The sequence below is a fragment of the Malania oleifera genome, chromosome 6 (genome assembly GCF_029873635.1).
Source record: "Malania oleifera isolate guangnan ecotype guangnan chromosome 6, ASM2987363v1, whole genome shotgun sequence".
Taxonomy (NCBI): domain Eukaryota; kingdom Viridiplantae; phylum Streptophyta; class Magnoliopsida; order Santalales; family Ximeniaceae; genus Malania; species Malania oleifera.
In genome coordinates this window covers 73,432,071-73,504,159 of record NC_080422.1, presented here as the reverse complement: position 1 = coordinate 73,504,159, position 72,089 = coordinate 73,432,071, and the positions used below count along the sequence as shown (strand labels likewise).

The following is a 72,089-nucleotide window of genomic DNA, read 5'->3' as shown; positions in this document are numbered from 1 at the left end:
TAATAATATCATCGATAATAAAAATACTAAAAATAATAATCTCTCTTTCTATATTGTTAATCACTCTTTTTATAGTCCATCTTGTCTTCAGCACAGCATTTCATTGGCTACATATTTAATACATGATTGACTACCTTAATTCTCACTCAAAGGAGTACATGTTTGGGTTTTAATCCTTTTGGAATAGAGCATAAGAACATGATTTGGATTTGATTTCTTCTTGTTTTCAATTTTGTTTGATTACTCTATTTGCACGATTAGTTATGTTTTCTTTTGCTATTGTGTATATATTGGTCTAAAGTTTCTAGTCCTCCTTTTTATATAAAAACTTTTGAAATGGGAATTTTCTATTAAAAAGAGAGAATAAGTAGACGACTTTAGGGTTTCTTCCCAAGTGCTAACTCAAATCATATTAAAGTAAAAAAATATATAAATCATTATCATATTTTATAATAATAAAATCTAATAATGCTACAGTATAGAAAAAATTTTAACATTATTATATAAAAATAATATATATATATATATAAAATAAAATATATACTACATAAATCTAAGAAATAATGTTAATATAATGACAACATTAAATATAAGTATATAATGATATTTTTAATATGAAATATTTTAATCATTATTATAAAAATTTATTTTATATATATTAAAATAAAATATTTTGAATAGTATTCGATTGTAGAATGCTATGATTTAAATGATAAGAACCTATACACAATAATGTGCATTTTGATATTACCAAAAATAGTCGAAATATCTATTCTGATATCTGCAACATTGTGCCCATGTACTTTTAGTACCCTCCACATTACAGTATATAAAGGAACCCAAAGAACCTAAACAAACACACATCTTGGCTAATTAGACAACAAGTTATCTAACTTAGCTATAGAAAAAACATGAAGTTAGCCCTAGTCTCAACTCACTCTTCCTCTTTGTGCTCTTTAGTATTCTTGAGCAACGTAAGCCCACCGCTCATCCTACCGTTGATGGTCTCGTAGATAACGTCGTCATCGACAAGGTGTGTGATGTTTTTGGGGGTGATAAAAAATTATGTCATGATATTCTCAGTTCAATCAAAAAGGCTAATCTTATTGAAGCTATTGTTACTTTACTAGGTCGTGCAAAAAAAATCGTCCAGAATATAAAAAGAGTGATTAACAATATAGAAAGAGAGATTATTATTTTTAGTATTTTTATTATTATTATTATTATTATTATTATTATTATTGTTATTATTGTTACTTTACTATTATTATTTTTATCATTCTTATTATTTTATTTTATTATTACTTTACTATAATTATTTTTATTATTTCTATTATTATTATTATTATTATTATTATTATTATTATTATTATTATTATTATAAAAGTATTAAAAAAAGAGAGAAAAAAAGAAAAAAGAAAAGAATGGCAAAGCGGCACATGCTTTTTAGTCTAGGGTTTTGAAATATTATATGGCCAACCAACCAACGCCCTAAACAAACTACACATAAATATAGGCATGAAACTGTTACAATGTGCCAACAATGAGGTGCAAACAACGACTTAAACAATATCCCAAAACTGTTGAACACAATAAAATACAATAACCGGAATTTGAACAAACAAACATTAAAAATCCTACTACAATAGTTTAAATATGCATAATAGACACAACAAGAATTCAAGCTTTCAATATTAAAGCAAACTCCAAAAAAAATCCACAATAATAATAATAATACTTTAATAAATACAAACCAAAAAAATACAAAGGTGAACATCCCAGCACAAATATTATAACATTAAACATCCTGAAAAAATATTATTAATTGTAACAAATATGATAAAAAATTAAACTTTAAATACTAAAACAAATACTTACAATAAAAATTTTGCAATAATAACACAAAAAAACTTGCTACAATAATAATAATAAATAAATAATTGCGCGTGTGCTGGGCATGTGTGTGAATAGAGGGTGTTAAAACATATGCATGAGGTGTGTGCTTCGCTGTGTGTGCAGGTATGTGTGAGTGTGTGTCTTAGTTGTGTGCAAGGTGTGTGTTAACAGAGAAGGGGAGAACTCACCAGGTGGCTATGGCTGTGGGAGGAAGCAGGTGGCCGGAGTTGATGGGCGACGAACCGGCGATGGCGACGGAAACGGCGAGTGGTGGGGGCGACGGCATCGGCGCTGGTTGCTGGGCAGAGAACGGAGACGCATCAAGGCTGCTCCTGGGGTTGCCGAAACTGGGTTAAGACGGAGCAGGGAGGCAGCTACTGCTGTCGGAGAAGGGGTGAATTCCGGAGGATTCGGAGGAGGATGGCCGGAGAGTGCTACCGCAGCTGCCCGTCTGTGTGTGTAGCTGTCGTAGCTACTTGGCTTGAACTGCTGCCTGCTGTGTTTTGTGTTTACTGCAGGAGTTCTGGCTGTGGCTGGGATTAATGTGGCTCCTGTGGACTATGTATTGTTGCGGCGGGATAAGAGGTGGCCGGAGAAGCAGGAGAGATGACCAGAGAAAGGAGAAACGCAAGAGCTCCGTGCGTCGGCTCGATCGTGAAGATGCTCGAAGGAAGGCATGGAACCGAGAAGGAAGATGGAAGAAGAGGAGGGCATGAGGCTTCGTGTTGCAGCTCACGAAGGGGTGTCGCCGTTGACAAGGAGAGACGGCCAGAGAAAAAGAGAAAAACAAGAAAGGTAAGAAAGATTAGAAAGAGAAGGAAAGAAGGAAAAAGAAAACAAAAATTCCTTTTTTAAGTTACTTGCACCCAAAAAGAGCGACACGTGGCGCTCCTCGTTTCCACGCACTCAAAAGGCCGTGTGGCCCTCCCCTCGCCCGTCAGATCTTGGTCTCCAAAGAACGGCCAAGATCAATTTTTCCCATAATTCTCACCCAGGCGCCCCATCCACTCTCAACGTGCCACAGGGCGTTTTGGTCTTGACCAAGACCTTAAAACGGTTGACCCACATTGGCCCGGTTCTCCTCTGAACCGGTTCGGGTCCACTTGAACCTATACTGAACCGGTTTAGTATTTATCCTTTATATATATATATATATATATATATATATATATATATATATATATACATATTTGAATAAACCTCCAAAAACCCATAAAAATCATAACAATTCATAAAAGATCCATAAAAATTATTAGAAAAATTCAAAAAATCTTAAATTTGTTTACACTTGAAAACTTTTTGAGGAAAATATAATAAAGTCCAAGAATCTCCAAAGTGTTTTATTCCCACAATCAAAAATTTCACAAAAAATACATTTTAAATTTCAAGCAATATTTTCAAATTCCGATTTTCATGATTTTGCCTCAAATTTTGTTTGTACTGTTTTTCGAAAAAATATTGAAAATCATATGGTTTCGACCAAGACCTTAAACTGGTTTTTTCCCCCCGAGACCAGTCAATGCTCAACCGGCTCCTCCCCCGAATTGGTTCACGTCAGTTTTCTCCATTTCGTTTGATTATTATTTAGATATTCATAAAATTCACAAAAATCACAAAATTCTCAGAAAATCCCGAAAATGTTTTTATGCTTTGATTTTCATGGTCTTTATTTGTTCTATTTTAAAGTTTGGGAAAAATATTAAAAAATCACAAAAAATCAAAAAAAATGTTTTCACACTTAGAAAAATCACAAAAAATATTTTTAAGCTTTTATGGTAAAACTTCCCATAAGGTATTGCGGACATCCTTTTTTCCTCAATCAAGTTCAACTGATCATACCGAGATTGTATCCATTTTGCTTCGGTCAACTTTGCTTCCTTCAGGGCCCGTAGGGACGGGATTTCAACCACTGTCGGGACCACAGCCTCTGTCCCGTACACTAGTGAGAAAGGGGTGGCACCTGTGGAAGTTCAAACTGTGGTTTTGTATGCCATTAGGGCAAAAGGGAGCTTGTCATGCCAATCTTTGTAGGTTTCCGTCATCTTTTCCAAGATACTCTTGATGTTCTTGTTGGTTGCTTCCACTGCCCCATTCATCTGTGGTTTGTAAGGAACCGAATTATGGTGCCTAACCTTGAACTGATTACACAACTTTGTCATCACTTTGTTATTCAGGTTCTTGGCATTATCCGAGATTATCCTTTCAGGAACTCCATACCGGAAAATTAACACCCTCTTTATGAAGCGACTGACCACGTTTTGTGTGACACTAGAGTATGAGGCTGCCTCTACCCATTTTGTGAAATAATCAATTGCCAAAAAGATGAAACGGTGCCCATTGCTGGCTTTCGGACTAATCGGCCCAATCACATCCATGCCCCAGGCTGAGAAGGGCCAAGGTGCGGATATGGCGTGGAGCGAGGCTGGTGGAAGTTGAATAAGGTCTTCGTAAATTTGGCATTTATGGCACTTCCGCGCATATTCAATGCAATCCTTTTCCATAGTCATCCGGTAATATCCACTCCTGAGGATTTTCCACGCCAATGAGTGCCCCCTAGCATGAGTACCACAGACTCCCTCGTGGACCTCATGCATGATATGTCATGCTTCTCGCGCTTCTACACAACGTAGAACGGTCATATCGTGGTTCCTTTTGTAGAATACCTCACCATCCAAGAAGAATCCCATAGCCAACCTCCTGATCATATTTCGATCATTGCTGGTTGCTCCTTCAGGGTACTCATTTTGCTAGATGTATGTCCGAATGTCATGGAACCAAGGTTGTCCGTCAACTTCTTCTACCACTAGACAGTGAGCGGGCTCCGACTGTATTTTGATTTGAATTGGATCAATCTCCAATCGAGGTTCTACTTTGATTAAGGCCGCTAGGGTTGCCAGGGCGTCAGGAATTAAATTGTTTTCCCTTGGTAGGTGTGAGAAACTGATGCTATCGAATCCTTTGATCATCTCTTGAATGTACTCTTGATATGGCATTAATTTAGAATCCCAAGGTTTCCCATTCTCCTATCACTTAATGAACAACCAAGACTGAGTCTCCCTTCACGACTAAATCTTTGATATCTCGATCCATGGCGGACTGTAAACCCAATATACACGCTTTATATTCTGCTATGTTATTGGTGCATGGAAAAGTCAGCTTGGCTACGACTGGATAATGCCTCCTCTCTGGTGATATGAGTACGACTCCTATTCCATGTCCCCACACATTGACCGCCCCATCAAATAACATCATCCATCCTTCAGAATCTTCTTCTTCTTGGCTTATCGAATCGATATCCTTATTTGGGAAGTCAAACTCCATAGGCTGGTAATCTTCCACGGCTCTATCTGCCAGATACTCTGCAATGACGCTTCCTTTAATAGCGTTCTGGGTCACATAGGTGATATCATATTCAGTCAACAGCATCTGCCACCGTGCAACCCGTCCTGTTACCACGGGCTTTTCGAATACAAACTTGATCAGGTCCATTTTGGAAATTAACCAGGTTGTGTAATACAATGTGTATTGTCTCAGCCTACTGACTACCCAAACCAGAGCACAACATGTTTTTTCCAAGTCTAAGCACTTAAATTCATATTCTGTGAACTTTTTGCTAAGGTATTAAATGGCCCTTTCTTCTCTTCCTGACTCATCGTGCTGGCCCAATACACAACCCATGGAATTTTTCGATACTTCCAAGTACAAAATCAGCGGCCTTCTCGGCACCGGGGGTACTAGCACCGGGGGGTTCAGGAGGTATTCCTTTATCTTATCAAAAGCTTCTTGGCATTCCTCATTCCACCTCTCCAGGTTATTTTTCCATAACAACTTAAAGATGGGTTCACATTTAGCAGTTAGTTGGGATATGAATCGAGCTATATAATTGAGTCTACCCAAGAAACTCCGCACCTCCTTTTCAGTCTTGGGACTAGGCATTTCCTGAATGGCTCTAATTTTATCAAGGTCGACTTCAATTCCTTTCTCGCTAACAATAAACCCTAACAATTTTCTAGAAATAGCGCCAAAGGTGCACTTTTTCGGGTTCAGTTTTAATTGGCATTTCCGGAGCCTTTTGAATAACCTCTCCAAGTTCATCACGTGGTCACCGTCATTCAGTGACTTGACGATCATATCATCCACATACACCTCAATTTCTTTGTGCATTAAGTCATGGAATAGAGTCACCATATCTCTTTGGTAGGTAGCCCCATTCTTTAGACCAAATGGCATGACCTTATAACAAAAAGTCCCCCATAATGTGATAAAAGTGGTTTTTTCCTTATCCTCTGGGGCCATCTTGATTTGATTATACCCTAAAAAACCATCCATGAATGAAAATAAAGCATGCCCCGCGGTGTTGTCTACCAACACATCAATTTGCGGGAGCGGGAAATTGTCTTTGGGGCTAGCTTTATTTAGGTCCCGGTAGTCCACGCAAACTCATACTTTGCCATTCTTTTTCATTATTAGAACGATGTTGGCCATCCATTCAGGATATTGGGCTACCTCTAGAAACCCAGCCTCAAATTGTTTTTGCACCTCTGCTTTTATCTTAAGCAACATCTCCGGCTGCATTCTCCTTATTCTTTTCTTGACCGGCTTCAAACTTGGGTAGAGGGGAATCTTGTGGGTTACCAAATCCGTGTCTAGACGGGGCATGTCCTGATATAACCATGCGAACACATCCTGATAATCTTTTAAAAGTTTAGTTATTTTGCTCATTTCCTCACCCCTCAGTAGTGCTCCAATCTTTACTTGTTTAGGCTCCTCCTTAGTTCCCAGGTTAATTATAGTGGGGGGGTCGCTATTGGTCAGTGTTAAATTTTCATCTGACTTCAACATTCTTTCCATTTTAGGGGATAATTTCACCTGCCCTTCTTCAATTTCGGTTTCATGAATTATATTTTCAAAATTAATGTCAATTTCTTTATCAAGGGTACTGGTGTCATTATCCCTCCTATTCCTACATGAAGTCATAGCAAACAAATTTTGACAGCTGAAGCAAGGATGCAAACAAATGTCAAGAAGTGCATAATTTTTTATTAACTGAGAAGAAACTTCCCATGACTATAATTTAAAATGAAAAATCAGAAATAAAAGAAATCATTACATGAAGAAAATGGGACAATCAAAAGAACTCCAATTGTGTAGTTCCTCTTCTAGTTGAAGATGGTAGACCCATTTGTCCGAGGTGGCTGATGAAACCTCTGAATCTAGAAAAAATATGCTTGGATGTCTCATTTCATACTCAAGATCATCCTAACTACTTTTTATGAATGCCTGATTGATATAAGGGATGCCTGATCTCCACCGAACGTTGGTCGCACCAGTAAGTCTTTCTCTTCTCCGAGCTTCTTTTTCCGCTTTCTTCTTTTTCATGTCTGCAAACGTAGGCCTATATCCCAGAACGTATCTATCTCTCATTTTTGGAATCACCGGTGGCTTCGAAATCCCCTATAAACATCCTCCCAGCCCTTGACCCGGATGATGCCCGTGTCTGATCAGTTCTGTTGCAATCATGCAAGCCGTTAAGGAAACTCGTGGTTGTGGGATTGGGAACCCTTCGACCATAGTTGCTACATTGATTATTTCAAAGGCTCGAAATGAATCCTCTAGGGCTTCTTCAGCGGCTTCCACATAAGGGGTGGAAATAGGTTTGGTTACCATCAAGTCTATTTCTCCGTATACGCAAACCAATTTCCTATCCACTACAAATTTGACCTGTTGGTACAAAGAAGATGGAACTGCCCCGGTGTTATGTTTCCATGGCCTCCCCAATAAGCAGCTATTAAATGGGGTTATGGCCATGACTTGGAATGTAATTTCGAAGGTGACCGGTCCAATTTGCAAAGGAATTTCAATAGATCCCACCAATTCCTTGCGGGTGCCGTCGAAAGCCCGCACAGTTAGATTGTTTTGCCTTATATAGGATGGGTCAACAGGCAGTTTTTGTAGGGTCATCATAGGCACGACATTCAAAGATGACCCATTATCAATTAACACTCGTGCAATCATGTGATCTCGGCATTTAGCAGAAACGTGCAACGCCTGATTATGCCCCTGTCCTTCCACGGGGATCTCCTCATCAGCGAATGTAATGTGATTGGTAGTCATAAGACCACCAATCACATGGTTAAAATTATCGATGCTGATGTCTTGGGGAATATAGGCCTAATTAAGGGCCTTTAATAGAGCTTCCCGATGGGCTTCCGAGCTCAACAACAACGACAAAGATAGAGATATAGGCTGGCATCTTCTTCAGTTGGTCAATGATGTTGTATTCACTATGTTTAATTATTTTTAAGAATTCCTCGGCTTCCTGGGATTGAACTAGCTTCTTCAGGTTCCTGTTCTATTCTTGGCTAGGCTGCACTTTCTCCAAAATTCGCAGTATATAAACCCTTCCACTTCTGGTTATCCCTCTTACTTCAGCAACATTGCTAGTTTCTCCTTCGATGCTTACTTCACAATTGTACCTCCATCGTACTGCCCGGTCACTGTGGTATGCGAAAGGGCCAGGAGCCACGATCACTACCCAAACTGGGGCCTCTGGGACTTCTAGGGTTTTTCCCATGATGGGAATAAATGGTTTGTTGGTGAATTGGGGATGGTCAAATTCCCCTATAACTGAAACTTCATTTGTTTTCTGAATGCGACTAACTTCCACTCGTTTGTTGTCGATCAAGTTACTTAGAAAAATTTGGAAAGTCCCACATTGTTGTACTGATCCTTTGATAGTATTTTGGCATGCGCATGGGGCGCCTTCAGGGCAAATAGCCTTTAGTCCTGCAGGTCCTGCCAATGTCAGTTCATCATACACCCAATTTAGCGTCATTTGTTCCCATCTTCTTTCTGATTTTTTTTTTTTGGCTTCTTCTTCAATCATTCCAACATTGTCCCTTCCATGGTCAGGCAAGGGATTTTCTTGAATACCAACTAGTTTCCCATTGAATAACAACCAACTAGCATCCCTCAGATCTTGCACCTTATGTTTGAAGGCCCAGCACTGGTCAATAAGGTGCCCTGAAGAATTGGCATGGTACGCGCATCGGACCTCAGGATTATACCAATGCGGGGGAGGATTGTTGAGAGGAATCCCGGGGATGGTAGATATCATCCTTTGTTCTAGAAGCGGAGGGAACAATTTTGCGTACGGAATAGGAATCGGATCCACTCTCTAAAAACCGTTGGGTGTATTTCCCATGTGTGTTTGTTGGCTCGGGCGGGCTGGTATGTTTGGCTGGGGTGGCACAAGCGTGGGGGCCACAAACTGGGGCCTGGTGCTTACATATACTGGTTGACTCACTGCAGGTTCAACTGCAGAGTTTTGATTGGACCATGGGCTACGACCTTTTGTATTTCTTCTGTTAGATGGTCCCTGAACCATCTGAGTCTCTTCATCTTTCTTTTTTCCGATCCACTTTCTACTTGGACCACTTTCCATGCTACTTTCTTTGACACGGTCTGCTTTAATGTCAGCCTCGATCCTCCCCCATGCAATTACTATGTCCATAAAGTCGTGGGGAGTTGCCCCCTTCAAATGCCCTCGTTAGGGTTCTTTCAAAGTGTTAACAAAAAGGGAAATTGCTTCTTGGTCACCCACCGGGGGGTCGACTTGGACTTCTAGGTCTCGCCATCTATAGGCGTATCCTCGGAATGTCTCAACATGCTTCTTCTCCATTTCAAGAATGGCCATCTGGTTTGGGGTCATTTCCATCACATGCCGATACTGAACTACAAAGGCAATAGCTAGGTCTCCCCACGTACTGACCTGTGCTTTGTCTTGGTGGATATACCACCTGGCTACTGTCCCCGTCAAACTACTCTAGAAACAGTGTATCATCAACTTTTCATCATTGGAGAATGACGCCATCGCTTGGCAGTACAACCGTAGGTGGGTTTAAGGGCATTGAGTTTCATCGAACTTCTCGAATTCAGGCACCTTAAACTTTGGTGGGAGCACCATCTTGGACACTAAGCATAGATCCGCAGGGTTGAGAGAATTTGACGTGCGGGTCCTTTCGATGGCTTTCAATCACTCTTCAAGCTTGTCACAATGCTATTCAATTGTGGTCTTTTCTGTTCCTATAACTGCCGTCATTGTCAGGGGCATCCCATTTCCCGAAATGGGTGCTGCCGGGATGAAGGTGGTTGCACTCGGAGGTGGTCTCTCTAAAATAATCGATGGCAGTCCAGATGACTGCCCATGGATTGGTGTGAAACCTGGAGGGTTGATAGGATCCGTATCTACTTCATGGTCCTACTCTTGAACTGCCCTTCCCTTGCTCAGTAGCAAGTCCAGTATTCTTTTCATTTGGTTGCTCAGTTCCTCCTATCCCTGCTCGATGCCCAGGACGCGGCTTTCCAACTATTCTACCATAGCTTTTGCTTTTTTGCAAGTGTTGTAAGGGTGTGTAGGTGCCTCAATTTTTCCAATTCTCAATCACGCCTCTTTTCCCTCTAAACATGAAACTCACGTCTTTTAGTACAAATGTATGATATGTCGTGAATGTTTATGCATATATGTACTTAGTGCATGAATGCGCAAATACAATTATGCAGCCTATGTGCTACGACCAAGGTTCTGAAAAAAATCATCATCATTTCATTACAACTTTTCATGAAATACATGGATCTTTTGAATGTACTACAAAGACGGAGGATTCTGATTGTTCCGTTTGCTCTTGTTGATGCAGTGCGATCCTTCTTGGGCTAGCTCTGACCCTCTGGGTGCCGATCTATCCACTCTTTGCTTTAGCGCTCGGTATTTGTCTTCCCAGTACCTGGCCTGTTCTATGAATGGTTCGGCCTTGTTGAGTGCCTAGCTAAAGATCCTTCTTTGCTTATCCCATTGGTCGTCTAATTCTTGAATGCGGAGGGTTCTCTTTTCAATTTCAGCCTTTGTGCCTTTCAACGTCTTGGATTTTTTATCGAGTGTAGCTCGAAGCATCCGTCTCTCTTTTCTTAACGCCACTACTTCTTTTTCTGACAACACGAGCTGAGTTTTCTGCCGTTTGACTTTCTTACGGTAAAAGGCCACCAACTCTTCCTTCCCTCACTCCGTCCATTGACTTTCTGATACCGTTTCCTTCTTCGAGTGTGGCTCCATTTGTAACTGTGGATCCTTTGATGACTGGCCATGAGTAACAAGGGCTCCAAAAGTTCCTTCGAATTGGGGGTTCACCCGGTTGACCTGCCATATCTCGTGGCTCTCCTGAATTGTAATTGCTTCCTCACCTGGGTTTACCAAGTGCACGTGTTTCCAAGCCACTATGAACTTTGTGATCTGATTCTGGACGTCCGTTGCTGTATAAGAGAAGTCTGATTTTTCCAACCCATGGGTTGCTGGCACAAATTGAGATTCCCCCATTTGCCTCCTAGCCATTAGAGGAGCATATGCGACTCATCCCCATGGACCTAGTAATGGGACCCATGGGAGGTTTCCACACTGGTATATCATGTTGGAATGCTTCATCCATAGCACTTGCCAGGTTAGTTCTGAATCTCCCAATTTGTGTAATTTTTCATTCCATACGGCCTTGCTCCATTGGACGATCTGTTGAGCCCTTTTAAACTCTGTTAAGGGAATTCTGAGAGCTAAAAAGGTGTCACGGTACCCCCTTGGTTACTTGGCAAGTGACTGGCAAACCAAACATAAAGTAAAGGAACACAACACTTCAATCGTTCTTGACCCTTACCCATGCATTTGTTGAGGGATCAGAAAGTTTCCGCCAAAATTCCTGGGACTGGATTGACTCCATTCTTTACTTGTGCCACAAAAGAAGTGGTGGTTCGGTTGATGGTCCCTACTTCTTTAGGGAAAATAACCAGACCATATATGGCCAGGGCTAGCAGATGCATTTGAGCCTCCTTACCTTCTTCTTCTTTCAACAATGCCTTCGGGTACTTCCAAGTAATTTTCTCTTCTTCCCCTGCTACTCACTGGATTTTGATTCCAGCAACATTATACAATTCTCTTGCCAGAGAAGCTCGAGAATTAGGCATATAAATGTGATAAGGTGACCGCTGTTTCATCAAGTGTAGGAGTGACGTGTACTCTTCAATTGTAGGAACCATGTCTATCTCATTGACTGTGAAACATGTGTACGGGGGATTCCAGAAGTCAACTAATGCCTTCACCATCTGAAAATTCACCAATATATGCAACAGAAAATCGATGTGGCCGTATAACTGTGAGAACTCCAAACGGCACTGCGGTGTCCACCCTTTCCAAATAGTCTTTAGTTCCTCCAGTGGGTTTGATCGGGTATATATGCAGACTTTGGCTGGTAACTTCACCACTGACTCTTTGTTGAGGCCATCTCCCCATTGTCTCTATTTATCTTCAGAAAATAACCATACCATAGACTCGGTTTCCTGGTAAATTATTGCATCCTCCATGGACGGCCCTGATTTTTCTCGGAACCTTGGTAAAGCAGGTAGGATGCCTATATGTATGCAATATGTTAGTGATACTACCATGCAATATGTATAGCCATAAGATCTCTTGGATAAGGATGTGGTTCCTATCCCAAACCCGAGGTGGATATATACAAGGTTCTTCGAGACTTTGTCCTAGGTGGGGGATTTTGGATAAGCACGTGTGGTTAAGCTCTATCCTTATAGACAAAAGGTTCCCAGATTGAAATTCCATCCTCCCTCATAGAGGTCCGGACAAAGCTCGCATTGAGCGGAGTGGTTCGCGGGTCCCATCAAGCTTAAGCTACGAAGGGACAAATGCTATTACACCCCTATCTAATCCTAAAAGGGAAAGCCCGGGTACAGAGCTATGAAGGTGAGTGAGTTCATCCATTTTATCCTACACCCTCTACCCCACATTCATCCATTCGTTATTCATAATTGAATACATGTAACACATCACATGTTAGAAATATGTACAACTGATCACATGTTTACCAACCAACCATATGCTTAACATGGAAAATATTTACAAGTATCAATTACCTCTTATTTGAACATAAAAGGTAGGTCAAAAACTTATGGTTATTAATATGCACAATTACTCACCTATGCACCATTAGTTTTATCAATTTGCATAAAAAAAGGGGGGGGGGGTATTCAAAAGGTTCATTATATTTGAAATTGGGATAATCGACGATTAATTACTAGCTCGACTCTCAATGATCTCCAGTGGAGTCGCCAAGCTGTCGCAACGTTCCCATGCGAAATAAAGCGAAATGAAAACTGAATTTTAAATTTTCATGAAAAATTGTGTAATGGAGTCGCCACTAACCTTTTAGTGTGGTTAGAACACTTGATTACTACCTAATTACGGGTAGAATCGGTCAACATTATCAGAGACGAGCTCGGGAGTATGGTTACGCAAGGGGAAGGTCTTCGCACCCCCTACACGCCCAATCTTATGAATGGTACCAGATTAATTGAAATTATCCCAAAAATTAATTTAAAATTACTCCCTTTTTTAAAATAATAAAACAAATACCAAAAAATAAATAAATAACAAATAGGTATTCCCTTAGAACCGGGGCATATCATGCTTCGAAAAACCCAACGCCCTTCCTTGCAATCATTGGGATCAGAAAATTGGTTTTTTACAAAAAATAACTCCCAGGTCTTTCGAAATTTATAGGATTTTTTTTTAAGTAAAGAAAATTGACATTTTTGAAACCTTGGGAGGTTTTGGGCTCATTCGGAGTGAAAATGATTTCTTGGACCTTGAAAATGTTTGGTGATTTTTTCCAAGTGTGAAAACATTTTTGTGACTTTTATAATTTTTCAATATTTTTCCCGAACTTCAAAATAACACAAATAAAATTAAAACAAAACTCATAGAAGTCAAAGTTTGAAAATATTTTTGGAATTTTTCCTAAAAAAAACTTTTGTGATTTTTTTGGCATTTTATGATTTTTATCGGTTTTTTGAATCATTAGTCATTCAAAGAAAAGAAAAAAAAAAACATACTAAATAAAATAATAAATTGGCTCCATACCGATTCAAGGGTTCAAACAATTCGTAGAGAGATAAACGGGGTTTAGGTTCGAGATTGAACCTAACTTTGGGTTTGAGTCTTTGATTCACAACTTCATACCCCGTTTATTATACTTTACACTTTAACTCAGGAAGGGAAAATCCATTAGTTTTACCTTTTGTTTTCCTGTCCTTCGGTCTTCTTTTCCTGTCGGTGAGTCTACTGGGGCTAGTCTACAGCATCTTCTCGAGAGTTGTTCTTTAGCTCCGACTCGAGGCACTATAGAGTGCCTTCTTCAGATGGGGTGACTCGGCACCGGTAGGAAACGGGATGAGTCGACTGCTTGATCTTCTAAGAGAATGATACGTAACATTAATCAGTGGAAGACTTCGATATTCAAAACCTTCTCCTTACCACTCATAAAAACTAGCTTCACAAACTTATAATAGAAGACTTCAATATTCAAAATCTTTTCCTTACCACCACCAAGAACTCCTTCCTTTTTTTTTTTGTTTGGAATGAGAAGGTTGTTTATAGACTTAACTTGCGGCAAGCATGGGAAAGAAGACATAGGGGAGTAATTATGGGGGGAACAAAGCATGGGATGAAGAATGATGAGGGAAATATAGCATGGGATGAATGATAAAGAAAGGAACAAAGCATGTGGTGAGTGATGATGGGGGGAACAAAGTATGGGGTGAAGAATAATGAAGGGAATATAACATGGGAAGAATAATAAAAGGAGGAAACATGACATGTGGTGAGTGATGATGGGGGAACAAAGTATGAGGTGAAGAATGATGAAAGGAATATAGCATGAGAAGAATGATAAAGGAAGGAAACGTGACATGTGGTGAGTGATGATAGGGGCACAAAATATGGGGTGAAAAATGATGAAGGGAATATAGTATGGGAAGAATGATAAAGGGAGGAAACATGACATGTGGTGAGTGATGATGGGGGAACAAAATATGGGATAAAAATGATGAAGTAAATATAGCATGGGAAGAATGATAAATGGTGGAAACATGACATGTGGTGAGTGATGATGGGGGCACAAAGTATGGAGTGAAGAATGATGAAGGGAATATAGTATAGGAAGAATGATAAAGGGAGGAAACATGACATGTGGTGAGTGATGATAGGGGAACAAAATATGGGATAAAGAATGATGAAGGGAATATAGTATGGGAAGAATGATAAAGGGTAGAAACATGACATGTGGTGAGTGATGATAGGGGAACAAAGCATGTTTGCATTTGACAAATTAGATAATAATAATAATAATAATAATAATAATAATAATAATAATAATAATAATAATTAGATAAATATTAATAATAATAAAAATAATAATAATAATAATAATAATAATAATAATAATAATAATAATAATAATAATAATAATAAAAGGGTCCTAGAAGATGTGCGGAGCCCAACGGGGATGTGTGGGGTCCACAAATAGTGTAGGAAGGTTTGCCATTGGGTCTCCTCGGAAAGGCTTGGTTAAAATTGGGGTGTATAAACACTATATTGACTCTAGAGTTGTGAAATATTGCTGTTGGTTAATTGACCTAGGTGAGAAATTTTAAAATACCAATTCACCCCCCTTTTGGGATTATAGTAAAATTAACATTTATGTAAATGATATTATTTACTAAACTGATTATATTATGAAGAAAATGTATATTTGCAACTATATAGGTGTGAGTTATAGTTTGCATGTGAAAGTTATTTAAAGTAAAGTATTAAATGTATTTTATACTGTGCCATTACGTGTGATTGGGACGAAATAAACTCTACGCCCAAACACTTGCTGAGTAAGGCGAGTGCCTTAATAGGTATCAATTGTAGTCATGCCCAAGTTAAATGGGCAAGGTTATATAAGGTATCAGAGTAAAGGGGCATCACATGTTATGTGCTTGTAATCTCCCTAATCCTCGAGAACTCTCGCTTATAAATAATGTTGTATGTGTGAGTATAGTCTATAAATGTATTAATAGTTGTTGTTATTGATTAACAAATGGTTAAATTTTGTATACACTAAACTCATGGTAGTCACACACTGATAATAATTTATTCCACCTTTACTAAAAAGTGTCACACCCCATCATTATCAAATATTTTTCAAATGTCATGTGGTTTATGATAGGAATCAGAGTAGCGCAGTGGAAGCATGGGTGGGACTAGATAGAAAGGTTTAGATTAATTGTTAATTTTGTTATTCTACTTTATCTTGAAATTCCTAAGGATGTATTAAATTGATATTAAAGATATTATTGATATTTTAATTATGTTTTGATGAGTTGGGAACTTCTTTGAGATATTGGGATGGATTTATTATTATATTGGGATATTTTAGTTACTCTAGTAATTGTTGTGGAGATTATCTTCTGCTGTGTATGTTGACCCTATGGGTCATATTCTGGTTTTGATAATGATAAATACTCAGGTATGTGATGGCTTTCAAGTGTATGTGTAGGTTTATATTAGCATATACATTAATGGCACATGAAGTAAAGCTTAAAGACCTTAAAGATCATTTTTATTGTATTTCATTGTTATTTAATTCGGGTCTGTAATAGTAAATAGGAAAAAGGTTTGTGATATTTAATGCATATCATGCATATAGGAACTACAAGGTCAAAGACCTTAGAACGATTCTAGGTCCCTACACAAAATTATGACCTTAGGAAGACCTTAGGGATCACCCTTCGATTGACCGACGCCAAATTTTTTCAGTGTCCTAAAGACGACCTAGACTGACCTTAAGACTCCCTATAATTTATAAAAATATGTCCTATAGTCTTAAACATTAATCATTTTATGAATAGGGTTAATATACATAGGGAATAGGATTGAAATGCATTAAAAATGCATGTTCGGTTGACCTAACTTTCATAGTGTAAATCATTTGGTCGACTGAACTCCCACCTATTCAACCTTTGACTCTTCGGTCGACTGACCAAATTTAAATGGATAACACCTTGGCCGACCAAACCCCCACGTAGGAGAATCCAATGCCCCGGTCAACTCAACTACCTAGTTCAAAATCACCTGGTCGACCGAACAGCGCAGAAATATAAAATTGCCTTTGGGAGCCCTAGTCTAGTCAACCAAACATGCAATTCAAATTTTACCCGGTCAACCGAACCTTGCGTCCGGTCGACCGGTGCTCTCAGGTTGCCATATTATTTTTACCACAGTTAAAATATTTAAACAGGGTTAATATTGTTAAAATGGTTTAAAACAATCCTAATAATACCCTATATGCCCCCAACGACTATAACTCTTCCCACTTCTATATATAACCTTTCATTTACAAAATTAAGGAGTGATTAGGGTTTTAGATTAGCAAAAAATTATGTGAAAATTTTATTGGCCAAAATCTTCCCTACTTCCATATTCTTCACACTCAAAGCCATATACTCTTCCATTGATCATTCTATTGCAAAACCCTTTTGAGAGAGAGTATTTTGAGTTGTCTCATATAGTTCCTACGTGCTTATACTCTCATATATGTGCATTGATTTTTGATATTAATGAGAGTAAGCATAGAGGTGATCCCAGTGATTTAATTCATAACTTCATTTGTGGGAAACCTTCTTAAACTTGTGACTTTGCATTCTCATTACAAGACTCAAAAGCTTGTCTTGTGTTGTGAAGAAAAATATTTTTGACAAAACTTATTTTTCAAAAATATCTCTTGTGCTTGAGCTTTTGAAAATCTTGTTTAAGATATTTGATTTTCATATTGAAGGTTAAGTAAGGATTTTTCCAACGATTTAATTTGATAAATCTTGTGTGGGAAAAATCTTATAGCTAAGTGGGTCTTTGCATTGTTATTGCAAGACTCATTTGGGCTTGTATTTTGTGTGTGTAAAAATATTTTACTAAATTATTTTTGAATATCTCGTTGTGCTTGAATATTTAGAAAGTATTGTTTAAAGATATTTAGAATACCTTTGGTAGCAATCTTTGAAACCCTAAGCTTGTGATTGAGATATAGCGATACATAGTTTCAAAGATAGTTCTAGAATACATTCTTGTACTTGATTAGATAAAGTCATTTTGTTGAGTGTTGATTGCACACATAGAGCACCGAACTTATAGTTCATACATCATTGAGGTGCATTGATTAAATTGAGCTTATTGGTACATATTAGCTTAGTGTAAGAAGCATTTCCTTGTACGCAAAATTTTATATACGTTTGTTGTATTCTAGGCATGGGTCTGAAGAGGGAGACTAGCCCTATTGAATAGTCTCGTACTGGCTTAGACCCGGTTAGGAAAGCTAGGTGTGCCATCTTAGTAAGACGTGTTGGTTGAGGTCAGCCCCTTGAATCGACCTAATTATAACCGGTGCCGCTCTACCCATTAAGTGAGCCGTAGTGGAATCCTTGTGCTGGTATAGCCAAGGTAGGGACGTAGGCACAGTTTTCCAAACCCCGATAACATTTCTTGTGCATGCTTTTAATTTTCGCATTTTAAATTCCAGCACACGAATGTTTATATTTTACTATTGTGAATGATTGGGTTTATAATACTGCTAATCTGGTTTAACCTAGGAGGAATAAATTTTAAATTCCCAATTCACCCCCCTCTTGGGAATACACCAAATCTAGCAATGTATTTATGTGGTATGAGAGATTTATTTTTAAATAACACTCCGTGTCGCAACGTTCCCAAGCAGAACAAAGCGAATGAAAAGTGAATTTTAAATTTTCGTGAAAAATAGTGTAATGGAATCGCCACTAACCTTTTAGTGTGGTTAGAACACTTGATTACTACCCAATTAAGGGTAAAATCGATCTGCATTACTAGAGACAGGCTCGGGAGTACGATTATGCAAGGGGAAGGTTTTCGCACCCCCTACACGCCCATTCTTATGAATGGTACTAGTTTAATTGAAAATTATCCCAAAAATTAATTTATTTAGCCTTTAAAATTACTCCCCTTTTTAAAATTTTAAAACAAATACCAAAAAATAAATAAATAACATATAGGTATTCCCTCAGAACCGGGGCATATCATGCTTCGAAAAACTCAACGCCCTTCCTTGCAATCATTGGGATCGAAAAATAGAGAAAATAGGTTTTTTACAAAAAATAACTCCTAGGTATTTTGAAATTTATACGATTTTTTTTAAGGAAAATTGACATTTTTGAAACCTTGGGAGGTTTTGGCACATTCAGGGTGAAAATGATTTCTTGGACCTTGAAAATGTTTTTGTGATTTTTTCCAAGCGTGAACATTTTTGTGACTTTTATGATTTTTCAATATTTTTCCCAAACTTCAAAATAGCACAAATAAAATTAAAACAAAACTCATAGAAGTCAAAGTTTGAAAATATTTTTGGAATTTTTCCTAAAAAAACTTTTTTTGATTTTTTTGGAATTTTATGATTTTTATGGGTTTTTTAAATCATTAGTCATTCAAAGAAAAAAAAAACATACTAAATAAAACAATAAATCGGCTCCATACCGAGTCAAGGGTTCAAACAATTCGTAGAGAGATAAACAGGGTTTCGGTTCGAGATTGAACCTAACTTTGGGTTTGAGACTTTGAGTCTTTGATTCACAACTTCATACCCCGTTTATTATACTTTAGACTGTAACTCAGGAAGGAAAAATCCATTAGTTTTACCTTTCATTTTCCTCTCCTCTGGTTTTCTTTTCCTATCGGTGAGTCTACTGGGGCCAGTCTACAACGTCTTCCCGAGAGTTGTTCTTGAGCTCCGACTTGAGGCACTACGGAGGGCCTTCTTCAGATAGGGTGACTCGGCATCAGTAGGAAATGGGATCAGTCGACTGCTTGATATTCTAAGAGAATGAAACATAACCTCAATCAGTAGAAGACTTCAATATTCAAAATCTTCTCCTTACCACTTAGAAAAACTAGTTTCACAAACTTATAATAGAAGACTTCAATATTTGAAATCTTCTACTTACCACCACCAAGAACTTTTTTTTTTTTTTTTTGGAATGAGAAGGCTATTTATAGACTTAGCTTGGAGCAAGCATGGGAAAGAAGACACAGGGGACTAATTATGGGGGGGGACAAAGCATGGGGTGAAGAATGATGAGAGGAATATAGCATGGGATGAATGATAAAGAGAGGAGATATGACATGTGGTGAGTGATGATGGGGGGAATAAAGTATGGGGTGAAGAATAATGAAGGGAATATAGCATGGGAAGAATAATAAAGGGAGGAAACATGACATGTTATGAGTGATGATGGGGGAACAAAGTATGAGGTGAAGAATGATGAAGGGAATATAGCATGGGAAGAATGATAAAGGGAGGAAACATGACATGTGGTGAGTGATGATGGGGGAATAAAATACGAGGTAAAGAATGATGAAGGGAATATAGCATGAGAAGAATGATAAAGGGAGGAAACATGACATGTGGTGAGTGATAATGGGGGAACAAAATATAGGGTAAAGAATGATGAAGGGAATATAGCATGGGAAGAATGATAAAGGGAGGAAACATGACATATGGTGAGTGATGATGGAGGAACAAAGCATGCTTGTATTTGACAAATTAGATAAATAATAATAATAATAATAATAATAATAATAATAATAATAATAATAATAATAATAATAATAATAATAATAATAATAATAAGAGGGTTCTAGAAGATGTGCGGAGCCCAACGAGGATGTGTGGGGCCCACGCGCCATGTGGGGTCCATGTGCTGTTTGAGGGTTATAAGAACCTGAGCTAGCATTCACCGGATATAAGGATCCGAGCTAGCATACCAAAGGGGGTAACATGCACCGGATGTAGGAATCTGAATTAGCATACTAGGAGATGTGGGGCCCACAAACCGAGTGGGGCCCAATGGAGATATGTGGGGCCCATAAGCAATGTGGGGTCCACGAGCCATTTAAGAGTAGGAACCCGAGCTAGAAGGCATAAGCATGCCAAAGGAGGTAACGTGCACCGGATGTAGGAATCCAAGCTAGCATACCAAGAGGGGTAACATGCACCGGATATAGGAATCCGAACTAGCGTACCAGCATATGTGAGGCCCACAAATCATATGGGGCCTAATGGAGATATGTGGAGCCTACAAGCAATGTGGGACCTACAAAGATGTGTGGGCTCCACAAGCAGCATAGGACCTACAAGGATGTGTGAGGTCCACGAGCAACGTGGGACCTACAAGGATGTGTGGGGTCCATAAGCCATTTAAGGGTTATAGGAACTCGAGCTAGAAGGCACAAGCATGCCAAAGGAGGTAACGTGCACCGGATGTAGGAATTTGAGCTAGCGTACCAGAGTTATAACATGCACCGGATGTAGGAATCCGAGCTAGTGTACCAGGAGATATGGGGCCCACAAATCATGTGGGGCCCAATGGAGATATGTGGAGCCCACAAGCAATGTAGGACCTACAAAGATGTGTGGGGTCCACAAGCAGCGTGGGACCTACAAGGAAGTGTGGGGTCCACAAACAGTGTGGGACCTACAAGGATATGTGGGGTCCACAAACAGTATGGGACCTACAAGGATGTGTGGGGTCCACAAACAGTGTGGGAAGGTTTTCCATGAGGTCTCCTCGGAAAGGCCTGATTAAAATTGGGGTGTCTACAGCTGCCCCTCTTTATAGGTCTTGTTGCTTTGGGGTAACAGTAGAAACTCTCCTATGTTATCTATAGCAATAGGCCTGTAAAGATAAAAGATACATATTATAGCCAGGCCATACAACTAACCACGTGTCGTCTTTTGGGTAAGGTTATGTGCCGACCAGAAAAAGGGAAGATGGAGGGTGACTCGGATCGAAGACGTGGCATGATGTGGTCTGTCTTGGGAAAACCTAGATCGAATGGCTTATAAGAGGCTACGTAGCATATGACCATGTATAGGAGGGCGTGCCATGTGTCAGTGGCCAAGTGGCTGATCAAATGTGACCTGGATCTAGGCGTGGCACAATCCGGACCATCCTCGGAGAACACAAACCAACAATGATCAAGGTGGCCACACAGAACTTTTCGTGTGTTAGGGAAAATGAGCCACGTGTCAGTGTCCAATTGGTGGGTGTATGTGGGTGTGGATTGATGACGTGGCTCAATCCAAGCCATCCTTGAAAAGTACGGATCGTGCGGTTGAGGAGGGGGTGCCATGTGTCAGTGACTGAGTGGCTGGTGAAATGTGATCTGGATCTAGGTGTGGCACAATCCTGACCGTCCTCGGAGAATACAAAACCGACGATGATTAGGGTGGCCACACAGACTTTTTGTGTGTTAGGGAAAATGAGCCATGTGTCGGTGTCTGATTGGTGGGTGTGTGCAGATGTTGATTGATGACGTGGCTCGATCCAAGCCATTCTTGGAAAAGTGGGACTCAACGGTGGAGGTGAGGCACACTCAGATCGCTAACGTGGAGAGATCCTCACCATGTCTAGAAAACACACATCGGACGGTTGAGGAAGGAGCGTAGACTCCTAATGCTAACGTGCCGGTACGGAGTGATATAGACCGTTGGTGCGCTGTAGAGATCGGACGAAAGGGACTTGACCCATGTAGATCTCTTGTCATGGCATGATCTGATCCGTCCAATGGAGGGGCAATCCGACGACATGTGGAGAGGGCTCGCGAGCTTCTATGCGCATTAATGATGCGAGCCATGCACTTGCCACGTGTCACCTGGCCAGTGGAGAAACGTGCAGACACTCATGATGGCCTTTTAAACGGGGTGATCTTGACTGTTGCTGATTCGCGAGGATCGGACAGCTATCCAGAGTACTAACACGGTGAGATCTAGGCTGTTGATGGGGAATAGAAATGGACGGATGCAAGGGAGCCACGTGGTTTCTTCGATTGAATGGATGATGGAATGCCACAAGGTTGAATCTTGTGGCTCTGGGGCTTTAGATACTTAAACCTAATTTTTTCTCTCTGTTCATTTCTCCGTGTCCCATTCTCTCGAACGCGCTCTCCCTCTCACTTCTCTCCTCTCTTATCCTCTCTGTTCTTCTCTTTCAGTCCCTCTTGTCTCACCCTCTCTGTACTTCTTATTTCTCCTTCCTTGCTCTTATTTGCTGCGAACTTGAAACCCTAGCCCCTCTATAATTCCTTTCCCACTCTTTCCTACCTCCAAAATCTCTCTCTCTCTCTCTACCTTTCTTTAGAAACCTTAGATCCTTGCAAACCTAAAATCCTAAACATCACACAATTCTTTAGAGGTGACTCAGCTCCGACCGACCTTTTGTTCTGCCTTCGTGGCCAGATCTGGAGAGATCTGGCGAAGCCCAAACGAACAATGATCACTGGGAGTGCCTCGGTAGGGAAGATCAGCATAGATGCACGAGGAGTTCTTTCACACTTCCAAAGAAGATAAGTTTTTTTTTTTTTTATTATTTATATATATATATATATATTTTCAATTTTGTGTATGCTTGATTGTTGGTTGTTAATTGCGTGGGTATTTAGGGCTTGAGATATTAAGGTTTCTGGTTTAGAAGTTAGGGTTTCAGGTTGGTTGGCGAGGTCATGGGTGACTCAACTCGTCTTCGACTCGAGTGAGTTGAGTGAATTCAGGGGATTACGAGTGAGCCACATGGACTCTATCATATGTCTAAGTCACATGCGGGCTTTGGGACTTATGAGAACGGGCTTGAATGAATTGGGTCTGAGTAGGCTTTGATTGAGTTTTAAAATGGGTCGGCCCAATTTAGAAAAAATAAGGCCCATGCCATTTTTAAAACGGGCCGGCTCACTTTCCTTCTTTTTTTTTAAAAAAAAAATAAAGCTCAGGTTTATTTAAATGGTTGGGGTTTGATTGAGTTTTAAAACGGGCCGGCCCAATTCAGAAAAAATAGGGTCCAGGTCATTTTTAAAACAAGCCGGCCCACTTTCCCTTTTTTTAAAAAATAAGGCCCGAGTTTATTTAAATGGTTGGGTTTGGATTGAGTTTTAAAACGGGCCGGCCCAATTCAGAAAAAATAGGGCCCACGTCATTTTTAAAACAGGCCGGCCCACTTTCCCTCTTTTAAAAAAATAAGGCCCGAGTTTATTTAAATGGTTGGGCTTGGATTGAGTTTTAAAACGGACCGGCCCAATTTAGAAAAAAATAGGGCCCAGGTCATTTTTAAAACAGGCCGGCCCACTTTCCCTCTTTTAAAAAAAAAAGGCCCGAGTTTATTTAAAATATTGGGCTTTGTGAAAAACAATTGGCTTCGGACTCTTTTTAAAACGGGTCCTGGGAATGAATGCCCCCCTCTTTTTCTTTTTTTTTTCTTTTTCTTTTTCTTTTTCCTCAGGTTTAGATATTATGACTGCTCCATGTCTCTCAAAATCTGTCTCGGGATTTCTTTCGCCGCTTGTGAACATAATTATCCACTGACAGCTGGGGGACTTCTCGATGCACATCAACCCTCTCTTCCTCCTACCATTCACACACTTTAAAGCATACACAACTGGGCAGTCTCAATATTGTTCTATTTAACCCACTTCCTCTCACACCTAAACACTACAAGCGAACTCCCCGTGTAACTGCAACCCATCTTTGGCCACTCTCTGTTACGGCAACCGCACCTTAACCATTTAAAAAAAAAACTCTCCATCATTTCTCATGGCAGGGGCTTCATCTTCCAAACAGGTTCCTGATTTGAATGTGGCACCGAAGGTGCCAACTCGTCCTAGTGTCCTTGGCTCCATCCAGCTCCCTCCTCACTTTCAAAATGAAATGTTGAGGAGTGAGACAGTACTGGCTACGATGTATAATGCCAGTGTAGCTACCCAGGCACTATATCATAGTGCCCAAGCAATAACCTCGACATCCCACTTAGCTCGTCACTTGCAGAAACAGAACGAAACCACAACCCTCCTCGAAAATGAGTCTACCTCTTACGGAAGAAATACCAAAAGGAACAACAGAAGATGAGGGACTTAAGGTAAGAAAATAAGATACTGAAACGGGAGGTCGAAGATTTGAGAAGAATGGTGGCCATTTACTCCAACGACCTTGGGTCTAAAATAGATGAGTTGGAGAAAAGTCGGGAGGACATCCAGTGGGAGCATAAACAGCTCAAAACCATAGTGCATAAAAAAGGCCAAACTTCTCATTCCTCGACCTGAAAAGGGAAGTAGAGAGGCATGAAAAGCCATGATGTTATGTGTTTATGTTGCCATACGTGGCCTATAAATGTACACCTTTTTTTTTTAATTTGGTTTTGGGAGAGTTTTGTTTGTAATCTCCCAGAACTGTAACTGTAACCACGGTATTCCTCCGCCATAAGTGAGGGTAATTAATAAAATTTAGGTAATTTCTCTTTTTTTTTTTTTTTTTACCGAGGACAAAAGTATTGCTGGTACACCAAATCGGGTTATAATATCCTCCGAATGGCTTGCTATGGATGTAAAAATTTGGGCCATGGGGGTACAATGACTCAAACCTCTGTGATGGTTGACTCTCCATGTAGGAATCCGAGCCACACGGGTACGATGACCCAATCCTCGGTGTCAGTTTGCTGCAGATGTTGGAATCCGAGCCACATGGGTACAATGACCCACACCTTTGTGTCAGTTTGCTGTGGATGTAGGAATCCGAGCCACATGGGTACGATGACCCACACCATTGTGTCGGTTTGCTGCGGACGTAAGAGTCTGAGTCGTGGGGGTACAATGACCCAAACCTTTGTGTCGGTTTGCTGCAACTGTAGGATTCCTAGCCGTAGGGGTACGATGGCCTAAACCTTTGTGTCGGTTTGCTACGAACGTGGGATTCCGAGCCGTGGGGGTACGATGACCCAAACCTTTGTGTTGGTTTGCTGCAGACGTAGGAATCGGTGCCGTGGGGGTACGATGACCCAAACCTTTGTGTTGGTTTGCTTTGGATGTAGGAATCCGAGTCGTAGGGGTACGATGACCCAAACCTTTGTGCCGGTTTGCTGTAGATGTAGGAATCCGAGCCGTGGGAGTACAATGACCCAAACCTTTGTGTCGATTTGCTGTAGATGTAGAAATTTGAGCTATGGGGGTACGATGACCCAAACCTCTGTGTCGATTTGCTGCGAATGTAAGAATTCAAGTCGTAGGGGTACGATGACCCAAACCTCTGTGTTGGTTTTCTTTGGATGTAGGAATCCGAGTTGTAGGAGTACGATGACCCAAACCTTTGTGTCGGTTTGCTGCAGATGTGGGAGTCCGAGTCGTGGTAGTACGATGACCCAAACCTTTGTGTTGGTTTGCTGCAGATGTAGGAATCCGAGCCGTAGGGGTACGATGACCCAAACCTTTGTGTCAGTTTGCTGCAAATGTAGGAATTTGAGCCGTGGGGGTACGATGACTCAAACCTCTGTGTCAGTTTGCTTCGGATGTAAGAATCCGAGCCGTGGGGATACGATGACCCAAACCTCTTTGTCGGTTCGCTTTGGATGTAGGAATCCAAGCTGTTGGGGTACGATGACCCAAACCTTGGTTTTTTCTTGAATGGCTTGCTACGTATTTGATAATCCGGGCCAAGGTGGATTCAATGATCAGAGCCAAAAATTTTAGGTAGGAAATCTCGTGTTGGAAAAATCACTTCTTTGAGATTCCTTTTTTTTTTTTTTTTTTTTTCCGTTGTCTTTAGATTACCTGCTTTGAGACTCAACAACCAATGCCTCAATTGATTCTTGGAGCCAACTGCCATGATTTCAAATATGTCAAGACAAGAATGACTCAATCTAGGATGCAAAAAGATTATTCAAAGGTTTATTTAATCAGACAAGTATAAATGAATGGTATTCCATTGCTATATGTATGCGCGTTGCTACCTGAGATGCCAGAATGCAGTGATATGTTACCATGTGTACGTGTGCATAATAATCCATAAGTGCAAAGATGTATGCACATTGTATGAGATGTCCTTTGTATTTTCTTTCTTATGCAATGCAAGGAATGCATGCTAATGCATGAACTTTCCTTCCTCCAACGTGCCTGTAATAGACAACCCTATCTTTATCCTTGGCCATTTTCAAATTCCAATCCAATATGAGGGTTTCTGAATTGATTCATTACAAGTTCATCTCGTCATTTTCCCAAATTACATTGGTTTGCGCCTGCTCTCGGCCATGTTTTCAAATCCCAAGTAGCCGAGGATTTTAGGTGTAGACACCCCATTTTTACCCAGACCCAATATAATTATTATCATTATTATTATTATTATTATTATTAGTATTATTATTATTTTATTTTTTATTATTATTATTCTTATTATTATTATTAATTTTCATTAGTCTTATTATTATTATTATTATTATTATTATTATTTTCACTATTATTATCATTATTAATTATTGATATAACTAATTTATTATTATTACTATAATTTTTATTTTTATTGTTATCATTATTATTTTTAGGATTTTTTTTATTATTATTACTATTATTATTTATATTATTATTTTTATTATGATCATTATCATTATTTTAAATATCATTTTATTGTTATGGTATTATTTTTACTTTACTATTATTTTTCTTATTTTTATTTTTCCTTATTATTATTATTATTATTATTATCATTATTATTATTACTATTTTTATTATTATTATTATTCGTATTTTTATCTTTATTATTATTTATTTTTGTTATTATTAGTATTATTATTATTTGGTTATCATTATTATTATTATTATTAGTATTATTATTATTATTATGATTATTATTATTTTGCTTACTATTATTATTATTATTATTATTATTATTATTATTATTATTATTATTATTTAGGGTTTCGGATTAAAGCCTATAAAAGGCTAGCAAACGCACCAGGGAAGGGGGGGCGCTGCGCACAGAAGCAGCAGCGGAGAAACACTTAAAAAAAAAAACTGTTTCTTTGCTCATCATCCGCAAGCCCAGACCCGAGGAGCCCCCTCTCATTCTTTCCCTCTGCTCTGCTGCCGACCACACTTTTCTGCCACAACACCATCTTCTCCGGCCACCGCTGCAACTCCGGCTTTTATCACCATAGCCGCATCCTTCCTGCTCTGCTACCCGGCCAGCCCCCTGCAACCGCACATACTCTGCTGCACAGAGCACCACGACCAGCCCTCCCAACGGCCACTCCATCACAGTTTTTCCAGACCAGCAGACCCCCAGCAGCAACTCGAGCGCACAGCAGCATGCAGAACCTCACGGCCATCCAACCTCCCTCTCTCAAAATCTCCGGCAGCCTCCAGTTCAGACCCGAGCACCATACCACGGGCCTGAGCAACCTGGAACCTCCAACTTTGCAGTCCACCATTGCTCCGGCGACCACTCGCCCTCCCAGCCACCAAGCGCCACAGCAGCTGCAGCAGTAACTCCGACAAACACCTACCTGCATCCTGCACACACACACACACTCACATACATAGAACACACACAACACTACCCAAAGGTGAGTTTTTGTTTTGGTATTCATTTATTCATTTTTTTATTATTATTATTTTTTATATTTTATTAATATGGTTATATTTGTATCTGTTTTGTTAGTATGTATATATATGTTTATCATGGGTTATTGTTTTATATGGTTACTGCATATACATGTATATGGTTATGGTTTATTATATATGTAATATGGTGATTTATCATTGTTTATTCTTTTAAATGTTATATGCATATCTATATTTTATCATGGTTTATTGTTTCATATTGTTATCATATATTATTGTATATTATTTGTAACTATAATATTATTGTTTATTATTTATAAAAAGTGTTGCTCTTATATTCATGTGATGTTCATATTTGTCAGAGGATTTCATGCTAATCTTGTTTAGGCAATTTCCTAATTTTAGGATGTTGATTACTTTAGGTTTAAGTTCGTTTAGGGTATTAATTATTTTTACATTTTTTAAATGTGTTGATTATTTTGCGTTTAGAGTTTTTGTCATAATTAATGTTCATATGTGGGGTTATTATTATTGTTCATATTTAGTGTTTATTTCATATGTAGCATATTAATTTTTAGAGTTGTACATCAATTTTTGATTTGATTTATTTCCATAATTTTCCATTCAGTGGTCATATTGAATATTTATATATTAGTATTAGCTTTAAACTATTTCCATGATTTCTCTGTTTGCTTATTCTTGTATAATTACTCACTAAATTTAGAGGTAATTGGTTTCCATGTTTTGATCATAAGTTTGAATTGTTTCCTTACTCTTGGTAGTTGCTTCCATATTTGTATCATGTATTAGTATTAAGGTAATTATTATGTTATGCATCATTCTTATTGTCATTATCATTAGAAGTAAGTTATTATTATCATTATTGTATATATTTATATATATTGTTATATTGTTATATTATTGTCGTATTGTTATATTGTTATTGTTGTAGCGAATATTCCTATAGTGTATATTGTTATATTGTTATATGGTGTATATGAGTATAATGTTATATTAAGTATGTTGTTATATTTAGTATTCTTAGATTACACGTTCATATTAAGAATATTGGCATATTTTAGTATTATGTTAAGTTTAGTATTTTATTCTATATTATTATTATTATTATATTTTGTATTATTTATTAGTGTATTTTTTTTTTTAGTATTCTAATATATATGGTATTATTTGTTTTAGTATCTTTAGTATCTTCATATATATAGTATATAGTATTTTATTGCTTATTATATGTATTGTGGTAGTTTAATATCTTAGTTTATTATCCTATTATCATGTATTGAAACCTCCCAAAGAATTTTGTAAATATTTTAAAAATTCTCTAAATTTTGAAAATAAATCTGGGAGCTATTTTTGTAAAGTATTTTCTTGATTTTCATCCCTATAATTTTATTGCGGGAGTATGAGCCTTTGGGCATCACGTACCCTAAGCTCTGAGGGAATATATATATATATATGTATATATTATATTTATTATATTTATTTATTTATTTTTCATGCGTATTTATAAATTCATAAAATGAGTAATTTAAAGATTTTTTTAAAATTAACTTAGGGATAATTATAAATTAATTAGGTACCGTTCGTAAGAACGGGCGCGTAGGGGGTGCTCGTACCTTCCCCTCGCGTAACCGAACTCCCGAGCCTAACTCTAGTAACATAGACCGATACTACCCCTAACGGGATAGTAATCATGTGTTTCAACCACACTAAAAGGTTAGTGGCGACTCCAACCTTCCATATTTTTTCTTGAAAATTAAAATTGATTTTGATTTCGCCGCCCGGGGCACACGCGCTCTTGGGGCGTCGTGACACTAGGCATGTTTCAAATTCCAAAAGTGCTTAAAATCTACCCCAATGTTTACCTGCCATTGATCTTGGCTATATCTTCATCTTGTGTTTTGATATGAAGGCATCTGAATCAGTTTAGACAAAATTCAACCCAAAATCTACCCCAGTTACCATCATCGCTAGCCCTGTCCCCCTTTCAAATTTGACAGATGTCCAAAATCTGCCCCAGTATCGAGAACTCTTTAGGTTTTTTTTTTTTTTTTTTTTTGACTGTCCATTTTTTAGGGATTTGAAAAACAAAAGGATTTTTGATTATGCATTTATGACATTAATTTGCTGACTTAGTGTATCAGACTATGCAAAATAATTGTTTTTCTATGTTCAGAAATTATTTTGGGAAGAGGGTAAACTCGACACCAGTGCCCCTTTTCCAGGTGATGACGTCAATTTATAAAGCCGAAACAACTCTTCCCTTTTCAAGAATTGCCCTTTTTCATCGAAAAGAACTCACTCCTCCTTTTGATACTGTAAGACTGAATGATATTCTTCATTCATTTGTTTGTCCATGGCTCGATTGGGCATTGTTCATGTTTCAATCTCTAGATGGTCTTTAAGACTTGGGACCAAACAATTGCTTTAAGGATGAGGGCTTTCAGAAGAATGGGAAAACCAAAGCTCAAAGTCCCACCCCCAAATGAATGTGTTTTCCCCCAGTCTGGGGTTTTTGTTAAGCAATGACCGAGCTTGTTAATTTGAACAAGCTGCCTACGTACCTTTACATGATTAGGTCATTACGTAGTTCAAACTTAATGTTGAGTCTGACAAATCATTCGAAGCAACAACATATGCCAATCTGGTCAGGTCTTTTCATTTGGGTTGTAATGTAGGCAATGGGTATTGGTTAAAGAAGAAAGGGTGCATGAGGCTCAAACTTATGAATTTTACCAAAGGCTGAATCTGCCAAAGATCACAAACGATGCATATCTCCTGCCTCTCATTTGCTTTGATTTTCCCCTTTTATCATTTTCCTCTTTTTTTTTTTTTTAAAACGGGGAATCGTGCCTCCATTTATTCATTTAGGCTTCGTTCGGGATCGGTCTTTCCAAAACTGCCCCAGTGTGGGGTGTGATCCCTTAGCGGAATTAAATGAAAGATTAAACATCTTTAGGCACAATAGGGGGTATCAAGGGGTCTTTTCTTTTTCTAACTTTTGGGTAGCAGAAAAATGGTCTGTTGTGATTTTGGCACTGCGTTATTGCCTCGCATGATTTGCCTAACCTTTGAAAACCTAACCCTGTTTAAATTTGGGAAATGAATTTTGAAGAAAATGGCTTGACTTTTAAGTTCAAAAGGGTTTTCCAAGTGATAGACGAATTTTAGGTTTTTTAAGGGGTAGCTGGTTGGCCAAAAAAAGGCCATCTATCATCTAATCAAAACATGAACAAATAGAGGGAGCATGGAATAACAACATGATCAACTTATTGCTTTCTTTAGAGAGTGTACAAGGCCTTTAAGCATAATATTTCTTTACAGCATCAAAATTAACAGGGTGTACAAGCTCGACTCCATCCATGTTTGCTAGCAACAAGGCGCCTCCTGAGAATGCCCTTTTTACCACGTAAGGCCCTTCGTAGTTAGGCATCCATTTACCGAGGGGATCCATATGGATTGGCAAAATATTTCTCAATACTAAATCCCCTTCCTGGAATTGCCGAGGTCACATCTTCTTGTTGAACGCCCTCATCATCCTTTTCTGGTACAACTGCCCTTGAGCTATTGCCGACATCCTTTTTTCCTCAATCAAGTTCGACTGATCATACCGAGATTGTATCCATTCTGCTTCGGTCAACTTTGCTTCCTTCAGAACCCGTAGGAACGGGATTTCAACCTCTATCGAGACCACGGCCTTCGTCCCTTACACTAGTGAGAAAGGAGTGGCACCTATGGAGGTTCGAACTATGGTTTTGTATGCCATTAGGGCAAAAGGGAGCTTGTCATGCCAATCTTTGTAGGTTTTCGTCATCTTTTCCAAGATACTCTTGATGTTCTTGTTGGCTGCTTCCACTGCCCCATTCATCTGTGCTCTGTAAGGAGCTGAATTATGGTGCCTAACCTTGAACTGATTAAACAACTTTGTTATTACTTTGTTATTCAGGTTCTTGGCATTATCTAAGATTATCCTTTCGGGAACTCCATACCAAAAAATTAACTCCCTCTTTATGAAGCGACTGACCACGTTCTTTATGACACTAGAGTATGACGCCGGCTCTACCCATTTTGTGAAATAATCAATTGCCACAAAGATGAAACGGTGCCCATTGTTGGCTTCCGGAGTAATCGGCCCAATCACGTCCATGCCCCAAGCTGAGAAGGGCCAAGGTGCAAATAGGGCGTGGAGCGAGGTTGGTGGAACTTGAATCCGATCTCTGTAAATTTGGCATTTATGGCACTTTCGGGCATATTCAATGCAATCCCTTTCCATTGTCATCCAGTAATATCCACTCTTGAGGATTTTCTGCGCCAATGAGTGCCCCCCGGCATGAGTACCACAAACTCCCTCGTGGACCTCATGCATGATATGTCGTGCTTCTCGCGCTTCTACACAACGAAGAAGGGTCATATCATGGTTACTTTTGTACAACACCTCACCGTCCAAAAAAAAATCCCATGGCCAACCTCCTGATCGTCTTTCGGTCATTGCTAGTTGCTCCTTCAGGGTACTCATTTTGCTGGATGTATTTTCGAATGTCATGGTACTAGGGCTATCCGTCAGCTTCTTCTACCACTAGACAGTGAGCAGGCTCTGACTGTATTCTGATTTGAATCGGATCAATCTCCAGTCGAGGTTCTACTTTGATAAAAGCCGCTAGGGTTTCCAGGGCATCAAGAATTAAATTGTTTTCCCTTGGTAGGTGTGAGAAACTGATGCTATCAAATCCTTTGATCATCTCTTGAATGTACTCTTGATATGGCACCAATTTGGAATTTCGGGTTTCCCATTCTCCTGTCACTTAATGAACGACCAAGGCTGAGTCTCCCTTCACGACTAAATCTTTGATATCTCGATCCATGGCGGAATATGAACCCAATATACATGCTTCATATTCTGCTATGTATTGGTGCACGGAAAAGTCAGCTTGGTTACAACCGGATAATGCCTCCTCTCTGGTGATATGAGTACGGCTCCTATTCTATGTCCCCACACATTGACCGCCCCATCAAATAACTTCATCCATCCTTCATAATCTTCTTCTTCTTGGCTTATTGAATCAATATCCTTATTTGGGAAGTCAAACTCCATAGGCTGGTAATCTTCCACAGCTCGATCTACCAGATACTCCGCAATGATGCTTCCTTTAATAGCTTTCCGAGTCACATAGGTGATATCATATTCAGTCAACAACATCTGCCACTGTGCAGCCCGTCTTGTTATTGCGGGCTTTTCGAAGAAGAACTTGATCAGGTCCATTTTGGAAATCAGCCAGGCTGAGTAATACAATGTGTATTGTCTCAGCCTACTGACTACCCAAACCAGAGCACAACCTGTTTTCTCCAAGTCCGAGTACTTAAATTCATATTCTGTGAACTTTTTGCTAAGGTAATAAATGGCCCTTTCTTTTCTTCCTGACTCATTGTGTTGGCCCAATACACAACCCATGGAATTTTTCGATATTAATCAGTGGCCTTCTCGGCACCGGGGGTACTAGCACCGAGGGGTTCAGGAGGTATTCCTTTATTTTCTCAAAAGCTTCTTGGCATTCCTCATTCCACCTCTCCGGGTTATTTTCCCTTAACAACTTAAAGATGGGTTCACAGGTAACAGTTAGTTGGGATATGAATCGAGCTATATAATTGAGTCTACCCAAGAAACTCCGCACCTCCTTTTCAGTCTTGGGACTAGGCATTTCCTGAATGGCTCTGATTTTATCAAGGTCGACTTCAATTCCTTTCTCGCTTACAATAAACCCTAACAATTTTCCAAAAGTAGCGCCAAAGGTGCACTTTTCCGGGTTCAGTTTTAATAGGCATTTTTGGAGCCTTTTGAATAACCTCTCCATGTTCATCACATGGTTACCATCATTCTGTGACTTGAAGATCATATCATCCACATACACCTCAATTTCTTTATGCATTAAGTCATGGAATAGAGTCACCATATCTCTTTGGTAGGTAGCCCCAGCATTCTTTAGACCAAATGGCATGACCTTATAACAAAAAGTCCCCCACAATGTGATAAAAGTGGTTTTTTCCTTATCCACGGGGGCCATCTTGATTTGATTATACCCTGAAAAACCATCCATGAATGAAAATAAAGCATGCCCCGCAGTGTTGTCCACCAACACATCAATGTGCGGAAGCAGGAAATTGTCTTTGGGGCTAGCTTTATTTAGGTCCCAGTAGTCAACGCAAACTCGTACCTTGCCATTCTTTTTCATTATTGGAACGACATTTGCCATCCATTCAGGATATTGGGCTACCTCTAGAAACCCAGCCTCAAATTGTTTTTGCACCTCTTCTTTTATTTTAAGCAACATCTCCGGCCGCATTCTCCTCAACTTTTGCTTGATTGGCTTTAAACTTGGGTAGAGGGGAATCTTGTGGGTTACCAAATCTGTGTCTAGACCGGGCATGTCCTAATATGACCAAGCGAACACATCCTGGTATTCTTTTAACAGTTTAGTTATTTTGCTCCTTTTCTCATCCCTCAGTAGTGCTCCAATCTTTACTTGTTTAGGGTCCTCTTTAGTTCCCAGGTTGATTATAGTGGTGGGGTCGCTATTGGTCAGTGTTGGCTTTTCATCTAACTTCAACATTCTTTCCATTTCAGGGGATAAATTGACCTCACCTTCTTCAATTTCGGTTTTATGAATTATATTTTCAAAATTAATGTCAATTTCTTTATTAATGGTACTGGTGTCATTATCTCTCATATTCTTGCATGAAGTCATAGCAAACAAATTTTGACAGCTGAAGCAAGGATGCAAATGAATGTCAAGAAGTGCATAATTTTTTATTAAATGAGAAGAAACTGCCCATGACTATAATTTAGAATGAAAAATCATAAATAAAAGAAATCATTACATGAAGAAAATAGGACAATCAAAAGAACTCCAATTATGTAGTTCCTCTCCTGGTTGAAGATGGCAGACCCATTTGTCTGAGGTGGCTGATGGAACCTCTGAATCTAGAACAAATATGCTTAGCTGTCTCATTTTAGACTCAAGATCATCCTGACTACTTTTTATGAATGTCTGATTGATATGAGGGACGCTTGACCTCCATCGAGCGTTGGTCGCACCAATGAGTCTTTCCCTTCTCTAAGCTTCTTTTTCCACTTTCTTCTTTTTCCTATCAGCAAACGTAGGCCTATATCCCAGACCGTATCTGTCTTTCATTTTTGGAATCACCAGTGGCTTCAAAATCCCCTGTAATCATCTTCCCAACCCTTGACCCAGATGATACCTATGTCTGATCAGTTCTGTCGCAATCATGTGAGCCGTTGAGGAAACTTGTGGCTGTGGGATTTGAAACCCTTCGACCATAGTTGCTGCATTGATTATTTCAAAGGCTCGAAATGAATCCTCCAAGGCTTCGTCAGCCGCTTCAACATAAGGGGTGGAAATGGGTTTGGTTACCATCAAGTCTGTTTCTTCGTATACGCAAACCAATTTCCAATCCACTACAAATTTGACCCGTTGGTGCAAAGAAGACGGAACTGCCCCAGTGTTATGTATCCACGACCTCCCCAATAAGCATCTATAATACGGGGTTTTTGCCACGACTTGGAATGTAATTTCGAAGGTGACCGGTCCAATTTGCAAAGGAATTTCAATAGATCCCACCGATTCCCTGTAGGTGCCATCGAAAGCCCGCACAGTCAGATTGTTTTGCCTTATATAGGATGGGTCAACAAGCAGTTTTTGTAGGGTCGTCATAGGCATGACATTCAAAGATGACCCATTATCAATCAACACTCGTGCAATCATGTGATCTCGGCATTTAGCAGAAACGTGCAACGCCTAATTATGCCCCTGTCCTTCCACAGGGATCTCCTCATCAGCGAATGTAATATAGTTGGTAGTCGTAAGACCACCAATCACGTGGTTAAAATTATCGATGCTAATGTCTTGGGGAATATAGGCTTGATTAAGGGCCTTTAATAGAGCTTCCCGATGGGCTTGCGAGCTCAACAACAACGACAAGATAGAGATATGGGTTGGCATCTTCTTCAGTTGGTCAACGATGTTGTATTCACTGTGTTTAATTATTTTCAAGAATTCCTCGGCTTCCTGAGATTGAACCAACTTCTTCAGATTCCTGTTCGATTCTTGGCTAGGCTGCACTTTCTCCAAGATCCCCGTCGTATAAACCCTTCCACTTCTGGTTATCCCTCATACTTCAGCAGCACTGCTAGTTTCTCCTTCGGTGCGTACTTCACAATTGTACCTCCACGGTACTGCCCGGTCACTGTCGTATGCAAAAAGGCGAGGGGCCGCAATCACTACCCGAACTGGGGCCTCTGGGACTTGTGGAGTTTTTCCCATGATGGGGATAAATGGTTTGTTGGTGAATTGGGGATGGTCAGATTCCCCTATAATTGAAACTTCATTCGTTTTTTGAATGCGACTGACTTCCACTCGTTTGCTGTCGATCAAGTTACTTAGAAAAATTCGGGAAGTCCCACATTGTTGTACTTATCCTTTCATAGTATTTTGGCATGCGCATGGGACGCCTTCAGGGCAAATAGCCTTTAGTCTTACTGGGCCTGCCAATGTCAATTCACCATACACCCAGTCTAGTGTCATTTATTCCTATCTTCTTTCTGATTTTTTTCCGGCTTCTTCTTCGATCATTCCAACATTGTCCCTTGCATGGTTAGGCAAGGGATTTTCTTGAATACCAACTGGCTTCCTATCGAATGACAACCAACTAGCATCCCTCAGATTTTGCACCTTGTGTTTGAAGGCCCAGTACTGGTCAATAGGGTGCCTTGGAGAATTGGTACGGTACGCGCATCGGACCTCGGGATTATACCAGTGTGGCGTAGGATTGGTGAGAAGAATCCCAGGGATGGTAGATATCATCCTTTGTTCTAGAAGCTGAGGGAATAAGTCTGCGTACGGCATGGGAATCGGGTCCACTCTCCGAAAACTCTTAGGTATATTTCTCGTGTGTGTCTGCTGGCTCGGGCAGGCTAGTATGTTCGTCTGGGCTGGCATAGGCGTGGGGGCCACAAACTGGGGCCAGGTGCTTACATATGTTGCTTGATTCACTGCAGGTTCGACTGCAAAGTTTCCATTGGACCATGGGCTATGACCTTTTGTATTTCTTCTGTTAGATGGTCCCTGAACCATCTGAGTCTCTTCATCTTTCTTTTTACTGATCCACTTCCTACTTGGACCACTTTCCACGCTACTTTCCTTGACACAACCTGCTTTAATGTCGGCCTCGATCCTCACCCCTACGATTACTATGTTCATAAAGTCGTGGTGAGTTACCCCCCTCGAATGCCCTTGGTAGGGTTCTTTCAAAGTGTTAACAAAAAGGGAAATTGCTTCTCGGTCACCCACTAGCGGGTCGACTTGGACTACTAGGTCTCGCCATCTGTAGGTGTATTCTCAGAATGTCTCATCATGCTTCTTCACCATTTCAAGCAGGGCCATCTGGTCTGGGGCCATTTCCATCACATGCCGATACTGGGCTACAAAGGTGGTAGCTAGGTCTCCCCACGTTCGGACCCGTGTTTTGTCTTGGTGGACATACCACCTAACCGCTGTCCCCGTCAAATTGCTCCGGAAATAGTGTATCATCAACTTTTTGTCATCGGAGTATGCGACCATCGCTTGGTAGTACAACCGTAGGTGGGTTTAAGGGCATTAAGTTCCGTCAAACTTCTCGAATTTAGGCACCTTAAACTTTGGTGGGAGCGCCACCTTGGACATTAAGCATAGATCCGTAGGCTTGAGAGAATTTGACGTGCAGGTCCCTTCGATGGCTTTCAATCGCTCTTCAAGCTCGTCACAATGGTATTCAGTTGTGGTCTTGTCTGTTCCTATAACTGCCGTCATTGTCGGGGGCATCCCATTTCCCGGAATGGTTGCTGCTGGAATGAAGGTGGCTGCACTCGGAGGTGGTCCCTCTAAAATAATCGGTGGCGGTTCAGATGACTGCCCATGATTGGTGTGAAACCTGGAGGGTTGATAGGATCCGTATCTGCTTTATGGTCCTACTCTTGAATTGCCCTTCCCTTGCTCAGTAGTAAGTCCAGTATTCTTTTCATTTGATTGTGTAGTTCCTCCTGTCCCTGCTTGATGCCCAGGATGCGGCTTTCCAACTATTCTGCCATAGATTTTGCTTTTCTTCGAGTGTTGTAAAGGTGTGTAGGTGCCTCAATTTTTCCAATTCTCAATCACGCCTCTTTTCCCTCTGAACATGAAACGCACGTCTTTTAGTACAAATGTATGATATGTCGTGAATGTGTATGCAAATATGTACTTAGTGCATGAATGAGCAAATAGGATTATGCAGCCTATGTGATTCGACCAAGGTTCTGAAAAAAATCATCATCATTTCATTACAACTTTTCATGAAATACATCGATCTTTCGAATGTACTACACAGATGGAGGATTCTGATTGTTCTGTTTCCTCTTGTTGATGCAGTGCGATCCTTCTTAGGCTGGCTTTGACCCTCTGAGTGCCGATCTATCCACTCTCCGCTTTAGCGCTTGGTATTTGTCTTCCCAGTACCTGGCCTATTCTATGAATGGTTCGGCCTTGTCCAGTGCCTGGCTAAAGGTCCTCCTCTGCTTATCCCATTGGTCATCTAATTCTTGAATGTGGAGGGTTCTCTTTTCAATTTTAGCCTTTGCGCCTTTCAACGTCTTGGATTTTTTATCGACTGCAGCTCGAAGAATCCGTCTCTCTTTTCTTAAGGCCACTACTTCTTTTTCCGACAACACGAGCTGAGTTTTCTGTCGTTTGACTTTCTTACGGTAAAAGGTCACCAACTCTTCCTTCCCTCGTTCCGTCCGTTGACTTTCTGATACTGTTTCCTTCTTTGTGTGTGGCTCCATTTGTAACTGTGGATCCTTTGATGACTGGCCATGAGTAACAAGGGCTCCAAAAGTTCCTTCGAATTGGGGGTTCACCCGGTTGACCTGCCATATCTCATGGCTCTCCTGAATTGTAATTGCTTCCTCACCTGGGTCTACCAAGTGCACATGTTTCCAGGCCACTGTGAACTTCGTGATCTGATTCTGGGCGTCCGTTGCTGTATAAGAGAAGTCTGATTTTGCCAACCCATGGGTTGCTGGCAAAATTGAGATGCCCCTATTTGCCTCTTGGCCATCAGAGGAGCATATGCCACTCCTCCCCATGGACCTAGTAATGGGACCCATAGGAGGTTTCCATACCGGTATATTATGTTTCGAAAAACTCAACACCCTTCCTTGCAATCATTGGGATCGGAAAATAGAGAAAATAGGTTTTTTACAAAAAATAACTCCCAGGTATTTTGAAATTTATAGGATTTTTTTTAAGTAAGGAAAATTGACATTTTTGAAACCTTGGGAGGTTTTGGGCTCATTCGGGGTGAAAATTATTTCTTGGACCTTGAAAATGTTTTTGTGATTTTTTCCAAGTGTGAACATTTTTGTGACTTTTATGATTTTTCAATATTTTTCTCGAACTTCAAAATAGCACAAATAAAATTAAAACAAAACTCATAGAAGTCAAAGTTTGAAAATATTTTTGGAATTTTTCCTAAAAAAAACTTTTTTTTAATTTTTTTGGAATTTTATGATTTTTATGGGTTTTTTGAATCATTAGTCATTCAAAGAAAAGAAAAAAAAAACATACTAAATAAAACAATAAATCAGCTCTATACCAATTCAAGGGTTCAAACAATTAGTAGAAAAACAAACGGGGTTTAGGTTCGAGATTGAACCAAACTTTGGGTTTGAGTATTTGATTCACAACTTCATACCCCGTTTATTATACTTTAGATTGTAACCTAGGAAAAAAAATCAATTAGTTTTACCTTTCGTTTTCCTCTCCTCCGATCTTCTTTTCCTGTCGGTGAGTCTACTAGGGCCAGTCTACAACGTCTTCCCGAGAGTTGTTCTTGAGCTCCAACTCGAGGCACTACGGAGTGTCTTCTTCAGATGGGGTGACTCGGCACCGGTAGGAAACGGGATCAGTCGACTGCTTGATCTTCTAAGAGAATGAAACGTAACCTCAATCAGTGGAAGACTTCAATATTCAAAATATTCTCCTTACCACTCAGAAAAACTAACTTCACAAATATATAATAGAAGACTTCAATATTCGAAATCTTCTCCTTACCACCACCAAGAACTTTTTTTTTTTTTTTGTGTTTGGAATGAGAAGATTATTTATAGACTTAGCTTAGGGCAAGCATGGAAAAGAAGACATAGGGGAGTAATTATGGGGGGAACAAAGCATGGGGTGAAGAATGATGACGGGAATATAGCATGGGATGAATGATAAAGAGAGGAAACATGACATGCGGTGAGTAATGATGGGGAGAACAAAGTATGGGGTGAAGAATAATAAAGGGAATATAGCATGGGAAGAATGATAAAGGGAGGAAACATGACATGTGGTGAGTGATGATGGGGGAACAAAGTATGAGGCAAAGAATGATGAAGGGAATATAGCATGGGAAGAATGATAAAGGGAGGAAACATGACATGTGGTGAGTGATGATGGGGGAACAAAATATGGGGTAAAGAATGATGAAGGGAATATAGCATGAGAAGAATAATAAAGGGAGGAAACATGACATGTGGTGAGTAATGATGAGGGAACAAAATATGGGGTAAAGAATGATGAAGGGAATATAGTATGGAAAGAATGATAAAGGGAGGAAACATGACATGTGGTGAGTGATGATGGGGGAACAAAGCATGCTTGCATTTGACAAATTAGATAAATAATAATAATAATAATAATAATAATAATAATAATAATAATAATAATAATAATAATAATAAGAGGGTCCTAGAAGATGTGTAGAGCCCAACGGGAATGTGTGGGGCCCACGCGCCATGTGGGGTCCATGAGCCGTTTGAGGGTTATAGGAACCTGAGCTAGCATGCAGCAGATATAATAATCCGAGCTAGCATACCAAAGGGGGTAACGTGCACCGGATGTAAGAATCCGAGCTAGCGTACCAAGAGATGTGGGGCCCACAAATCGTGTGGGGCCCAATGGAGATATATGGGGCCCACAAACAATGTGGGGTCCGCGAGCCATTTAAGGATTATAGGAACCCGAGCTAGAAGGCACAAGCATGCCAAAGGAGGTAACGTGCACCAGATGTAGGAATCCGAGCTAGCGTACCAGAGTGATAACGTGCACCGGATGTAGGAATCTAAGCTAGCGTACTAGGAGGGGTAATGTGCACCAGATGTAGGAATCTGAACTAGCATACCAAGAGATGTGGGGCCCAATGGAGATATGTGGGGCCCACAAGCAATGTGGGACACCTACAAAGAAGTGTGGAGTCCACAAGCAGCGTGGGACCTACAAGGATGTGTGGGCTCCACGTGCCATTTAAGGGTTATAGGAACCCAAGCTAGAAGGCACAAGCATGCCAAAGGAGGTGACGTGCACCGGATGTAGGAATCCGAGTTAGCATACCGGAGTAATAACATGCACCAGATGTAGGAATCCGAGCTAGCGTACTAGGAGGGGTAACGTGCACTGGATGTAGGAATCCAAGTTAGCGTACCAAGATATGTGAGGCCCACAAGCAATGTGGGACCTACAAAGATGTGTGGGGTCCACAAGTAACGTGGGACCTGCAAGTGTTGCGACGTCCCAGGGAGCACGTGTGCCCCGGGCGACGAAATTAAAATGATTATTTTTTCAAGGAAAATCATGGAAAAGGTCGGAGTCACCACTAACCTTTAGTGCGGTTAGAACACATGATTACTACCCCGTTAGGGGTAGAATCGGTCTACATTACCAGAGTTGGGGTCGGGAGTTCGGTTACGCGAGGGGAAGGTACAAGCACCCCCTACGCGCCCGTTCTTAAGAACGGTACCTAATTAATTTGAAATTATCCCTAAGTTAATCTAATAAGTCTTCAAATTACTCCTTTTTGTGAATTTATAAATACCTACGAAAAATAAATAAATATATACATATATTCCCTCAGAGCTTAAGGTACGTGAAGCCCAAAGGCTAATACCCCCGCAATTAAATCATAGGGATTAAAAATCAATAAAATATCTAAGAAAATACGCTCCCAAATTTTGAAATTGTATATAAAATTTTTATAGGAAAATACTAGTATGGGAGGTTTTACAATATATTAATAAGATAATAAGTTAAAATATTAAATTATCACAATGCATATAAAAATAGTAATGATAATAAGCATATCTGTTAAAATATTACAACTTTCAAAATAGGCAATAAAATACCATATGTATATATATATATATATATATTAAAACACTCAAGATACTATACAAGGTAATACCATCTATAAAAAAAAATGCCTTAATAAGTGAAGCTAAATAATAATTATACCGTAATATTTTATACAATATCATACTAAATATAATAGCAAAATATATACCAAAACACTAAACTTGCCATAAAGATTGATACCTTTATATGTAAAGATGATAAAATATTAGAATACAAATACTAAATATCAGAAAATATTAATATGAGTATAAATAACACATACAACAAAGAAAACCCTAAGTAATTAAAATTGAACATACCTCAACGATGAAAGCCCTAAACATATGGATTAAGTAAAAAATTACAATAACTATTCTAGCTACGTATTAAACATGCAACAATAATATTAACAATCCAACGAATAAAATGAAATTAAACTTTAAATATCTAGACAAATTCTAACTATAAAAATTCCGCACTCAAGAAAATTAACTTATATGAATAATACAATCAAAACTTACCCTGAGTACCAAAAATTAAAATGACTATAAAAATCATAAAAACCTATATACCTACATAAGCAAAGAAAAAAACAAAAATCAAGACATTAGATATTAGGACAAATAAAACAATAATAATACAATATATATACAAAGTAACATTAAGAAAAAAAATATATATATATATGTGTACATATATATAAACAAATAAATAAATTACAAAAACATCACACAATAATGAAGACACTACAATAAAAGACAACCATATTTATTATTTAACATGCATTAATATAAACAATAAAAAATTAAACCTAAATGAATACTAGGACAAAAACAAACCCTGAAAAAATAAAATAAAATAAAATAAATTAACATCAAATATATATATATATATATATATGTATATATATATATATGAAACCTGAATTAATATTATTGCAAAAGGTAAAATAAAATCCTGCAAAAAAATAGATTAATGTTAGATATACACATATAAAACACCAATTAAATGTACAATAAAAAAAATTAAAACTTTACATATCAAAACCCAAGCAAATCAAAAAATATATATATGTATACAGGCACGTGTGTGATAGTGTGAGTGTGTGTGTGCTCTGTCTTTAGTGTGTGAGTGAGTTTGTGTGCAAGTGTAAAAGAGTGTGTAAAAAGTGTGTGTTTGAGTGAGTCACCGAGGGGTTTCCGGAGATGATGGCTTGGCTCAGTGGTGGCTTCTGGCAGGAGCAGAGGAAAGGTGGGGATGGCGTGCACGGGGGAGCTGGTGCGGCTGGATCTACAGGGAGCGGCGGGCGGCACTGCTGCTGCTGCAGAGGGTCATGATCGGTAACCGGACGTGGCTGGCTCACGTTCAATGGCTGTGGCTGTGGTGCTTGGCCAGAGTTGCGGAGGTTGGGGCTGCGAGAGACATTGCAGGGGAAGCCTTCGGCTGGCTAGTGTTGCAGGTGGTTGCTGGTGCCTTAGCCGAGGAGTTCTGCTGCAGATTCTGCTCTCCGTGCGCTGCCTGGGATGAGGTTGAGGGGGCTGGAACAGGGGAGGCCGAGAATGGGGTCTGTTGCCTGGGGCTTTGCTCAGCGGTTGCAGAGGGTGGAGACTGGTCTAATGGTGGTGGCTTGGCCGGAAGATGGGGAAACAGGGGAAGAGCAGGGGAACTGAGAAACAGAGAGGGAGAGCAGAGGGTTTGAGAAAGAGAATGAAGAGTAGAGAAAGGGATGGCAAGGGAAGAGAAGGAGTGACGGCCGAGCTGGGAGGTTTTTTTTTCTTTGCTTTTACTTTGCTCCCCCCTTTGTGCAGCGCCTCACCTCCGTTTATATAATAAAAATTTGAAAACCCTAACAAAATTTCCTTTCTTGATTTTATTTTTTTCTTTTTTCTCTTTTTTTTTTATGCTTTTAGTCTTATGGTAATAATGAAAAAGGAAATAATATTAATAATAATAATCATAATAATATAAATATCAATAAGGTAATAATAATAATAATACTACTAAATAGTAAATAGTAATAAATAATTATAGTAAAAATAAAAGTAAAAATAATAAAGATAAAATAATAATAATGATAATAATAAATAAATAATAGTGATAATAATAAATTACTTATAATAATGTAGGAAAATAAATAATAATAATAATAATAAACAAATAACAGTAATAATAATAATAATAATAATAATAATAATAATAAAGTATCAATTTTGAATAAAATAATAATAATAAGGTAATAATAATAATTATAGTAAATTAATAATAACAATAATAATAAATAAAAAAATAATTGTAAGAAAGTAATAATAAAAATACTAATAGTAATAATAAAATAATAATAAAAAGGGAACCCCTTGTTCTATTTGGTTAGGGCAAAAATAGGGTGTCTACAGCAAGAATGTGTAGGGTCCACAAATAGCGTGGGATCTACAAGGATGTGTGGGGTCTAGAAATAACATGGGACTTACAAGGCTGTATGGGGTCCACAAACAGTGTTGGAAGGTTTGCCATGAGGTCTCCTCAGAAAGGCCTGGTTAAAATTAGGGTGTCTACACTCCAGACCCCAGTTTCGAGTTTGTGGCATTACAACAGCTGTTAGTTGGATGTCACTGATACAGAAGATTGTTATTCTATCAACTACAGAAGTTAAGTATGTAGCAGTGAAAAAAGCCTATAAAGAGATGATTTGGTTTCAACATTTGTTAATAGAGTCCGGAATAAAGTAGGAGAGAAATGTTTTGCATAGCGACAGTCAGAGTGCAATACATCTGGCAAAGAACTCTGTATTTCATTGTAGAACCAAACACATTGGATTACGTTATCATTTCGTTAGATCTTGTTAGAGGATGGAGTGTTGACACTAGGAAAAAATCCAAGGTAGGAGAAATCCGGCAAATATGTTGCCAAAGGTGGTGACTATAGAGAAACTGAAGTTGTGCTCAACTTCAGTTGGCCTTCATGCTTGAAGGCAAATTTGAGCACATCATTATCTACATATTGGTTGAGATAGTATCTCCGTCCCCAAGTGGGAGATTGTTAAGCTAAAATGGAAACGGATTAAATGGAAACAAAAAATTAAATGGCCTTGAAGAGGATGATTTGTAGATGAAAATGAGTCACGGAGGAGCCAACTTTCATGCGCTGGAGTGATAATGCTCACGTGCTAAAATAACCTATTAAATATCTCAATTACACTCTTCCTTTTCTATCCATTCAATATAGTTATATAATGAAACAATTGTACGTGAATGTGAATATTGTGAAGTGAGTGAGTGAGGAGTGTGAGAGTGTTGAAGGTGAGAGAGAGAAAGTGTGAGAAAAGTTAAGTTGAGTGTGTTTCTCCTCCTCTTATTTTTCTCTCAGGTTATAGTATATTTGATATGCTTCGTAGACATAGGTTAGATTAGACCGAACCACATAAATCTGGGATTCTTATTTTGTGTGCTTGTTTTACTTGTATATGTGATTATTATTTCTAGATCCCTAACAATAAATTCATCTTGAAATCTCATCTTTTGCTATTAAAAAAAAAAAAGAATTGCTATATATTGTATTTTTTTTATTTTCTTTAATAACTAAACATAAAAATTAGAAAAGCAAATGAAAAGAAAAGTAAGAACGAAATTTTTTTTTTATTTTATTTTCTCTCTATATAAAATACTGTTAAAATAAAAAATTGTTCGAATGAGATATAATATGATTAAAAATTTTTAAAAATTAGAAGTTAATCTTATATAAAATTAATTTTTTTATAAAATATTTTCTTTTGTTGATAAATTTATTAATAGCTCACAAAAAACATAACTGATAGTTATTAGTGACTTTTGATGGGTCATTAGTATGAGAAATTATACAGGGGACCTACCCGTCCACGTTTCTGTGTGCGATCTATTTTCAGTAAGTGTATAATTAAGGAAACAGACACACAGACACGTGAAGGGAGAAGTCCTCCATATAATTTCTCCATTAAGTATATAGTTAGATTTTTTATATTATTATTATTTTTTTCAGTTACCGAAAAAATAATATTTATATATTTTTCTCTTTACTTAATATTTGTGGAGTCCAAACACGGTATAAAAATTTCTGCATTAATCAATTCAAGGCGCATTGTTTTCTTCTTCAGTTCCTTTCTTGGAAGTTTCTTTTAAATATACAAGCCAGCCATGAGCTTTCTTTGAATAAACAGGATCACTCTTATACAAACCCATGAATATCTCTCTTTCTTTCTCACACACGTTATAGAAATGTGTATATATTAACAAAGTATGTTTGTCTGTTAGCATGCATCCATAAGGGCCATGCATTTTGAATTGCTGGTCACAATCTGATAATAAATTCGTACGTAGGAAGTCAAAAGCTAGACCATGACCTTATACCACACGTTCACATCCATCAGAAAGCCTGCCCACATTTATGTATATGTATAATTTCCACAGCTAATTAGTAAGAAAACTTAACAACAATGATCTTGAAATGACCAAGAAGATTTATGGGAAGACTGAAGAGGATCTGGTCGATCTTTGATGGACACAAAAGTAATTAATTAATTAATTAAAGTCCTCAACCTATCTCTTTCGATGTTTTTTCGGGATTGTTTAAATTGTCGGATGAGATTTTAAAAACCCGAAAAAGGAATGGCATATTTAAGGTGTATAATTGTCATAGGGTATGAGTGTGTGTGCGGGTGTATATATATATATATACACACACATGCAAAAATACTAACTTTCTTATTGAAGTTTGACTAAATAGAAGCTTATATGAGATTTCAAAAATTTACGAATTTCTTTTGAAATACGACGAAAGGACACAAATTTTTCATAAGATTTAAAAAATTTCCTTACAATATTTAATTTTTGGGTCACTTATACACCTCCTTAAACTCATTGTTCAACCAATATCACAAATTGCAAGGAAGGTTCATGAAATTTTTAAAATTTTAAAAGAAATTTACATCTGTTTGCCAAATTTCTAACGATCTAAGGGAGGGATATGCACCTTTTCCGAATCTAATTGGGGATCAGTTTCTAGTCTTTTAAAATTTCACCATGGGTTAGGACAAGTAATCTATAGTTAATTGCATACATTAATTAAAATGTTAGAGCAAATTAAGATTTTATATTAAAAAATATTTATAAATTGAAGGACTGGGAATAGAATTTTTTTTTTTTTTTTTTTTCAAAGTGAGGAGAGTGACCCGAAATTAACTATAACATTTTTATTAATCATTTGCACTTAATATTTTCTAAATAGAGGTTGAACACTAAATAATCTAAAATTGATTGAATTTATCTAATTTGGTAAACTTATTAATTGATACTAATCTACTTTTCCCTAAGTTAGAATTTTTCCAATTTATAATTCATTAAGCTAAGACATCTATTTAGAATTCAAAAAAAATAACAGTTAAAAAAAAAAAGAAAAAATTGCATAAACTCCCCATGCAATTTGATCAAAACTCGCTGAGTCACCTTGTAGTTTTACTGTAAACACTAAATCTCACTAGTTTTTAGAATTATGAAAAATTATAATGTAATTAGTTCTTTTAATGAAAATTAATATATTAAATGAAAATGATATTTTACTGGACAAAAATACCATTAAACAGTATTTTTTTTAATCTTCAAACAACGCTCCAATTCTTTACTATAACCCCCAATATTATTATTAAATAGTTTAGGTATGTTCTTTAATGCCTGTGGGGATACTACACATTAATCACTAAATTAATAAAGTAGATCGATATAAAATTTGAATAAGAATTCAAAATATTTACTTTAATTTATAGTCTCAATATTATCTAAAAAACCCAAAATCATTAGGAGAATAATAATATATTAATACTAATAAAAGTTAATTAAAATATATTTATATTAACGAAAAAAATTGGAGGTTAGGGGGGCAGATTATGCACTCAACCATTGGATCGATCCACCCTTGGCCTCCACCTATGTTATTTGCCTAAACATGAGTTAGCGGCATTATAACTTTCCATTATTTTAAAAATCACCGCCATGGTGGGGGGTTAATTATCAAAATAAAACTACATGACGGCTTATTGATTTTGGGTTGGGTTTATGAATTTTTTTTTCAAAAAAAAAAAAAAAAAAGAAAATATGCAAAACCTAGATTGTAATCTAATTACTACCTTCAGCGATTCGCAATTGTATCAAATACATCACAAATATCTTTTAGGATGAGCAACCAGAATATCATTTCATTTAAACTAAAAAATTTAGAACTTTACACAGAAACCAAATGAAAGTGTGATTTGAGCTCGATCGAACTAATATAACTCATTACCTCAAATTTGATTGGTGGAAACTATTTTTCTTTATAATGTGTTTAATATATGCAATAAAGTATATTTTAATGTTATTTTAAAATAAGTGAAACTTGGTAACGAATGATATAGTTAACATCTTAATTCAAATTTTGATATTGCCCATCATCTTCCATCTTACTGCACTGAGATTTACTTTCAATTGAGCTTAAATTATATTTTTAAACTCACCATAGTCTTAATTGTGAGTTGCTTACTCAGCCCTAATTCACTCCAAATCATTGGTTAAGCTTTGAATTTGAACTTTTCTTAATTATTTATGTTGAGTATGAACAAAATTTGTCAAAACTCAGTCTTTCATTGGCAAAAACCTAGTCCTAACCTCCTTCCGCTAGCCATCGAGGTGGCAGGATTGAGACCCACACCTTTGAGTTCTGTGTTTGAAACATAATATCACAAATAGATATTAATATCTTAGACTTGTCAAAATGTGATTAGAACTTATATACCAACTATTAGTGTATTTTAATATTTTAACATTAGTAATTATATGTGGAGTAAATATATCACGGGTTAAGGTATGTACCTTGAATAGAGAAATGTATCTATATTTAGACGAGTCCTTATTTCTTGTATCACATTAATTCATGAGATATTTATATGAGGGTACCTTTATTTTGAATTTTTACTTAATTTATTTTAGATACATCCTATTTATTAGGTACATGGGTAACGAAAGATCTAGTATGCCTATATATAAACCCACATAGTCTTAACTCCAGAGAATATAGTTTTACAATACATATCAACACCTTCACGTTATCCTCATCATCATTCGATACTAAGGAGTTTAATAACAAAAGAAAGGTATTCTTTTGTAGAGTTTTGGACTTTCTTCCGGTCTATAAGGTAAGATGGAAAATCCTTAAAAAAGAAAAATATTCGTGTCTCAACCTTATTGCAAATTATGTTTGTTTGATTTGTATTTAAATTTAATTTTTTTTTATATTTGTACTATATTTTCTAACACCAACCAACATACTAATTAATACACCCTAGTACCTTATTTTATTTTATTTTATTTATTTTCCAGCAATCTGTACGAGTTCAACGCCGACATCAAATTAACGAGAAATTACATAGGAAATTTCTCCCTCCACGTGTCAGTGTGTCTTTTTTCTTAATTATACATTTATTGAAAATGAGTTACTCTTTGATATTAATAAATATAGGAGTATCCAGGGTTCAATTCCAAGTAGATATACTCACGAAACCAGCGGTACCTGTGGATGGTGAGAATTTACTCTGTGAGTCAGCAGGGACCATTGATGGTGAGAGTTTACTCTGTGAGCCAATGGAGACAGTGGATGGTGAGAGTTTTCTGTGAGCCAACGGGAACCGTGGATGGTAATGAAGATGTGTCTCGGGGGTTGTGTTGGCCGAACGTCCAACTGATGCACGGAAGCCTTGTCCGCATTCTGGACTTTACCTTATCAGCGAGACCTAGGAGGAGGACGCTGATCCGTAAGTTTGGTGCCGCACTAGAGGGTTCAAAAACCTTATTATATATATATATTGGAGAAATTATACTTAAGGAAAAGGCATACGGACAAGCAGAGGGGAGGTACGGTATAATTTCTCCAAATTAACGAGGTAATTCAAAAGACGAAATTTCCCCTCAAGAACAAGACAGCTTCCCCGTAATCGCAGCAGTAATAAATTAATCTCCCTCTCCTCCCCTTCCAACCCTGCATTGGAAGTCCACTCCATGTGCCCCAAACCTCCATGCATATATGATGTCGACGACCCGACCCGACCCGACCCGCCCATGCACCCTACCATCTCTCCTATAAATACCTCTTCCCATCCCTTACCCAAACACGTCCTCACACGCACTCGTCTTCTCCCTAGTTAAGCTCAACATCATACCTTAAGCTTGCCGAAGAGATCGAGATATATAGTACAGAATACCCAAATGGCTCGCGCCCAAAACGATCACGTCTCTGTAGTGTCCAAAATCGCAATTATCGGAGCCGGCGTGAGCGGCATCGCCGCCGCTAAACAGCTCTCCGGCCATAATCCGGTTGTTTTTGAGGCATCTGATTCGATCGGAGGGGTCTGGAGGCACTGCTCCTACAGTTGCACTAAGCTTCAGACTCCTCGCCAGGACTACGAATTCTCTGACTACCCCTGGCCCCGGAGGGATAATTCCGACGACTTTCCGTCTTATGTTGAGATTTTGGAGTACCTGCACTCGTACGCTAGGCACTTTGATGTGTTAAAGTTCGTGAGGTTTAATTCCAAAGTGGTGGAGCTCCGATTTGTGGGTAAAAGAGAGAAACTCGTGGCCGGTGATTATGGTTGTCTGCTCAACGGCGGTAAGCCGGTTTGGGAGGTCGCCGTGCAGCCTAACCAGTCTGACTCCGTTCAGGTTGATCATTCACTATCTATCTATCTATCTATCTATATATATTCCATTTGAAAATAATGATCCAAAAACTACAGTGATTAATTAGTGAACAGGAAAAATATGAGGCAAACTTAATATAGGAGGCAGCATTTTGGGTGATAATGGATAAGGGGTGCTTGTTTGATCAGTCCTCTAAATAACTATACCAATTATCAAAGCGGTTTATAGTAGTTCTGAATTTTCTTATTTTCTTAAACTTTCCTAATATATTCAGACATAAAAGTATGTCTCAGGTCTCTTTTTCAATTGTATCCCTGATAAAAATAAAAATAAAAATAAAAATAACAAAAACTCAATACTTAATGATTAAAATTAAAATAATAAATTTTATTTATATATATATATAAATTATATTATTTTTATTTATAATTATTAATTGAATATGTGACAAGAAAAATATTATTTATGTTAAATTAATTACTTTAACTCATGTAATTGCTCATTATTTTTTATAAAATATTTATACTCTTTATGTGTTGAGAAGGTTAAAATTGAAAAATAACATATTTTCAAATATTAGATATCAAACATTTACAAGAATTTAGATTTTAGATTCGGGGACTAATTTTAAATTTAATTTAGAACTAGCTCACAAAATCACATATGAATTTAGTATTCAACACGAACTTAATTTTACCAAAGGTCTGCATGTTGCTATGTATCTAAATAAAAATTTGGTCCAATCAAAATATATGATTCGATCTAGCATCAAATGCAGAGGCACACATAACAAATTGTGATTGGTCCCAATATACTAATTAACATGTTGAAAGATCACTTCGAGTACAAATTATTAGGTAGATATGTCTATCACATCATTCCTACATTAATCCAATAAAATAGTGACAAACTATATATGCACTAGATCAATGAATCTACTATAACTAATTTTCTTTTAAAAACAAATCAAAAGTTCATGAGTTGTCACTATTTTATTTCAATCTAACTAATAATTTTTTCACAAGGAGTGTACTGAATGTTTTTTTCTAGTAAACAATTTTTCCAATTAATACACTGGTTAAATTATCAAGTTGAATCAATCATTTAATTCAAATGTCAAAAGATCACACTTATCTATTATTTAGCGCATATTGGGTTATGTGTATACTATAAAGATAAGTTTAATTGTAATGTTTAAATGATAAGTGTAGCACTATATTTTATTATTAAAAATAAGAGCGCGAATGATGTTTCCTAAAATGACAATACTGCCCCCATATTTATATTTTATTTTCATATAAAGTGAATTTTAATATTTATCATAAGAAAACCATCACAATATAGTCTCAAACTCAGTGGAATCTCGTGGTTTGTATGAATTATTTAATGTCTTCCTAGCACTCATTGAATTCAAACAAATCATGAAATTTCAAAAGTTTTTGTGATTAATAGAATTTTCTTATTATATTATATTATATTATATATATATATATATAATTAGTATAAATACACATTTTATATTATTTTTCAAAAAATATATTTTTTTGTAAATTTGACTAAAATTAATATTTTAATATTTTTATAAATATAATTTGACAATCAGTATCAATCCAATGTTTGCCAATTTAACTGGATTTTGACTATTTTTCTTATTATATATGGCCAAGTTTGATGAAGAAAAAGATTAAGAAAAGGAAAATAAAATTTAAAAGAATCCACTTTTTATATTTGGTTATGAAAGAAAATGGAAAAGAAAAGAGAGGTTTTATTAAATCAATGAACAAAATTTTGATTTTAGATATCATTTATGTTTTTATTTTTTAAAATTTTTAATCATACTTTTATTTTTTATAATATTTGGTATATATAGAAAATATAGTAAAAAATGAGTTTTCTTTTTATTTTCATTTCCTTTCCTTTAAACAAAATTCTTAATTCAAACGCATCCTCTATCTGGATGATCTAGTTCTTAATTTGTCAGGTTAATTATTTTAATTTCAAGAGGATTGATAAGACTTTTTTACTCACTTTTGCTTGATTTATTGATTTATTTATTCAATTACCTTTGCCGAAGTATTTTCTACATTTTTCGATCCATTCAAGGACCAATTAGGTCTAAATTGTAGACTAAGAATGGTCTATTAATCTCCCATTTCCTTTCCCAAATTTCTTCCCATGTATTCTTAAGATCAGGAAATTTAAAACATTTTTCCAAATAAGTACAAAAAGACACCTTATTAATTTTTAACTTTTGGATTTACATACAAAAATTGCAAAAAAAAATTATTATTTTTAAAAATTTTTTACACAAATCTTAGAAATTTAAAAAATAAAGTGATATTTTTGTAATGATTTATAAATATAAAAATTAAAATTTTACTTTTCACGAGGAAAAATTCCTCAAAAATTTTTTTATGAAAGACTCATTTTCTCATTCTGAAGAAAAAGAAAACTAAAATTCATTCATTTGGACCTAAGCTTCAATTAATTTAACCACCTTCGATTAGTTAAATTAAAAGTTTGTATGTGCATGGACTATCTATAGCTTTCATTTGAATGAGTCTAAGTGTTAATATATCTTCTTACGATTGGTGATTTTTAATTCTTACATTTAGTCTTTAACAAGTCTTTCTCCAACTATATATATGCATATATATTTAAAAAATTAATAAAATTTGATCAAATAAGAAAAAATTTTTATTGATCTAAACATATATTTCTACCCAATCCCAATATATCCAAACGTGCCCGATTAAGTGATTGAATGTAAGGATACAATGTAATAAACAAGTAAGAAGCACGAAGGCCCTTGAACCATGCAAAACATAACTTTACCATTTGTCTGTATGCACATGCATATTTCTTTATATAATATTATCTGAATGTGGCTTCCTTTATTTTTTTGTAACTCGGAAATTCTAGTCACCATCGCGTCACTTTGGACACCATGTATGATACAACACCAAATCCGAGGGTAAAAGTCATCCTTCCATTAATGCGCCCTAATAATTCACTGACCTAATGCTTAAAGGGGAAATCGAACCCGTGACCTTGGAATTATCAAAATTACAAGTCGTCCTTACCATTTGAGTTGGTCCGACTAGACCTTAATATGGATTTTTTGTTGCATGCATTATCGCTCATTATATTGTTCTAACTATATAATATATTTTTAGATTGCATTTAATTAATTGGGGACTCATGACTAATGTAAGTTGAAAAATATGATTTTGACTCGTATGGGATGGAGCAGTGGTACGGGTTTGAGTGCGTGGTCGTTTGCACTGGGAAATACGGAGACGTACCAAGAATGCCAGTCTTCCCCGAAAAGAGTAAAGGGGCGGAAGTATTCGAGGGAAAGGTAATGCACGTGCTCGACTACTGCAAGCTTCCCAAAGAAGCCGCCACTCAACTCCTTCGTCGCAAAAAGGTCGTCGTTATCGGGTTCAAGAAATCTGCCATTGATTTCGCTCACGAGTGTGCGGAGGCTAACCAAGGTATTCATATTCATCAATTAATTTGATAATTACTTACTTTACTACTTGCATGCTTTTTTTTTAGGTAAAATTGCGTTCATTAAATTGATTATTATATATTTTATATTTTTGATAACCCGAAAATTATAACCACTATCGTGCCACATTAAACACTATGGTATGACACTAAATTCGAATGAGTGAAAGTCGTCCACCCATTGACATATTCCTAATAATTTATCGGAGTAAATTCTTGAGGACGGAATCGAACTCGTGACTTTGAAATCACTAAAGTCACAAATTACTTTTACCACTTAAACCAACATGATGGACAATATCAATGTTTTTAATTGCCTAACTTTGTTCACGGTTTAATTGGTTTTTCTTGATCACAACAAAAAAGAAGAAAATAATATTGGTGTTTGCTCAAAGGCTTACACGGTGTGTCAACAGCTACACGCGCTCGTTACAGTTTTTTATAAGAGAGAGAGAGAGAGAGAGAGAGAGAGAGAGAGGGGGGGGCGTTTTGATGTCTTGAACTTGTTGACTACACAAGCTGTCGGCATTGGTTCTAAAAATTCACGTGGAATTTTTAATTTGGAATTAGGAGTTTAGACCAGGGACTAGAATTTGCTAGAGGGTATATTGGCAAACTCCCCCATGCTCTATGGTCAAAAACGCAAATCGCGTCTACACCATAACGAACTAAAATTAAATTGATCAAATTAAAATTTTAAATTTTGTAAACTTGTCACATACCTAAGGTTTAAAAAATGAAATCATCGAGTGGATTATGGGTGAATCTCGTGTTTCAATGGAGTTTAATTTAAACTCAATTAATAACATGTTGAAATCCAACTTCGTCAGATAACTGGCTAGTCGGGTTTGGATCAAGTAGTCCATTAGAAGAAAAGATCCCATTTGTTTTCAGAGGAAAAAAAAAATTGTTTCTTTAAATTGTTTTTCTTCTGAGGATTTTTTTTAATACTTTCATAGGGAATATTAATTTGCTAAAATGATAAGTGCAATATTCTTCTATAATATTACTAAATATGTTGAAATATAAAAAAATTTATATGAAATAAATTTAATAAACATATTATCATTTTGTAATGCATGTGCATCCCTTATAACTCATTAGTTAATTAGGCATTGACTTATACATAAACAAGTCAACTCAAATCCAGTTAATTTAAACTTAAGTACATGCTTTACGTATCTGACCCAAACCTAAACAACTCACCCCTTTTGCCGATCATAAATGTCTGTCCAGCAAAATTAGCCCATTGAAAGCTACCAGGGTCCATGAGTAGACATGTTAAATGGGCGGGTATGGTTCAAAATAGGTAGGGTAAAAATGAATATAATCATTTATAACTCATTGTCCCATTTTACGACTCATTTATAGAAAATATTTGACTCATGGGTCAACCCATTTACCAATTTAAAAAATTTGTTGAATATCAACTTAAACTTATAACCATTTTTAAACATGATCATTGTTACAGCTTATCGCCATCTTTGAAGGTTTTTCGATCTATTACTTGATTGAAAAATAGGTTCGTAATTACGTCAATTATGTATATGCATGCATTCATATTAATCGATTTGCATGATCGAATCGAATCCATTGAGTATGCTCATAATTGCATAATTACATATATTTGAATCAATATGTCAATAATTACAAGAGTATATTATAATTTACGAGCTATAGTATTAATTACATAATAAATTATACAGTTTAATTTCAAATGGTAATTATAGAAAATACTTTAATTACGTGTCAATATAATTATAGATATATCTTAACTCAACCCATTATGTATACTTATAACTACATAATTGAGTACATATATATTTAAACCAATGTATCCACAATTACAAAACTATGTATATAAATTTATAAATAAAAATATTGATTTTGTATCAATTATATAGTTTAATTTTAAGAGGTAGTTGTAATCAATACTAATGGTTAAGTACATATTTATAAATTATGGATATATCTTAATCAACTGTAATTATGTGTATGCATGCATGCATGCATATTAATTAATTTATATAAACGAATACAACTGATTGTTTTCACTCATTACATTACATACACTCATAAGTAAAACAAACAAACCAATTATGTACATATAACTACGTAAGTACTTGCATATTCGAACCAAACTATTAATATATTAAAAAATTATGTAGATATATATATATATATATATATATATATATATATATATATATCCTAATTATAGAATTCATTATGCAATTATGAATTTTAATTTCAAATGATGTGTCAGTAATACTATAATTACATATTTATATAATCACAGAGATATCTAAATTGAATCAATTACCTAAGTACGTACCTACATGCATATTAATTGATTTGAAAGATCAAACCAAATCGATTATTTACATACATAATTGCATAATACTCAAATGGAACTATCCATGATAATAGACTTATGTTCTTGCATTTCCAAGTTATAGTATTAACAATATAATTGTTAACATATTTAATTGCATAACTACATAATCATGAACATATTTAAGCCGAACCAAACATGTATACATATATACCAATTAACTAATTGTATACATTCACAATTGCTCACAATTATAAAACTATGTACATAGATTTTATAATAACAGTATTATCTATTTAATTATGTAGTTTAATTTTATGTGATAAGTGTAGTCAACAATTAATTTAATTACATACTGATAAAATTACGGGCATGTATAAATTAAACCAATTATATAAACTATGTACATGCATGCATATTAATTTGTATAGAAAATCAAAGTAAATCAAATTACGTATACATAATTGTATAATTACATACATATTGTAACTGAGTTGCCCATAGTTATAAAATTATGCATCTAAATTTCCTAAGTATAATATTAATTACATAATTATATAATTTAATTACAAATAATAAGTATAACAATACTATAATCACATGTCAACATAATTATGGACATGTAACTTAACCAGCTATGCAATTTCAAACATGCATGCATATAAATTAATTTGAAATCAAGTCAAATTATGTAGGTAGTTATATAAATATTCAAACCGAACAATACATAATTACATTATGTACATAAAAATTTACATTACGACATTAGTTCTTTACTCGTAGTACGCTTTTAAATATGATAAATTAAATAAATTAATTAAGGTTGGAAATTTAAATGGGTTGATGGATTAAGCAGGCACACCCATTTAACTATTTAATAAATGGATTTATCATGGGTCACTCATTTTTTATGACCCATAATTATATGGGTGTGCCCTAACCCTTTTATTCATCATGGATATGAGTGGGTTAATGGGTATGGATAGTAATTGCCCCACTATCCATTAGTATAGTGTCCTGTGTCGATTTATCCGAACTTCCTACAAGAGTATGTGTTGTATAGGCTAACCTACCAAATTGTGCTTACCATCTCATTATTTCATCAGATTAGGGTTAAGATCAAATGAAAGAATCACCGTGGAATCTTAGAGTTTAGATTTTATTTAAATTTCTTTTAAATTTATACAAATTTAATGACGGTACTTAAGGTAGTATTTGAAAGTATGAATTTTGAGCATTATATTTAGATTTCTATGAACTTGAAAAAAATTCAATATAATTTCATACTATACTTTGTCGAAATCCACTGAAATTTAAATTCAAAGTCTGAAATTCATACTTCTAAATGTAGGATTTGTGGAACTTGAATCAATTAGCTGCATGAGTTTTTATTTTTGAATCAATCGCAGGACATGCACCCAAACATCAATTAGCTGCGTAAGTTTTTATTTTAGGATCTGCAAAGGATAGGTGCATAACAGATTTCTCTCAATGCTACTTTGTTTCCTGCAACTTTGTGTTGATGAGGACTTGAAATTTATAAGATGGTTTGTTAACTGGGTTTTGTCCAAGCCAGGTCCAGAAGGAAAACCATGCACCATGGTAATAAGGACTTTACACTGGACTGTTCCCCATTACTGGGTTTGGGGTCTGCCTTTCTTCTTGTTCTACTCAACAAGATCATCTCAGTTCCTCCATGAAAGGCCTAATCAAGGCTTCCTCAGAGCCCTTCTTTGCTTCCTCTTATCTCCAATGGTAGGTCGACCTCATGAAGAACATTCCAGTTCACAAGAATATCTATATCAGAGTTTCTTCTTTAAAAAGCAATAAACAAATTAAAGTTTGATTTGGTTTACCAGCTAAGACAGATTATAATTAATGGTGAGCTGTTATATATCGATTTCTTACAGAGACAAGCAGTTTCGAAGTTCATCGAGTCCTATGTGGTGTGGAAGCTGCCATTGCGGAAGTATGGACTAAAGCCAGAACACCCATTTCAGGAAGACTATGCATCATGTCAGATGGCCATCTTGCCTGAAAATTTTTTCTCCAAGGCTGATGAGGGGAAGATAATGTTTAGAAGAGCATCCAAGTGGTGGTTTTGGAAGGGAGGAGTTGAATTTGAAGACGGCAGAAAGTTGGAGGCTGATGTGGTAGTTCTTGCCACGGGCTATGATGGGAAGCAAAAGCTCAAAGCTATACTGCCAGAGCCTTTCCTTAGTCTCCTGGAATACCCTACTGGTATCATGCCCTTGTACAGGTAAAGAACTACAATTTCAAACATGCGGTACTAATTCTAGATTTCATATCCAAATGGGTTTCTAAGTATTTTGAGTATTTGGAGGGAAATCCTGCAGAAGCTTGAAGTCTTCCTTCTTGTGGCAGGGGGACAATTCATCCAATGATTCCAAACATGGCTTTTGTGGGCTACCTCGAGAGCATTTCAAATCTGCACTCGGCCGAGCTCCGCTGCAAATGGCTGGCCCAGCTTGTCGATGATCAATTTAAGCTTCCCAGTGTGGAGAAGATGCTTGAACAGACAACTAAGGAGGTGGAAGTGATGAAGAGGACAACCAGGTTCTATAAGAGGAACTGCATCTCTACTTTCAGTATAAATCACAGTGATGAGATCTGTGAGGAGATGGGATGGAGGTCTTGGAGGAAGAAGAACTGGTTGGCAGAAGCATTTAGCCCTTACACGAGCCAAGACTATGAAGAGAAAAAATAAAGCTACATTAGAGGCATGAGAATGCTCTATATCGCATCTATACAATAAAGTTCATTGAGGGTCTTGCATACTTCCAGAGAGAACAATGTATATTATGTTAAGAGAGATAATATTTGTATCATGCGTACATGCATTGAAGACGTATGTTTTAATAGGTTGTTCAATAAAGTATTTCACCCTTGCAGTACAAATGATTCAGAAATTATGACTAATAATAGGGAATTGAATCTAGTGATTCCCCTATGAAAAAGAGACCAATATCATTATGCTCACAAGTTGAAGCAACAAACAAATAATTTTATTTTTATTTCTTGCAAGAACTAAGCATTGCTCAGTTTTTAACCCAACAATAACAAAAAAAGTTCGATTATCTGAAGCAGAAAGGAGTAACTTCCTTTGTGATACATTGGGTCCAAGCAAGCACAGATAGGGGCTATAGAAGATACAAAGCACACGATTCATGCAAGTGGAACTACAAGAGAACTAGTCAACTGGGTAGGGAGAAAAACAAATTTAAAAATAAAAAAAGGAAAAGAAGAAGAGGGAAAATCTAAAATGAGAAAGTCTTAGAGGCTTTGAAGTAGTTTCAAGGTTTCATCAATATGCTTTTCAGGTTGGAACTGATTGTTGTAGATGAGTTTAACCACCCCATTCTTGTCGAGAACATAAGTCTGTCTACCAGGCAATGCCCCAAAAAGATCAGCTGGCACCCCCCAGTCTTTCCTCACCTTGTTACCCTCATCACTCAACAAGGTGAATGGAAGTCTGTACTTCTTTGCAAATGCCTGCCTCCATCAAAAATTAATAGTTAATACAAGCAAGTTTGTAACAGTGTCAAGCATATTCTAAGATAATCAACTAGACCAGAAAGAAATAGAAGCATGACCTCATCAATTATACAGTGTGCATATTGTATCAGAAGAAACCCATTTATTATATGTTCCTTTTAGTTGTAAAACATTGCATTAAAGACGTGTTGCAGCAGTGGCTTCTAACCACCACAGTAGTATGTTTGTCATGGTTAATTTTCCAGTCACCTGGTTTAACTGATTAACTTCTCAAAAAGAAATTTTTATGAAACAATTTTCTGTGGCCATGCATGCTATTTAACTTAGACAATTGGGACAATATTTTCTGTTGGCCCATTTCAATTAAAGATTTTGCGAAAGAAAAGTAATGGAAAAGAAAACGGAAATATGTTTTTTGCTGTATTTTCCCTTTATCCAAAGTATGACTAAGAATGAAAATTTATTCAAATAAGATTGAGAATTAAGAAACATTAAAGGTTAAAGGCTTGTAAAATAAAAATTTTGTTTATTAATTTGCTATATATTTCGTTTTCTTTCTCATTTTCCTTGATTGCCAAACAACAAAAAGTAAATTCCGTCATATTTACCTTGCCTTTCATTCATATTTTTCAAGTTCCAAATGGAGAATAAATAATTTGCAGGTGACAAATTCAAAAAACAGAATGTAAGGAATAAATAGACTTTAAGCAGGCGTAAAGAGGCAGTTACCAAACTCTTTCTTAACTTCAGCAGTGTGCCAGTGTTCTATTTCCTGTGGACACAATTACTAGATCATAGGACATGAAAACAAGGGCATTCGAACACCACGTGCAGAGACATTTTTCAAACCAACACTTACTGCCAGATTAAAAGGTAAAAAAAATGAAGTTGATTTAGCATTTTAGTACGGACAAATTAAGCCCTATGCTATCAATCATTTCAAATCCAATTCGTACGTTTTACAGACATTAGAAAAGCACTTTGATAATTTGATTGACTAATACAAGGTGCAATAATATATCATAACATTGTTTCACAGAAAAATGTTTCAGGGCTACCTTGTGGGAAGATGGGTCATCACCACTAATCCCAACAACCTCAGCTCCAGCTTTCTTAAACTTCTCGTAAGAGTCCCTGAAAGCACAGGCCTGTAACAGTATCATTAAATTGATGCATGCTAAAGGGTATTCACAAATTTTTGATTAAATAATAGTCAAGAGTACAAGAGTTCTGCTGGAAAGAAGATATGACAAAAACCAAGCCTAAATTCCCTCGCCTGTTTTGAACTTGGAAAAACATGAAGGAAAGAAAAGGAAAATAAGAAGGAACCCACTTTTTCTTGTTTGGTGATCAAGGAAAATGAGAAAGAAAACAAAATAAATGAATGTATTTTGATTTTATGTGTCATCAACATTTGATTATTCTTAATTTTCAATTATTTTTGGATAAATTGTTACTCTCAATCATACTTGAGATAGATAAAAAAATACGATGGAAAAATGATTTCCATGCTTTCATCTAATTTTCTTTTTCTTTCATTAATAGGAATTGGAAACCAACATTCCATTTCCATGGCTTGAATCCACATCAAATCACAAACAGCCAAACTTTGGTTGATCTGAAGAACTCCTCCAAACTGATCAGTAGGTACTAGTCTGTGAGATATTTTGCATGAAACTAATATAAGAAACTGTTGTTGAAAATTGGTTAAATCCTGAATCCGAAGAACTAGCTGTTGTAGAATTCGGAAAAAGCTTTTCCACTAAAAAGGTTGTTAGGTTTCCCTCCTATATGGAGGATGGCCTACATGCATAAAATGATCCTCTTGGAAGTTTTGGTCAATGCCCAAGTGGAATCCTTGTCCAAGTGAAAGTGAAGACCTTTGTGCTTAGTATTATCCCACTTGCTGTGTTGGAATGGAGTGGTTGATTAATTAGTTGGTTGTGACTTTCTTTGGAAGATGGTGGGTCATCTTTGGAGAAGCAAAAACATTTATTTTGGGAAGCTATTGCTGCAAGAAAAGAAGCTTCGTGTATCCTTGGGACAGCCAAGGAAAGAGTGAGGGAGAGAAGAAAATAGTCTGCTGAAATTTCAGGATTGAAGGTGCCTATGCAGTCAGCTTGATCTTGACGTTCGCATGGTGATTCTTGTCTGATTAAGCTGAAATTTTGATAAGTTGTTATGGCGTGTCCTTCATTCCAGTCGGTCTGATTGTCATTTGGAGCTTTGTAGCTTTGACTTCGTGGCTTGGACAGCAAGCTCTATTTTGGATGAGACCTCTCCATTTCTCATTCAAGTTTGATTCCACCTTGATGGTGATGGCTCATATTATTTTCTATGTCAAAAATTTGTGATTCTTGATAATTGCTATTGATGTATGCCTCTAGTTTTAACTAAAGAAGACCTATTATAGCCAACTCTTTTAAAATAGCGGAAGATTGGAAGTGGACTTTGGTCTCGTGGTTTTTCCCCTCACACCACGTAAATCTTGGTATTCTCTCTGTGATTGTGTGGCTGGTGTGTATGGTTGTTATGTATTTCTGTTTTTGGATAATTAATTATTCTACTTAGAGTTGATTGCACTAGGGGAAGGTTTATTTTTTGGGCCATTGTGTTTTGGACATCACCTTCATAACCCCATCTTCCCCAAAAGTGGTATCAAAGCTTGATTTCTTTGTAGCCATGAAGGTGAACACTAGTAGAATGATTAGTTTGAATGGGAGTATCTATCACATTTGGAAAGGAAAAATGGAGGACCTACTTTATTGCAAAAATTATCATACTTCTATTCTTGGTGAGTCAACCAAACCCAATGATAGAACTGATGATGATTGAAAATTGTTAAATAGGCAATTATGTGATTATATCTGGCAATGGATTGATGATAATGTCCATAACCATGTGGCCGATGAAATTGATGCACGCTCACTTTGGACAAAGTTAGTTGAGCTTTATGCTAGAATACAGTAGGAACTAAATTGTATATGATAAAGAAGCTTATGAATTTGAAATATAGGAATGGTAATCCTATTACTGACCATTTGAATGAAATGCAAGGAATTATAAATCAGTTAGTGTCTATGAAAATTTCTTTTGATGATGAGGTGCAGACTTTATGGCTTCTTGGTTCTTTGCCAGACAGTTGGGATACTTTTAGAGTTTCCATCACAAACTCAGCCCCTGAAGGAGTTGTATCTATGAGTTTGGTAAAAAGTAGTTTGTTGAATGAAGATGCAAGGAGAAAAACTGTAGGTTCTTCATCCTCTCAGTCAGAAGCCTTAATTTGTCACAGAAAATAGGGGGAGAAGCAAAAGTAGAGGTCTTGGAAATTGTGATAAATCCAGAAGCAAGTCCTGCTCAAAGAAAGACATTGAATACTTTGCTTGGTTAAGAAAGGTCATATAAAGAAATATTGCCGAAAGTAGAAGAAAGAGTAAAGAAAAGGAAAAGAAAAAGATGACAAAAAAGATAAAGATAAAGACAGAGCTGCTACGATTTGTAATGGCTTTCTTATTGTGAGAATCATGAAATTAATCTTGTTTGCCAAAAGACTAGTTGGGTAATAGACAGTGGTGCCTCCATTCATGCAACCTCTAGAAGGGAATTCTTCTCATCATATACATTGGGTGACTTTGGTGTAGTGAAGATGAGAAATGATGGCTCATCTACAATTATTAGCATTAGAGATGTATACTTACAAACTAACAATGGCAGCAGGTTAATTCTCAGAGATGTAAGATATATTCCAAACATCAGATTGAATTTAGTCTATATAGAAAAGTTTGATGATGAGGAATACTATAAGAACTCTAGTGATGGGCAGTGGAAGCTCACTACAATTTCTATGGTTGTTGCCAGAGGAAAGAAGTGTTCTACACTTTATTTGATGTAGGCAAAGCTCTCCAAGGGCATGGTCAATGTAGTGGAGAATGATTCAAATTCAGAGTTATGGCACAAAAGACTCGGGCATACGAGTCAAAAAGGAATTAAGTTCTAGTCAAGAAAAAATTTCTTCCAGAAATGAAAGGTATGTCTTCGAAGCCTTGTGAACATTGTTTAGCTGGAAAGCAACATAGTGTATCCTTTAAAAGTGTTCCTCCATCTAGATAATTTAAAGTTTTAAATTTGGTGCATTCAGATGTGTGTGGTCTCATGAAAACTGGAATACTTGATGATGCATTGTACTTTGTTACTTTTATTGATGATCATTCCAAGAAAGTGTGGGTCTACATCTTGAAGACCAAAGATCAAGTGTTGGATGTGTTTAAACAATTCCAGGCTAGTGTTGAAAGAGAAACAAGGAGAAAATTGAAGTGCATCAAATCAAATAATGGAGGTGAATATTTAGGGTCATTATGAGTATTGCATAGCTTAGGGCATTCAACATCAGAAAACTCCTCCAAAAACTCCTAAGTTGCCAAGAACCTTTTGGGGATAGGCATTGAGTACAGCAGTACATTTGATAAATCTTTCTCCATGTATTCCCTTGCAATGTGACATGTCAAAAAAAGTTTGGTGTGGGAAAGATGTTTCCTATCATCACTTAAAAGTGTTTGGCTACAAAGCTTTTGTACACATTCTTAAGGATGAGAGATCAAAACTTGATGCAAAAACGAAGTCATGTATCTTTCTGGGATATGGACATGGCAATTTTGCGTACAGGTTGTATGATCCATTTGAAAAGAAATTGATTCGAAGCGAGGATGTTGTATTTGTTGAAGACCAGACAATTGGGGACATTAAAAAAGTTGTTGAAAAGGATAAGACAAATAGTGATGAATTGGTTGATTTGGATCCAATTCCCCCTTCTATGATTTAGATTAAGTTGGAGATGATGCACATGATGATCGAGGTGATCTGGGTAATGTAGATCCACCTACAGTTAGTGATGAGATAATTAAGCCAAATGAGTAGCTGATTGTAGAAGATAGCGTGCCACCAATTTCATCAGATATACCATTAAGGAGATCATCGAGGGACTGTCAACCCTCAAGTAGGTATTCCCCACATGAATATATATTGCTCACAGACGGGGGAGAACTAGAGTTCTATTAGGAGGCCATAGAACATGAGCGCAAAGAAGAATGGTTTAAGGCTATACAAGAAGAGTTGAAATCCCTACATGAAAATGACACATTTGATCTGGTAAAGTTGCCAAAGCGCAAAAGAGCTCTGAAGAATAAATGGGTATACACATTGAAGACTGAAGAAAATAGTTCACATTGAAGGTACAAGGCAAGGTTGGTTGTGAAAGGCTTCAGCCAAAAACAAGGAATTGGCTTTTATGATATTTTATTGGCTTTTATGATATTTTTTCTCCAGTTGTGAAAAGATGTCATCTATCAGAGTGGTGCTCAATTTAGCAATAGTACGAATTTGGAGATAGTGTGGGTGGATGTGAAGACTATTTTTCTCCATGATGACTTGAAAGAAGAGATCTGCATGGAGCAACTAGAGGGTTTTCAGGTGAAAGGAAAAGAAAATCTGGTTTGTAGATTAAATAATAAGTTCTATGGGTTGAAGTAAGCACCGAGGCAATGGTATAGGAAGTTTGAATCGCAATGGTATAGGAAGTTTGAATCAGTTATGGAGCAACATGGTAAGGGAAAAACTACTTTTGACCATTGTGTTTTTATTAAAATATTTTCTGATAGTGATTTTCTTATTTTATTGCTCTATGTTGATGATATGCTAATTGTTGGTCATGATATGTATAAGATTAACATGTTGAAGAAAGATTTAAAAAGCCAAGAAGCTGTGATCATCACAAGAAAAGTACCTTGAGAAAGTATTCGAAAAATTTAACATGGAAAGGGCTTAGGCAATTAGTTCTCCTCTTGCTAATCACATCAAGTTCAGTTCCAAGCAGTGTCCTTCCACCAAGAAAGAGAAGGGAGAGATGAGAAGAGTTCCATATGCTTCAACAATTGGAAGCTTGATGAATGAAATGATTTGCACAAGGCCAGACATAGCTTATTCAGTTGGTGTTGTTAGTAAATTTCTCTCCAATCCTGATAAAGAGCATTGAAATGCTGTGAAATGGATTCTCAGGTATCTTCGAGGTACTTCCTCCTTATGTGTTTGCTTTGGGAGTGGAAAACCTTTATTGGTTGGTTATACAGATGCAAACATGGCTGGAGATGTTGATACGAGAAAGTCTACAGCGGGGTACTTGACTACTTTCACAAGGGAAGTTGTGGCTTGGCAATCAAAGTTACAGAAATGTGTTACTCTTTCTACTACTGAAGCTAAGTTTATTACAGCCACTGAAACTTGCAAGGAAGTGTTCTGGATTAAAAGATTCTTGCAAGAGCTTGGGTTAAAGCAAGAGAGGTATGTATTGTATTGTGATAGTCAGAGTGCAATTCATCTTTGTAAGAATCATACTTTTCATTCTCGATTAAAACATATAGATGTGAAATATCATTGGATTAGAGATGCAATGAATTATGACTTGTTAGAAATTGGAAAGATTCATACTTATGACAATGGTTTAGACATGATGACAAGATTCCTATCAAGGGAAAAATATAAAATGCGTTGCATGATTGTCGGTATGGTGAATTCCTCCACATAGTCAAGAGGGGGAGATTTGTTAGGTTCCCTCCTCTGTGGAGGATGGCCTACATGCATAAAACGATCCTCTTGGAAGTCAGGGTCAATGCCCAAGTGGAAGTGAAGACTTTTGTACTTAGTAGTATCCTACTTGTTGTCTTGGAATGGAGTGATTCATTAATTAGTTGGTTGTGGCTTTCTTTGGAAGATGGTGGGTCATATTTGGAGAAGCAAAAACACTTATTTTGGGAAGCTATTGCTGCAAGAATGAAGCTTCATGTATCCTTGGGACAGCCAAGAAAAGAGTGAGGGAGAGAAGAAAATAGTTTGCTGAAATTTCAGAATTAAAGGTGCCTATGCAGTCAGCTTGATCTTGACAATCGGATGGTGATTTTTCGTCCGAATAAGCTGAAATTTCGACAAGTTGTTCATGATTCATCCTTCTTCATTCTAGTTAGTCTGATTGTCATTTGGAGTTTTTTAGCTTTGGTTTTGTGGCTTGGATAGCAACCTCTATTTTGGGTGAGACCTCTCCATTTCTCATTCAAATTTGATTCCACCTTGATTGTGATGACTCATATTATTTTCTATGCCAAGAATTTGTGATTCGTGATGATTGTTGTTGATGTATGCCTCTAGTTTTAACTAGGGAAGACATATTGTAACCTACTATTTTGAAATAGTGAAAGATTGGAAGTGGACTTCGGTCTCGTGGTTTTTCCCTTCACACTGAAGGTTTTACACGTAAATCTTGGTGTTCTCTTTGTGATTATGTGGCTAATTTTATGTGTATGGTTGCTATGTATTTCTGTTTTTAGATAATTAATTATTCTACTTAGTGTTGATTGGACTAGGGGAAGGTTTTTTTTTTTTGGACCATTGTGTTTTGGACATCACGTCCATAACCCCATCTTCCCCAACAAAGGTGAGGTTCAAGTCTTCAAAGGTTCAAACTTTATTGCAGGAAGCAGAGAAGTTTACAACTCATGTTTTAACATATTATTTTATTGATTCTAAGCAATGTAACAATTTTTTACTGCTCTGTTATGGTGGCATTGTGAAACTATTCATTTAATTACATGTCCAAAATGGAAAGAGCTAGAGGACCCAATATCAGAAATGAAGCAGTGAGATGAACATGAATTTTCAGTCAAAAAAAAAAAAAAATTTGGGAAACAAACTAAAATACCTGTTTGGTGCATCCAGGGGTTTCATCGGCAGGGTAGAAATAGACAACCACAGGCTTCCCTTTGAACTTGGAGAGACTCACATTTCTTCCATCCTGATCCTTCAATGCGAAGGAAGGAGGGGCTCCCCCTTTCGTCACCTGAAAAAAGATTGAAAAATTAACAAAGACGATGCTCAATCACCATTAACTTGCAAAATGTAAGCAAAACCCAGAACGCTTATCGTAATTTCTGAAGCAATGAATGTACCTTGGCATAAATGGAACTCTTCCTAGAAGGAGAACAGGGGAGAGAGGAAAGAGAGGAACAATGAGAGAACTTTAGACCATAAAACTGGGATTGTGATGAGCAGGGGAGGTGTTGGAGGTTCTGCGCGAAGTGGGTTTTGGGTTTTCGAGGAGGGAGTGGTGAAAGGAGGGAATATTTGGGGAGAATAAAGGAAGCCATTGGCGGCCAATTGCAGTATTTTCTTTGCTTCCGAGTTTCAACTGCCACTCATTTGGTCTTTTGTTGAGTGTGCAGGAAGAGGAGGAGAGGCAAAGATAAGGAGGTGCTGAAGAGAAAAGAAGGCGATTGGGGGATGACGAGAGGGCGAAGATGATGTGGGATCGACTGCCGTTTCGCGGCGTGGACAATTGCTGTCCTCACCCTTCAAACTACAGTCTACGCATAAAAACAATTAAAAAAAAGAGAAAAGAAAAAAAACGGCTAAGTAAATTTAACAAACTAAACTATGCCTAGAATCTCCTAAGTTCGGAAAGCTTAGGTGCATTGAGTGAGGTAGGATCTAGGAACAATAATCACACACATACAAGTAAAATAAGCAAATAATATAAGAACATTAGATTTACGTGGTTCGGTTTAATCAGACCCACGTTCATGGAGCACGCCGAGTATATTATAATCTGGAAAAAAAATTAAGAGGAGGAGACACGCATTCAATTCAACTCTTCTTACACTTTTCTCTCTCTTACCTTTAACACTCTCCCAACTGCTGGCTCACTTCACTTGCACACTTCACACAACATAAATGTTCTTATTTATAGATGCATAGAATAGATATAGAAGGAAATGAGTTATTGCATTTTAATGGGATAATGAGCGCATGATATTTAATGGATTATTTTAGTACGTAATAATTGTATTTTTGATAGAATGAATTTGGCACGTGGCTGCAGCTCATCCTCTTTAAGGCGTCATTTTCTCCATTTCTATATTTTCTCCGTTTCCATTTCAACTTAACATTATGCTCACCTCATGTTCCAGTCCTCTAGATTTATGGGCAAAAAATGTTAACTTTCCAAGACACAAATTTTTTTTTTTTTTATTGAGAAGTTTCAAATTTTTCATAAATTATTAATTAAATTTATTTATTTTTTTTGAAAAAAAAAGGCACAAACTTTCTTAAAAAAAATATAAACCCCCTCTAAAATTTTACAAAAAAATACCATCTACCTAATATATACAAAAAGATAAGTCTAGGAATAGAATATATGTATTTAAAAAAATCAAATATCAAAAGAGTTATATAGATTTTTTTTAAAATCAAGTGTCCATATTTCTACTTTTCAAATGTTAAGATAGGTTAATGAAAACTTTAAATTTTGAGGAAAATCGGGTTTTTTAATCAAACCTCAAAACCTGTGCATCTTTTATCCTAAATATTTTGAATATTAAGTATTAATATCAAGTGAAATAATTATAATGTTGAGAATAATATAATATCTAAATATAAAAATATATATATTATATCTAAACAACCTTCGGCACCAACTTACAAATAGTCCAACATAAAGTCAAGGGCTAACTCTATGTAAAAGTATTTGTTATTACTAGGGGTTCTAGCTCCTCTAAATAAAATAAATAGCTTAACTCATTTGTAGTGCTGCTAAAGCTCAATGCAATGTGTATTTCACTCGAGAAAAGGGACTCGTGGATATGTACTCAATACAAATGTTTGACAAAAAATGAGGGATAACTCAGATGGTATGAACACTTACAACATAAGTCACATGGTTCACTTATGAGGAAGAGTGACTTAGTTACTGTGAGGACAATAAAAAAAGTAGGGATAGACTTAAAATAATTTGAGAGGAGATAGTAAGTAAAGATTTAATATTCTTGAATCTAAAAAAAAAAAAATGATTCATGATCACATAAATTAATAAAAAAGAATTTATATTACTGGCCTCACTTAGTGGGACTAAAACTTGATTTTATTGTTATTGTTGTTGTTGTACAAAGGTTTAGGCTATGGCTAGAGAAATACTTACAAGTAACCACCTTTCACCTTGAGATTTAAAATTTTTTTTTTTTTTCTAATTTCATTTTGCTACCTTCATTACACCTTAGCAAATGAAATGGAGTCCCTGATAAATCATCTATTAAAGTTTATCTTGGAGCTGCCATGTGTCATTATGATGTACTACGACTTCTTGTCCAAAAAAAGATAATACATTTGTTTTCTATAAAAGTTCTATATTATATGTTAAAGTTGAGCTTGAAGATTCCACGTGTCATTATGGTGTGCTACAACATGTTCAAAAAAAAAAAATGGCAGATTTGCTTTTATATTAAATAAATTTATATCCAAATGTTGGGGTGGGAGAGCAACTATATATTACAGGTAACCGTTATTGCGTGCATGCATCCAAATTGTTTGTTCAATTAAAATTTACGTTGCAAATATATAACTAAAATTTTATAACGCTGTTGTTATGTGTAATAAAATTTTAAGGGCGAAGAGGGTTCAATGTATTTTTTAATATTCTTGAGAATTGTTAGAAAAAATATTATATATGACATAATTCCCACAAGTAAATTAATGGTGTAATGTAAATAATAAATAAAAATGAGACACAAAATTTAACATGATTCTCTCAAATATTAAGGTATATCCATAGGGGCACGACGGTCCAAATCCACTATCACCAAAATATTGTATAAAGTAGATACAAAAGACATAAGTCTTACATATATACAAGAGTGTATAAACAAATATACTAAGATGAAATGACCTCACCAAAATGATGTGAACAAAGCTCCCAAAAATAACCAGAAGAGTACAACCAAAAAATACCAATATGCTAATAATAATACGTAGCCGGAGTCACATGAAGAAAAGAGCAGCAGTAGGTTGCTGCAACAAAAATCACCAATTGCTAAACAAGCGTGAGGAGCAGCTACTACAAGTGAAGAAGACGACTAGCATGAGGAGTTGGGTGAGGTGCTGCTGTGAGTGAAAAATGAAAAATGGAGAAAAAAACAAAGGAGTGACTTGCTGCTCTTGGCCGAAAAATCCGAGTGGAGGGGCTGCGCAGCTATGTGTAGAAAATCAGAGAGTGGAGGTCAAAATTGGGGGCGGCCACTTGCTGCTGTATTCAATGCTGCGGTTGGAGAAAGGCTCACTTGGAATGCCTAGGCATGCATAGACATGCACCAAATTTTGCTCCACTAGGAAGCCAACAAACCCAAATAAAACTCACCCATTTTCAATGCATCAGGCCCTACAAGGAGGGAAAACCCAACAAAATCTCCCCCTCCTGACTTATGGGGACGACTCCACCAATCCAGCTAAAACTCGACACTTCACATGCTTGTCCCCAGATAATACTCTTGTCATCATATCCGAACCATTTATCGTCGGTGTGAATTTTGTCCAGCTGTAGTAAATTCTTATCCAACACATCTCGAATCCAATGATATCTAACATCAATATGTTTTAACTTTAAATGGAAGATAGAATTCTTACTCAAATGAATTGCACTTTGTTATCACAATAAAGAACATACATTTCCTGTTCCATCCCCA

At 36.9% G+C, this 72,089-nt stretch overlaps 3 protein-coding genes across 3 annotated transcripts; 1 reads left to right on the top strand and 2 right to left on the bottom strand.

Moving 5' to 3' along the window:
- Nucleotides 1-4,926: 4,926 nt before the first annotated feature.
- On the bottom strand, nucleotides 4,927-5,385 carry LOC131158642 (uncharacterized). The gene has a single exon (XM_058113510.1). The coding sequence runs from the start codon at nucleotides 5,383-5,385 to the stop codon at nucleotides 4,927-4,929; it is 459 nt and encodes a 152-aa protein (XP_057969493.1).
- A 45,353-nt stretch (nucleotides 5,386-50,738) lies between these two features.
- Nucleotides 50,739-59,749, top strand: LOC131158641 (probable flavin-containing monooxygenase 1). Its single transcript, XM_058113508.1, has 5 exons — nucleotides 50,739-51,194; nucleotides 54,427-54,670; nucleotides 58,598-58,776; nucleotides 58,932-59,281; nucleotides 59,407-59,749. Exons 1-5 carry the CDS (start codon nucleotides 50,739-50,741, stop codon nucleotides 59,747-59,749), a joined length of 1,572 nt encoding a protein of 523 aa, XP_057969491.1.
- A 276-nt stretch (nucleotides 59,750-60,025) lies between these two features.
- Nucleotides 60,026-68,929, bottom strand: LOC131157930 (peroxiredoxin Q, chloroplastic). Its single transcript, XM_058112398.1, has 4 exons — nucleotides 68,529-68,929; nucleotides 68,282-68,419; nucleotides 61,596-61,685; nucleotides 60,026-60,534 (listed from the first exon to the last, which is right to left on the bottom strand). The coding sequence occupies exons 1-4, from the start codon at nucleotides 68,724-68,726 to the stop codon at nucleotides 60,316-60,318; spliced, it is 645 nt and encodes a 214-aa protein (XP_057968381.1). The 5' UTR covers nucleotides 68,727-68,929; the 3' UTR covers nucleotides 60,026-60,315.
- Between the last annotated feature and the right edge of the window lie 3,160 nt (nucleotides 68,930-72,089).

Bases quoted from the DNA above. Each gene is read 5' to 3' on its own strand.
- LOC131158641 (XM_058113508.1), top strand. From the start codon at position 50,739: ATGGCTCGCGCCCAAAACGATCACGTCTCTGTAGTGTCCAAAATCGCA. The intron at 51,195-54,426 runs GTTGATCATTCA...GGGATGGAGCAG, and splicing joins ACCAGTCTGACTCCGTTCAG to TGGTACGGGTTTGAGTGCGT. The intron at 58,777-58,931 runs GTAGGTCGACCT...GATTTCTTACAG, and splicing joins GCTTCCTCTTATCTCCAATG to AGACAAGCAGTTTCGAAGTT.
- LOC131158642 (XM_058113510.1), bottom strand. From the start codon at position 5,385: ATGGACCTGATCAAGTTTGTATTCGAAAAGCCCGTGGTAACAGGACGG.
- LOC131157930 (XM_058112398.1), bottom strand. From the start codon at position 68,726: ATGGCTTCCTTTATTCTCCCCAAATATTCCCTCCTTTCACCACTCCCT. The intron at 68,420-68,528 runs GTACATTCATTG...ATCTTTTTTCAG, and splicing joins AGAGTTCCATTTATGCCAAG to GTGACGAAAGGGGGAGCCCC. The intron at 61,686-68,281 runs GTATTTTAGTTT...ATACTGTTACAG, and splicing joins CCCCTGGATGCACCAAACAG to GCCTGTGCTTTCAGGGACTC.